The sequence below is a fragment of the Toxorhynchites rutilus genome, chromosome 3 (assembly GCF_029784135.1).
Source record: "Toxorhynchites rutilus septentrionalis strain SRP chromosome 3, ASM2978413v1, whole genome shotgun sequence".
NCBI classification, from domain to species: Eukaryota; Metazoa; Arthropoda; class Insecta; order Diptera; family Culicidae; genus Toxorhynchites; species Toxorhynchites rutilus.
The window spans coordinates 323320361-323392449 of record NC_073746.1 but is presented as its reverse complement, the minus strand read 5'-3'; the positions used below and the strand labels follow the sequence as shown (position 1 = coordinate 323392449).

At 39.9% G+C, this 72089-nt stretch overlaps 3 protein-coding genes and 2 long non-coding RNA genes across 6 annotated transcripts; 3 read left to right on the top strand and 2 right to left on the bottom strand.

The window, feature by feature from the left end:
* Nucleotides 1-37103: 37103 nt before the first annotated feature.
* LOC129775187 (uncharacterized) lies at nucleotides 37104-37928 on the top strand. Its single transcript, XR_008742877.1, has 3 exons — nucleotides 37104-37230; nucleotides 37289-37529; nucleotides 37587-37928. It is a non-coding gene; the product is annotated as an uncharacterized LOC129775187 (long non-coding RNA).
* A 1732-nt stretch (nucleotides 37929-39660) lies between these two features.
* Nucleotides 39661-42829, top strand: LOC129775186 (uncharacterized). 2 transcript variants are annotated; one of them, XR_008742875.1, is made up of 4 exons: nucleotides 39661-40131; nucleotides 40201-40306; nucleotides 41197-41664; nucleotides 41732-42829. It is a non-coding gene; the product is annotated as an uncharacterized LOC129775186 (long non-coding RNA). The 2 variants fall into 2 exon arrangements; XR_008742876.1 differs by lacking the exons at nucleotides 41197-41664; nucleotides 41732-42829 and adding an exon at nucleotides 40370-40893.
* A 7124-nt stretch (nucleotides 42830-49953) lies between these two features.
* LOC129774522 (uncharacterized) lies at nucleotides 49954-52867 on the bottom strand. The gene is made up of 2 exons (XM_055778272.1): nucleotides 50033-52867; nucleotides 49954-49959 (listed from the first exon to the last, which is right to left on the bottom strand). The coding sequence occupies exons 1-2, from the start codon at nucleotides 52865-52867 to the stop codon at nucleotides 49954-49956; spliced, it is 2841 nt and encodes a 946-aa protein (XP_055634247.1).
* Nucleotides 52868-58161: 5294 nt separating this feature from the next.
* Nucleotides 58162-61212, top strand: LOC129775182 (uncharacterized). Its single transcript, XM_055779563.1, has 3 exons — nucleotides 58162-58620; nucleotides 58685-59164; nucleotides 59639-61212. The coding sequence occupies exons 2-3, from the start codon at nucleotides 58685-58687 to the stop codon at nucleotides 59741-59743; spliced, it is 585 nt and encodes a 194-aa protein (XP_055635538.1). The 5' UTR covers nucleotides 58162-58620; the 3' UTR covers nucleotides 59744-61212.
* Nucleotides 59477-61229, bottom strand: LOC129775177 (uncharacterized). Its single transcript, XM_055779560.1, has 2 exons — nucleotides 61084-61229; nucleotides 59477-61024 (listed from the first exon to the last, which is right to left on the bottom strand). Exons 1-2 carry the CDS (start codon nucleotides 61101-61103, stop codon nucleotides 59890-59892), a joined length of 1155 nt encoding a protein of 384 aa, XP_055635535.1. The 5' UTR covers nucleotides 61104-61229; the 3' UTR covers nucleotides 59477-59889.
* Nucleotides 61230-72089: the final 10860 nt, after the last annotated feature.

Genomic DNA, 72089 nt, shown 5'->3' with positions numbered 1-72089 from the left:
ATTTCAGCCTAATCTGACTTTATTTACTATTCTCGCAAAGACGCCAAAATTTGAGTCTTCCGAAAACCGTAAAATCATCTAAGAGGGGAGTGCATAAAATCGGAGTTTTGAAAAGAAAATATTGATGTCAAATTCCTTCCAATTGCATGAATCGTCAAGAGCCACTGTCATCTCGATTTTTTTTTGTCATCTAAATCTCGAAATTCGATTTTTGATAATATCCCTTGGGTGATTTTACGGTTTTGAAAAAAATCACAGGAGGGTTGAGTCCGAGACACGACCGCATAGTTGACGTAGGATTCCGTTAGGCTATCTGTTGATTTTGGATATACTTATTTGAAGAATTAAATCGTTAAACTCTTTGATAATGGTTTAGTGGCCCTGAAAAGGGCCGTTTTGTTTGGTTGTTTGTTCACTCCACCAGTGCTTATCGAGTGATGATGACAGGAAAATGGTAAACAGTCGTTGGATGGTGCGATTCAGATAAAAGATACCGAAGTGGAACGAGATATGATGAAAACCACCCTTTGTGATCCTAGACGAGATGCCTCCTATGTTATGTATGGATGAAATAAAGAAAAAGAATCTCACCAATGTAATATAAGATAATTACCAATACCGAACACAATTATCAATTTTTCTCATCAGTGAAAACATGTTACTTTAATAGAGAGAAAAACTATTTGAAATTGAAAAGTAATTTCCTTTTATAACTTTTACTTTCTGAGTGTTTATTCATTCCAATGCGAATTTTAATTGGACTAACAGCACCTAATACTGTATGTAAAGCATATGGGAAATCACTTGTTCTATTATTTCTTCACTTTTCCAATTTTTCTCGCCGTATAAACTTTCCTTGGGGGAAAATAAAAACAACAAAACAGGCAGCTCAAACCAAACGATCCGTTCTCGAGCGAGAACACACCTTGGTTTTTATTTATGAAAACTGAAATAAATCGTTTCATATATCAAGTCATTTTTAACACAACTACTACCATGTACAATTTTACACTTACATATAATTTTTCACGATTCACGATCGGTCACTGATATGAAATTTCACGAGGCAACCAACATTAAAGTTTCAAATTTAGATTTTATTTGCTAGAATTAATCGTATCACTCACCTTACTTGCAATATAAAAATGTCCCAACAATATTTGTAGTGCCGATTTCCCCTGGGCACCTGTTAGGGAATACATTTCGGTAGGAATAAAAACTCCCCCTACTTTCATGTATTTGCAATGTCGATTTCCCCCAGGCAGCTTGGTTTTGATGTCTCTGTTAGGGCATGTGTCGTCAATTTCGACCAATCATAAGTGGCTATTTCCGTTAGGATATGGGTTGATATTTTTCAATTGTTCGATAGTTAGTTTCATGACATATATTATTTTATTCAATATAAAAAATTGTTATCGAGTGCCGAAATCGATTGACGCAAAAATTTCATCAATCCATCATGAAATGACTGAGTAATGAGCATTTGAAATTGGACAATTTTCACGATGTGCTCGATTTTCGATTTTCAATTTGTACCCCAATATGTTCCCGAAAGACGTAATCCTACGTCAAAAACTGAAACCATGACGGCTTTGCGACACTAGTACAAAAAGTCCGATTGAGCTGGAGTTTTGCATAGGGAATTTTTTCGCGGGAATCAACATTTTGCAGGAAGTTACTTTCGAAAATTTGAAGGTCTCTTTTTTCCCATAAATTAATTGGCACTCTAATGTACATAATATCCAACAAAGCAAAAATAAAAAGTTAATATTTTTCTTTAAAATATTGTTATATAATTCGATTACCCGGAGGGAAAATAAAATCAACATTTCGGATAATCGAGTCCGTCCTGTACTTGTTAGGGAAACATGTTCCAATCCGTACAAAGCCAAGCGAGTACAAAAGTACTCGCAAATTGTATGTATTGGTAAAGCGAAATCCCCCAGGCACCTGGGTTTTGAAGTTCCTGTTAGAGAAACATATTTCGGGGGGAACAAAACAGACCCCAACTTACATGTACAGTGACGTCTCGATTATATCACGCTCAAAAAAAATTTATAAAAATAAAATGGAAACGTGATATATTCGAAACAGATATTTATATTGAGCTTGAGCTTGAGCTTGGGTAGACTGTACAATTCGTAGTTGCTCTCCGTGATTGACCTGAACCAACCAAATTGCACACAGAACACTCAGAATGACGCTTGAGACTAGCAAATCATTCTCGTTGTGCAATTTTCGGTGATTCGAGCTTTAAATGGTCAATAACGACGCCGGCCACGTCCTTACAGTCACCAGGTGAAGGGAAGGAATGTGAGTATGATATTCGCCGCCCGAAGGCCAGAAGGGTCGCCTCTATAGCGTGTATTCGAAACAGATATTTATATTAAACGAAAAGTCTTTTTCTCTCCAATATCAATTCAATATTTTAATATTTTATTGAATTTGTCCCTGATCCATCATTCTGTTGGCGTTGGACAATCTTTAATCAGTCCATCGCCAGAGGAAAATTCATCCCCACAAGCAATGGTGCGCAATGCAGTTATCTATTTTCGAAACGGCCCTAGGTTGTAGTCTTTTTTGGGAACACCCAGAACAAACTGATTTTAGAAGCATTCAAGAAATAGTTTCCGCTTAGAAACATCGAGGGTTCCTCGATTTTCCAATTATCATCAATGGATGTTTACGGGTATCAGAAAAATTGTCAACGTTTATCTGGTAATCATTTTTGAAAAATAAGGCAGATTCATTGCAATCATATAACTGGTCAGCGGGCAAATCATAAGTCTTCGAGTAATTGAAAAAATTGTTCTTTGGAATTATTCATTGCACAAACTTTAAAATTAAGACAAGAATCGTTGAACTTAAACGACGCAGATACTATCAACCGCCACAGCCGTATACAGCCGTTTCTAGCTTGCTGTATTTTCCATTAAAGTAAGTATAGAATATCTATCAGCAATTAATTTAAACATTAAAACAATTCTACCATCAGCAGCATATTTAAATTTTCTCATAGTGCTTATAGTCAAAACATACCATTGTGGTGTATAGGGCTGGGTTATAATATGATAGTAAAAATGCTTGAATAGTTTCGAGTGTGTAAAGACTAGCGAAGCATAGACTTGGCCGATATTCTTATTCGGTACTAAAATAATAATGAGCCAATCTGTCAAAGCGGAGCGAAAGCTTTCGAGAGGAAATTAAGTAAAGCTCTAGAAACGAAGAGAGAGAGAGAGGGAATTTACGATAAGAGCTTTAGATGAGAGGTGGACATATATAAAGCGATGCGAGGAAATATTCTGTCTTTTTCGGATCAATTATAGGACGGACAACATCGGAGAACAACGCAGGACAACATCGGAGAACAACGCAGGACAACGGACATCGCATCGTACATCGAACATCGGACATCAGCATCGCAAATAAAATGGATGTGGGTAACGGATACGACAATGGCGCAGTGGACGCTCCAAAGGAGTAAGTATAGTGTGTACGTTTTTGCATCGAGCTAAAAAATAAAAGCAAAAAGATTGAAAATGAAAATGGTGAAATATGTTCAACGGTTGACTTTGGAATATGTGATGAGTTTCTAACGAACGAAAGGTTTCGTGTAATAAAGGGTGTGTCACATCAAATTGCATCAGGGGAAAAACGCTGTAGAAATTTAATTTTTAGGAATTATATCTTCAGCTTTCGCTTATAATCAGATAAGAGTGTATAGATCACGTTGGCCATGCTTCACTGTCAATTTTTTGTAAATTTGGAAAAAAGTCGTCGAACGAAAAAGAGCGTCGTGAATTAATCCTGTGCACTCATTTCGAGAATCCGGAGTTGTCACATCGGGACATCGGTAAGATGCTGGGAATCGTCCAATCCACGGTCAGCAGAGTACTAAAACGATACTTCGAGAACCTAACCATCGACCGGAAGGTGAAGAACGGCAAAAATGGATGCTTCGTCAGTGAAAAAGATCACAAGCGCGTAGTTAAGCAGTTTAGACGTGATCCGAGAAGTTCGGACCGGAATGTCGCCAATAAGCTGAATTTGTCAAGTTCATTCGTCCAGCGGACCAAGCAGCGGGAGGGCCTGCGTACATACAAGGTTCAGAAGGCTCCTAACCGCGACGAAAGGCAAAACATGGTGGGGAAGACGCGAGCCCGGAAGCTGTACACCGAAATGCTGACGAAGCCGCATTGCAGGTTTACCTTAAGGAGTGCCTACAGAAGCGCGTACTACCACTATTGAAGCAGCACGAGGGCCCGACCATCTTCTGGCCGGATCTCGCTTCGTGCCACTATTCAAAGGACGTGTTGGAGTGGTACGAAGCCAACGGGGTCACCTTCGTGCCAAAGAAAATGAACCCGCCCAACGCGCCGGAGCTTCGCCCAATAGAGAAATATTGGGCAATTATGAAGCAGGCCCTCCGGAAGAACCCAAAAGTTGTCAAATCGGAGGCGAACTTCAAGAGAAAATGGATTTCTGTTCAAAAAAAAACTGCAACCTGACGTTGTACAGAACCTTATGGACGGGGTAAAGAGGAAGGTGCGAGCATACGGGCTTGGGCTCGAAGTATGAATAAAAAGAAAATGCCAAAAGTTGTTTAATAGTTTTTATTTTACTGTCTAAAATTTTCAAAAGGATCGGTCTACTGGGCGAATTTCTACAGCGTTTTTTCCGTGATGCAATTTGATGTGACACACCCTTTAATTTGAGACGAGCGAGAGGACTCGATCCACGTGGATAAAAAAAAATATTACGAACGATAGGTTTCGTGTGAATTATACGAGCAAGAGGCCTCGATTAATTGTCACGAATGGATAATTCGTGTGATCGCGATAATAAGCAAAAGGAATTAAATTCACACAAATTAAAGTAATTTATGAATGTTGTTGGAATGCGGTTTGAAAAGATTTTTTTGTGATGATTTTGAGTGGCTGTAAGGACTGACTAAAAAAAAATATATAACAAATGACCGCTGAGGAAATTGTTGGCATAAATAGAGTAATGAAATAAAAACAAATTGAAATATTTGATCATCTCCAGGAGTGATAATTAAGCAATGAAGCAAGTTCGGGAAAATATTGATTTCGTGTTTCCTTCTACTTTTCAGACCGGTTATTATAATCAAAAGGAAAAGAAAAGTAGGAAAATCACAAATCACGTGCGGAGAAAGTGAACAAGACTATGTTGCTCGCTTGCGATCTAGAGAAGGAGAGAACTCTCAATGCATCGTTGATGGAAGAACTCGAAAAACTACGAGCGGAGAAAACCGCACGGGAGGCGAGTTTAGAGGGGATAGAGATACCAGCTGATTCCGAAACAAATACTGACGTTTTTGAAAAAGGGCTCAGTGGTTGCAGCACACAGAATGAGAAACAACCTAGTTTTGAAGACTCGAGATTTATGTCTTCAGTAAATCAGCTATCAGTATCAACTATTAATATTCCCGAATGTAAACCGAGTGATGAAGACGAAGAAATCCATCGACAAATGTTTGAGATGTGGAAGGACCTGCTTGTTGATTCGATGAAGCTTGCTGGAATAAATGACGAGAGAACACAGTTCATGCTGTTTAAAGTAAAAGCTGGACCACGTCTACTGGAAATATTTCGTAATACTTGTTCAGACAATGAAACTCCTAACGAACAGCATTTTCCGTTCTCGAACGCTTTACATCGACTGAATACATATTTTGGTTCAGGATCAGATGTTATGCTCCAACGTAGGAAGCTAGCTCTGATGAGTCAAAAGCCAGGCGAATCCGATTTGGCATTTATCAATAGAGTAGGTGCAACTGCGCGTTTGTGTGATTTGTCTGGAGATAAAGAAATCGAAGAAATCGTCGGAATTGTGGCAGAACACGCTGCGGATAGAGAAGTACGCACTGCGGCACTCAAGTTGTTGAGCCGAAAACGAACTTTCACAGACTTGATTAACAAAGTGAGAGAAATACAAGCTATACGATTGAATGAGGAATTTTAATGAAGAAATATGGCAATCCCGGTCAAGCTGTACTAGCTCCAATCAGCGCAGATAGAAACCCACGAGTCGATTCGAGATCAAGATTTTTCACGCGACAAGATACCCGGAGAAGAGAACCTTACATGCGACCAAACGAAAGGTTAAGGGGAAGAGTCTTCCGAGGCAACACAAGACGATGGGAAACTAGTGCTCCCGTGCAGAGATGCTGGAAGTGTAACAGCGTATACCATCTTCCTTCAGAATGTTACGCAGTGGATAAGATTTGCAGAATATGCGGACGTATTGGATATATTCAAAGAGCATGTAGCCGCTCATCTGTTTCTTCAGTTTCCAAGCCGGCTATTGAGAACAATGAGACATCTACAGTATCCGACAAAGTTCCAGCTATCGCGAAAAACGAGTCCGAGCCTATTGAGGTAATGGAATCAAGTGCAGATTCAAATAATTAATTATTATAAAATATCAAATTAGAATTTCCTTATTTTATCTTGATTTGTTTGACTACTGAAGTGAATTCATTCTGATGTATTGTAAAAAGAAACTGATATGTTTTCAAAATAAATGAAATAAGTTAAACAATTTTTCTCTTCAATTCTGGAACAGACTCAGATCCGGTGTTGCGACAAACATATTGAACCGATTGCTACTATACAAGAATCAACAGCGGAATGGATTATTTCAGCAAAAATAGCAGGAATGTCATTCGATTTTTTAATAGATTCTGGAGCACAAGTCAATACTTTCACGGAGGATAAGTTTATCATCTTATTGAACAATGAGCTTTCAAAGACAAGTTTAGTCAACGTTCAATTTTCCACAGATCGCCCGTTGAAAGCTTATGCCACTTCTATCGATATTGATGTCATAGCAACATTTGAAGCATATTTGTTTATCTCGGAAAACAGACCGATGTTTTTGGAAAAATTTTATGTCGTAAAAGAAAAATGCTCTCTGTTGAGTAGGATTACAGCAATCAGGTACAACGTATTAATGCTGGGACTGAAAGTTCCAGTCGGCGGACATGATTTAAAAACTTGTTCAAAGTTTCATGAAATCGCATCCGTTTACGCAAGTGGTGTATTCCCCAAGTTCAACATACCTCCGGTGAAATTAAGCTATGATAAGTCGAAGCCCCCGTTTAGAAATATTTTCTTCAATATTCCGGAAGCTGTGAAACCACTAGTTAAACAAAGACTTAATCAACTGACTTCGGCAGAGATAATTGAGTCAGTATCAGAGGACATGGATCGATCCTTCTGTTCCTCAATGCTAGTTATTCCTAAAGCAAAGAATGATGTTCGTTTAGTGATTGACCTCAGAGGGCCCAATCAATACATTCATCGAACACCATTTTCGATGCCAACTCTCGAAACTATACTCACAGAACTGAACGGAGCATCATGGTTTTCTACCATCGTTTTATCAAATGCATTTTTCCATATTGAACTTGATGAAAATTCTCGGCATCTATATTCCAAGAGACTCTACAAAGGGTTGTTCTGAAAGAATGTGTTGGCGTTAGAAATTACTTGGATGATATTTTAGTGTATGGAAAAACAAAAGAAGATCACGAAGCAAATTTAGAAAACGTACTAGCACGTTTGAAAGAACACAATGTCAAACTGAACGATTCCAAGTGTGTTTTTAGTAGTCAAAGAGTGAAATTTTTGGGATTCATTTTAACTCCAGAAGGCTGGGAAGTGGAAGATGAGAAAATCGACGCCATTAAACAGTTTAGAACACCTTCATGTTGTGCAGAAGTTAAAAGTTTCTTAGGCTTGGTTACATTTGCGGACAAGTTCATAATAAATCGGGCTGATAAAACTATGCGACTGCGAGCTCTAGCCAGTGCAGACAAATTCTACTGGACGCATGAAGAGGACAATGAATTTTTGCGCCTAAAAACCGAAGCTCTGCAGAGCATTAAGCGACTTGGATATTATAACCTTGCAGACAGAATTGAGCTGTTCGTTGATGCATCGCCGTTGGGCCTTGGAGCAGTTCTAGTGCAATTTAACAAAAAAGATATGCCACGAATTATTGCTTGTGCATCTAAAGCACTCACTTCTACCGAACAGAGATATCCACACACTCAGAAAGAAGCACTTGCTGTTGTGTGGGGCGTTGAACGTTTTTCATACTATCTCCTTGGCAGATCATTCATAATTCGAACGGACGCGGAAGCCAATGAGTTCATTTTCGGCAACAATCACCGGTTGGGTAAAAGAGCAGTTTCACGAGCGGAAACATGGGCGCTCCGTCTGCAACCGTATACATTCCACATGAAAAGAATATCCGGAAAACAAAACGTGGCTGACGCTCTTTCTCGTTTAGTTAAAAAATCGCAAGAAGCGGTTCCATTCGAAGAAGATAATGAAAATCATTTTCTATATTCATTGGAAGCTGGCCGTATGGAACTCACTTGGACAGAAATCGAAACAGACTCGGAACAAGACGATGAGTTAAGAATGGTTCGTGAAGCTATACGGTCTAGTAAATGGCCAACTGAGCTACGTAATTATGAAGCACAGAGCAAATATTTACACCTTCTTGGCGACTTGATATTTAAGGACGACAGAATAGTTCTTCCTAAGGCGCTCCATTTAAAAGCTATAATTTCAGCACATAGTGGTCATGTAGGAGAAGTAGCAACTAAAAGAGTAATGCGTGATCATTTTTGGTGGCCAGGAATGTCAACAGAGATAGCATTGTTTATCAAAAACTGTGAGACATGTGCCCTCTTATCAAGGAAGAACCCACCGTTGTCTCTTTCAAGTCGAGAGCTTCCTAATCGACCATGGGAAATCATTCAAATTGATTTTCTTTCCATACCAAGTTTTGGTTCCGGAGAATTTCTTGTCGTGGTAGATATTTGTTCACGATATCTGTCGGTTGTCGAGATGCGTCAAACGGATGCGAGAAGCACAAACTCGGCTCTTTGCGAGATTTTCCAACTGTGGGGATGCCCACTAATCATTCAAAGCGATAACGGTCCTCCATTCCAAAGTGTTTCGTTCATCAATTTCTGGCAGGAAAAAGGAGTCAAAGTGAGCAAATCTATACCACTTAGCCCACAATCAAACGGGGCGGTTGAGCGACAGAATCAAGGAGTTATAAAAGCCATTTCTGCGTCTAGAATTGATGGTATTAACTGGCGTCATGCACTTCAACATTATGTTCATAGACATAATACGCTTATTCCTCACTCACGATTAGGAGTAACACCATTCGAACTATTAGTAGGATGGAAGTATCGTGGAACATTTCCCTGTCTCTGGGACAAGTCTGTAGAAAAAGAGTTAGATCGTACAGAATTGCGAGAACGGGATGCACAAACTAAATTAGCAAGCAAAAGATATGCTGACTCAGTGCGCGGAGCTAAGGATTCGAACATCCGAGTGGGTGATACGGTATTGATTTCACAATACAAGAAGAACAAAACCGATCCTACATTTTCAACGGAACGATTTCGAGTTGTCGCTAGAGAAGGAGCGAAAGTCATCATTGTGAACAAATCTGGTACACAAAACGTTCGGAATATGCAAGATATTAGGAAGGCTCCCAATGAAGAAGACAATACATATACTTGCCCAATTCCTGGAACATTAAACCCAGAAACGGATTCCAGAGAGCTACGCAACAGATCTGATATCACAAAGCCAGCAAGATACAATGATAACTTTGTTTATACAATATTTTCATAATCAAGAAGTAATAAAAAAAAGTAATCTTAAACTCTCTTTCATTTATTAAAATTGATATAATCTCCTTATAAAAAAAAAGGTAGAGTAGAGTAGAGAAGAAGGAGAATGTGGTGTATAGGGCTGGGTTATAATATGATAGTAAAAATGCTTGAATAATTTCGAGTGTGTAAAGACTAGCGAAGCATAGACTTGGCCGATATTCTTATTCGGTACTAAAATAATAATGAGCCAATCTGTCAAAGCGGAGCGAAAGCTTTCGAGAGGAAATTAAGTAAAGCTCTAGAAACGAAGAGAGAGAGGGAATTTACGATAAGAGCTTTAGATGAGAGGTGGACATATATAAAGCGATGCGAGGAAATATTCTGTATAAGAGACGAATGAACTCTCAGAGTTTAAAGTCTCTCTAATTCAATACCTTCCTTCCCATATTCTGTATAGAGACGAATGAACTCTCAGAGTTTAAAGTCTCTCTAATTCAATACCTTCCTTCCTTCCATATTCTGTACATGGTGCTACTGACACTCGACCGCAACGGTTATGTTTTTGGCGCCATTCTAAAAGAGAATCATAGAAATAAAAGTTTTCTCCTACAACCGGATGCAAAGCTTTTTTCAAAGCTGTGTTCGGTCCTTAATATAGCGTTTCTTTTAGCAACAGTTGTCCGGACATCAGGAAAGGAGGAAGCAGCCGAGAAGCCCCCAACGGCCATTCAGGAAGTTGGTTCGGTCGGATTGGCCACTTTGACCGGCAGTTTTCACTGCCCCTTGCGTGTCCCGCTGTTTGTGCCCGTCTCATCAGCAACGTTTTTCCTGCCAGTGACGCGCGATTTTGGCGCAATTTCTACTCATCAATCATCAGCAGCTCAGGAGGTGTGAAAAGAGGTTTTCTTCGCTTCGTCGCTTCGAACCGCTGCGGCGATTGCCCTGCCGTCGGCGGTATCCGGTCCCTTCCCCGCTACCCCACTACCATTTGGTGGTGTATTAGGAGTGGTTCTTCAACACGATCGGTGAGTGACCAAACCTTTCTTAATACCAGGAGTTAGTGAGAGATAGGACGCCCAAAGGGTATAGGTTTAAAAAAAACAATTTTTTTTTTACTACATATCCCAAATTGATTTTAATTTAACTGACATTTAAAAAGTGATTTTTTCCAAGTGTTTTTAAAAATAGTGTTTTTCCGCCAAGTGATTTCGGTGTTTGTTCTTGTAACTGCGTTGGCATTGTCCCCCGCCGTTACTGTCCTCCGCCGTTTTCGTCCCCCGTCGCACGTCGTATAGTCTACTTTGGTTCGTGAATATTTTTCCGCGCCTGGCTGTATTTCGATATAGCCAGGCCCCGATCATGGCTTCCAGCAGCTCCGGCGCCGGAAGGCCAACCAATATTTACAGAGGTGTTACCACCATTCGTACCTTGCCCAGATGGGCTGATCCTTTTGGTGGCAACTTGCAAATATTACTGTTGAGAGCCACTGAAGATAACATTCTTCCATCGAATCCTTTCACCGTTTCCAAATCAATCCAAGGAGTGATCGGTACGGAATTTAAAGACGCGAAACCTCAACGCGACGATAAAAATCGCCTGCAATATGCGCTACATCTACGAGATGAAAAACTCGTTCAATTGCTTCTGGGTACAAAGTCGCTGATCGACGAAACACCCATTGAAATTTTATACCATCCCACCTTGAACCAACGCAAATGCGTTGTGTCCTGTCGTGACGTAATGTTCTTAAACGAAGACGTCCTCCTAACTGAACTAGCCGACCAAAATGTGATCGGCGTTAAAAAAATCCTACGATTTGACCCAGTCTTGAAGGAAAGAGTTCCTACTTCAACAATGATCCTTACCATTAACGGAACAGTTATCCCTGAAGCAATTAACTTCGGATTCCTCCGTGCTTCAACCAGGAATTTTTATCCAAACCCGATGCAATGCTTCGGATGCTTCGCTTTCGGCCACACTTCCAAAAAATGCGCCAAAAAAATCCAACTTTGTCGTAACTGCGGTGTAGCCCACCCTGAACTTAACACAAATAATAATGATAAGGACAAAATTAAAAATTTTATCTGCAATGCACCTGCCTCTTGTGTGAACTGCAAGGGAAATCACGCCTCTACCAGTAGGAAGTGCCCAGCGTGGATCGCAGAGGATAACATCACCAGAGTCCGAATTGACCAAGGTGTGTCTTATAAGGAAGCTAAATCCATTTTTGAAAACAAAAATGGTCCTTCCTTTGCAAGTAAGCTGCAAGAGAGACTAGTCAAAATTCAAAATACAGGTTGTTCTCAATGCAAATGCAACTGCAATCAGGCTAAGCAAACTTCTTCAGAAAAAGCAGTTCCAATCCCGTCCAGTAATCCACATGAATCGGAACTCAGCACCTCCTCGTCAGATTCAGAATCCGACCCAGAAATTTCTATGGAAATTGAAACTACCCCCTCCAACAAGAGGAAAAATACAAACAAAAGGTCAACCTCAGATGAATTCAAATCATCAGAAGAGGAAATTTTTAGAGGAAAAGAATCCAATAGGAAGAAATCCAAAAACCAAAAATTCAACTCAACCCAACCAGCCAACGAATCCAAACCATCCACTTCCCTCCAACCATCCACTTCCCCCCAACCATCCACTTCATTCCAACCAACCACCGCATCCAAAACTAAAACCTCCAACCAATCCAACCATTCAAACAAACCCACCCCACCTGGCAACAAATCAATTGCCAACGTTTCCAAAAATGATCCTAGACTGAAGAACATATCCAGCAAATCTACCCATTCCTAATCTCATACCCTTCTCCCATCTTCGAACCCCTATTTACTTACCTCAGCCCACTTACCTTTTTCTCTTTTTTAAAATTCACTCCTATAGCTATTAACAGCAACCCTTCGTCCCGTAACCAAACACCCAACCGAAAACTTGCTATTCAATGGAACTTGCGTGGGCTATCCACTTCCATGAATGAAATTAAGCTAATGTTAGCTGAGGAACAACATCTCCCACTAACACTGGCTTTTCAAGAAGCTAAAAAAATCAATGTATCGCTCTTAGAGCGGTCATTTAGCGGCAAATTTTCTTGGTATTTTAAGGAAGGGCCATCCTCGGGGCTTTTTGGAGCCTGCCTCGCTGTCCTGAGTGACCTTCCTCATACCGTCATCCCCATAACATCATCATTACAAATATGTGCTATACAACTGAAGGGACCTCTACAGGTAACCCTTGCTTCCATTTATATTCCCCCATTGCACAGTAATGACATTGAAACTCAACTTACGGATGCCATCAAACAGTTACCGCACCCATTCGTCCTGATGGGTGACTTTAACGCCTCCCACTCTTCATGGGGAGGAAACAAATGTGACAAAAGAGGTAAAACAATTTTGGGAATCGTCCAAAAACTAAACCTCATCATACTTAACGATCACCGTCATACCAGGATAGATATCCATCACGGATCATCATCGGCCATTGACATCACGATTGCTTCCTGGGACCTCGCCCCCAGGTTGAGCTGGACAGTTGATAGTGACCTCAGAGGTAGTGATCATTTCCCCATCCACATCCGAACCCTGTCAAGAAACCCAAACATTCGTTTGCGCAGGAAGTGGATATACCAGTCGGCCGACTGGGAAGGCTTCGAATCCACAATCAACAGCTTACTTTCTGAACATGAAAGCTGCTCCGTGGAAGAATTTACCCACGCCATCTTTTTGGCGGCTGAACAAAATATCCACCGTACCAGTGGGAAACCCGGCCGAAAGGCTGTCCCATGGTGGAACGATGCAGTTGCACAGGCCATCAAAAGGAGAAGGAAATCCCTCCGTATCCTACGACTCCTTCCTGATGGAAGCGCTTGCAAAATGATTGCCCTAACCAACTTCCAAACGGCTAGAGCTCTAGCCAGGAAGGTAATAACCGAAGCCAAGCAAAACAGTTGGATGGAATTTCTCGACTGCATCAACCCTAATACTTCGACATCTGAACTTTGGAACAAGGTCAACTTACTTAGTGGCAAGAAAGCTTCAAATTGCTATTCCTTCGTGATTAATGGCACCTTCACCGAAGATCCAGGCATCATAGCCGACCACCTAGCCGAACACTTTGCCACTATTTCAGCCACCTCCAACTACACCAACGAATTCAAGGCTATTAAGGCGAAGGCGGAACTTAAAGTTTTTCCTCCTGCTTCGGAACAGGTCCACAAATACAACGATAAGTTCTCTTTGGACGAGTTGTTATGGGCAATAAAAATATCCAAAAGCAAATCAGCTGGCCCTGACGGAATCGAATATCCGATGATCAAGCATCTACCTCTTCATGCAAAAATTCTACTTCTTCAGATATACAACGAATGTTGGGCTAACAGCTATTTCCCAGATACATGGAAAACGGGCTTGGTAATACCTATCCCAAAGGTGAAGGAGAGTAAACGGACCGCGAACAACTTCCGTCCCATAACCCTTCTCAACTGCTTAGGGAAAGTCTTCGAAAGAATGATCAATCGAAGACTTAGGACGGCCCTTGAAGAATGCCAACTATTAGACCCAAGACAGCATGGCTTCCGCCGAGGTAAAGGTACGGGCACCTACTTCAGTCAACTCGATCATTTCCTTCAAGAAACTATCGAAAAGGGCCAACATAGCGAAATCGCTTCACTCGATCTAGCCAAAGCCTACGATACCACATGGCGTCATAACATTATCGATCAACTCCACCGATGGGGTTTTGAAGGCTCCCTCTTCAACATTCTTCGCTGTTTCCTCACCAATCGAGGTTTTCAAGTTTACTTCGGAGGAGTACTTTCGGATCACCGTTGCCTAGAAAACGGAGTACCACAAGGTTCGGTTCTATCAGTTTCCCACTTCCTCGTTGCTATGCAGTCGGTTCTAGAGGTTATCCCTAAAAACACCGAGGTACTGGCCTATGCAGACGATCTACTGCTGATGGCAAGAAATGCTTTCCCAGAAATGGCCCGCAGAAGACTGCAGGAAGGAATCTCGGCGGTTAGTAACTGGGCAAATTCCATCGGGTTTAAGTTTGCGGCAGAGAAGTCTAATATAATGCACTGCTGCAAACGTAAAGGTCATAGGAAAAGGTTTAGAACATGTCTAATCAATGGCAGGCCTATTAAGAGAGTCAGCTCTGTCCGAATTCTCGGAGTGCTAGTTGACAGTAAACTATCTTTCGGACAACACCTCAGAAATGCTAAAGCTAGTATGAAGTGCCGCCTGCGGCTGGTGAATGCTCTAGGTGGCCGATGCCGCTTGAGTTCTCGTAAAACCATCTACAACATAGGCAAAAGCATTATCTTCTCTAAAATTCGTTACGGCATCGAACTTTTCAGCCGTGCCTCTTGGGATCACTTGAATTACTTAAAGCCTGTCTACCATAATGTGATTAGATATGCATCAGGAGCCCTTCAGACCAGCCCAATAAACGCTCTGCTTGTGGAGGCCGGCGTAGTTCCTTTCGAACACTTCCTCACAAATATCCTAGCCACTAAAGCCATCCGGACGTCCGAGAAAGACCCGGATCTTCTATCCATTTACTCCAGAGCCAACATTTGGCTGCAAAATATTAGCCAAGTCACCCTCCCGACTATTGCCCCATTAAGCAGAGTCGGTCAACGCCCATGGCATGCACATCCGCCAAAGATCGACTGGTCAATCAAAAATGCTGTCAGGGCTGGGGAAGCCAGCAGCATTGTTACGGCCTGTTTTAATAACCACCTGCACAACAAGTATCACACCCACCACAAAATCTTCACAGATGGGTCTTTTGATGGAAACCTAACAGGGTTTGGAGTTTTTGCCAATAACACGGAGCTAAAATTCCAACTGCCTTCCATATGTTCGGTATACTCCGCGGAAATTGCCGCTCTCCTTGTCGCGACATCACTCTGTGATAACGACAGTAAAGTGGTGATCTTCTCGGATTCCTATAGTGCATTACGGGCGCTACAAAGCGACGATAGTAAACACCCTTGGATTCAAAGCATTGAGGAAAAAATTACAGGGAAGGACATCACTTTCTGCTGGGTCCCAGGGCACTGCGGAATCCAGGGTAATGAACAGGCTGATCGTCTCGCCAAGGAGGGTAGGCTCTCCGAACTATGGACCACCTCCCACCCAGCAAATGACACCATCAAATGGGTCATGCAATCCCTCAGATTGAGCTGGGAGAACAGTTGGTTTTTTTCCCGTGACCTCTTCTTAAGAAGGATCAAGAATACTACCCTTCCCTGGAAGGATAGTATTCTCCGATCTACTCAAGTATGTCTGACACGTTTACGTATCGGGCATACATCTTTAACACACAAATTTATCATGCGTAGATTGGAACCAACACTATGTGAGTCGTGCCATGTAAGACTCACGGTGGAACACATAAAGTCTGCTTCATTTAATATTGGAACACAAACAATTGCGTGTAGTTCAGTCATTTATTAACGAATTCATAATTTGTTTTTCATACAAATGTAGCATTTTCTTTACTCTTTCATAAAAAAAAAATTAAAAAAATATTCATTGCTGTTTCGAAGAAATTCTTGTACTTTTCCCGTAATACGGCACATTAGGCGGCGCACACCCTTTTCGTCCACCGTTTTGGCGATTTGATTCCACCAGTTCTTCATTTGAGTCATGTTCCTAACAAGTTTTCCCTTTGCTTTAAGCCTGCGCTTCGTGATTGCCCAGTATTTCTCTATCGGCCGGAACTGGGGGCAGTTTGGGGGGTTGAGGTCCTTCGGTATTACGCTGACCCCGTTCGTTGCGTACCATTCCATAACCGTTTTGCTGTAATGGCAGCTTGCGAGGTCCGGCCAAAACATTACTGGACGGTCGTGGGCACGAATAAACGGCAGAATCCGTTTCTGTAGGCACTCTTTTTTGTAGACTTCTGATGTCATTGTCTTGTCAGTGAGAAAGACTTTGGTTTTCTGTCCACAACTGCATATCCCCTGCCAAATCATGTACTTGCGGGCGAATTTATCCGCAAACACGAACTTGAATTTTGCAGGTACATCCCCCCGAGCCGTCGCCAAATAAAATTTTTGACCTGGGATTTGCCCAAAGTCCGCCTTCACGTAGGTCTCATCGTCCATCAGAATACATCCGTCGAACTTGGTCCGCACTTGGTCGTACAGCTTTCGAGCACGGATTCTGGCCACATTGTTCTGCTTCAGCGTCCGATTTGGCTGTTTGCTGGCTCGGAATGACCTTATTCCTTCCCGGAGACGAATTCGTCGCACCGTACTGTGAGCGGCCTGGAACTTATTGGCAAATCGCGGTCTGAAAGATTGGGATTCCTCTTGACGGCCTTGATGACTTTCCCACGCAGTTTCCGGTCGACAGTTCCACTCCGACGCTTCGAATGCGGCTTCCGAGCCGTCGTCAATGTTTCCTTGTACTGCTTGATAACACGCCATACGGTATTTCTGGGCATTTTAAGCTGTTTAGCTAGCTTAGATGCCGACAACAATGGATTTTCAAGAAAACTGTGCACAATTTTATCTCTCCGTTCGGCTTCCATGGCGGTTGTTTACAAAATGCTATCGTTTGGTGTTATGACATAAATACATGGTGAAAGGTAATGAATTTCCCGACACGTGGGTGAAAAAAGTTTCCAAATCCGTCCACTAGGAGCGCCACAATGAGCAAAAGAATTTGTTCCAATATTAAATGAAGCAGACTTTATTAATCACATGCCCTAAATTTAATGCTTCAAGAATAAAGTTTCAGGTTGCAGACACCATAAGTACAGCACTATCGGACGACGCCGTCGAGCAAAAAAGGACCATCGAGTTCCTAAAGGATACAGGTTTATTCGATCAGATCTAATGTCAAATTACTAAATCTACCTATACTGATAAAACTACGTTTGTTTTCTCTTCTAATTTCAGCAAAAGATGAGCAGGTTTTTTACGCCCTTTTTAGAAGCGAGCTCGTCAAGCACACTAAAAGGGGCTTTTTCCCTGCTCCATTTGTTTGGTTGTGTTTTTGGCCCCAGAGCCGTGTAGGGTGCGGCGATACGACATACATCCATAGCGGTTACTAGGACTGAGTCGAGCGAGAATAACGAATTTTGCAATAGTTTTTCTTAGTTTTCCTTCAGTTAAATTTCCCGCCCTCAAGGGCAAGAGACGAATGAACTCTCAGAGTTTAAAGTCTCTCTAATTCATTACCATTACCATATTCTGTAGCTAGAGACGAATGAACTCTCAGAGTTTAAAGTCTCTCTAATTCAATACCTTCCTTCCTTCCATATTCTGTCAAGGTGCTAATGACACTCGACCTGAACGGTTATGTTTTTAGCGCCATTCTAAAAGAGAATAATAACTATAGAAGTTTTCTCCTACTACCGGATGCAAAGCTTTTTTCAAGGCTAATTTCGGTCCTAAATAAAAGCGTTTCTTACAGCAACAGTTGCCCGGATACCAGGAAAGGAGGAAGCAGCCGAGAAGCCCCCAACGGCCATTCAGGAAGTTGGTCCGGTCGGATTGGCCACTTTGACCGGCAGTTTTCACTGCCCCTTGCGTGTCCCGCTGTTTGCGCCCGTCTCATCATCAACGTTTTCCTGCCAGTGATGCGCGATTTTGGCGCAATTTCTACTCATCAATCATCAGCAGCTCAGGAGGTGTAAGGTGTGAAAGGAGGTTATTTTCACTTCGTCGTTTCGAACCGCTGCGGCTGTTGCCTTGCCGTCGGCGGTATCCGGTCCCTTCCCCGCTACCCCACTACCATTAGGTGGTGATCTTCGAGGAGGTCCTTCAACACGATCGGTGAGTAACCAAACTTTTCATAATACCAGGAGTTAGTGAAAGATAGGACGCCCAAAGGGTATAGGTTAGGAAATTTTTGCGTTGGCATTGTCCCCCGCCGTTACTGTCCTCCGCCGTTTTCGTCCCCGCTGTTATTGTCCCCCGACGCACAACGTACATAGAATAAGAAAATTTAAAAACTTTTTACCTGGCTGTACCTAGGTATAGCCAGCCTTGAACATGGCTTCCAGCAGCTCCGGCGCCGGAAAACCAACAAATATATACAATGGTGTTCCCACCACCCGCACTTCCCCCAAATGGGCTGATCCCTTTGGCGGAAATTTGCAAATTTTATTGTTAAGAGCAACTGATGGTAATATTCTTCCACCCAACCCCTTCGTTGTATCGAAATCGATCCAAGGTGTGATCGGAGGTAAATTTAAGGATGCAAAACCTCAACGCGATGATAAAAATCGCCTTCAATATATTCTACAAATACGCGACGTCAAACAGGTTGAACCTTTAATGGGTATGAAGTCGCTAATTGACTCGACCCCAATTGAAATAATTTTTCATCCCACTCTTAATCAACGCAAGTGTGTTGTATCATGCTGGGATGTTGTTTTCATGCCAGAGGATGAACTTCTTACTGAACTCTCTGAGCAAAAAGTTATCGGTGTCAAAAGAATATTTAGATACGATACAATTAAAAAGGAAAAGGTAGCAACTTCTACCCTAATCCTAACCATCAACGGAACAGTCATTCCCGAAGCGATTAACTTCGGTTTCATTCGCGCACCAACCAGAAACTACTATCCAAGCCCGATGCAATGCTTCGGATGCTATAATTATGGACACACTTTCAAGAAGTGTATGAAGAAAATACAGTTTTGCCGTAACTGTGGTGTAGCACACCCAGAACTAAACCAAACCGATAAAGACAAGACGAAGAAGTTTCAATGCAATGCACCTGCCTCATGCGTGAACTGCAAGGAAAATCACTCCTCCACTAGCAGGAAGTGCCCAGCTTGGATCGCCGAGGACAAGATAACGCGAGTTAGGATTGATGAAGGAATCTCCTACAAGGAAGCTAAATCCATTTGTGAAAACAATAATGGTTCTTCCTTCGCTAGTAAATTAAAAGAGCGGCTCGACAATATCCAAAACACAGGATGCCAACAATGCAAGTGCAACTGTACACAAACAAAGTCAGCTCCTATTAAATCGAATAAGAATGTTTCTATGCAGGCCAATAAAAAATCTGAACAGGGATCCAGCATCATACCAATTGACTCTGAGGAAGATTCTGAATCTCCAATGGAGATCGAATCAACTTACTCAAACAAAAGAAAAATCATCTCGAAAACAACAACTTCAGATGAATTCAAATCATCGGAAGATGAACAACCAATTGAGAAGGAATCTTCTAGGAAGAAACCTAAAAGTAAGAAATCGACCCCAACCCTACAGAAGACCCAATCCCACCAGAACTACCTATCACAACCCAGCACTTCAACCCAACCAATTGGATCCAATCCACCTACTACCCAACACAAACCCAATCCTACTACCAACAAACCAATTGTTAATGTTTCCAAAAATGATCCGAGACTAAAACTCAAACATTCCAAGGGTGAAAAACCCAACCACAACTAATTTCAACTGATTCTACTCCACCAATCTCCAATTTATCCTCCACACCTCAGCCCACTTCCCTCCTTCCAATCTTAACATTCAATCCCCCACCTAATCATACACTATCGTCTCAAGACCCTATCCCTAATCGCAAACTTTCCATTCAATGGAACTTGCGTGGGCTTTACAGTTCAATGAACGAAATAAAATTAATGTTAGCGGAAGAGAAACATCTCCCACTAACCCTAGCCTTCCAAGAAACTAAAGTACCGACTGGTACAGACATGAATAGTGCCCTAGGAGGCAAATTCAAATGGTATTTTTGTGATGGAATATCTTCCCAACAAGGAGGGTCATGCCTCGCTGTCCTAAGTCACCTCCCTCATACTATGATCCCCATAACATCACCACTACAAATATGTGCAGTCCAACTCAAGGGACCTTTCCAGGTAACCCTTGCTTCAATATACATATCCCTTCAGCACAATATCAATGATTTTGAAGTTGATTTGGTAAATGCTTTCAAACAATTACCACACCCATTTATTATCATGGGTGACTTCAACGCACACCATATTTCCTGGGGAGGAAAAAAATGTGACGCAAGAGGTCATACGATTCTTAGAATCATCCAAAAACTGAACCTCATTATCATCAACGATCATCAACATACCAGACTCGATCCACGTCTTGGATCAACGTCTGCCCTCGATCTCACGATCGCATCTTGGGAACTGGCACCCAAGGGAAATTGGGAAATTGGTTTGTTGACAATGACCTCAGAGGAAGTGATCACTTCCCAATTCACATCAGAACATTAACAAGGAATCCCAATATTACTCTTCGCAGAAAATGGAAATACCAATCAGCCAACTGGGAAGGCTTCGAATCTACAATTGACAGCTTACTTCAAGCACACATAAGCTACTCTGTTGATGACTTTACTCAAGCCATTCTCTCCGCTGCAGAAGTAAATATCTACAGAACAAGTGGGAACCCCGGTCGTAAGGCTGTCCCCTGGTGGAATAACGAAGTAGCACTTGCCATCAAAAAAAGAAGAAAACTGCTTCGTCTTCTCAGACGTCTTCCAGATGGAAGCGACAGCAAAAGGATTGCTTTATCCAATTTTCAGGAAGCTAGAGCTAAAGCCAGAAAAGCAATAGCCGAAGCAAAAACCCAAAGCTGGACTGAATTTCTTGATGAATTTAATCCTTCAACATCTTCAAAAGAACTATGGAACAAGGTCAACGCTCTCAGTGGCAAGAAAGCTTCAAACTGCTATTCCATTGAGATCAACGGTATTACTACTGAAGACCCTGGTACCATAGCCGAACATCTGGCAGATCATTTCGCCAAATCTTCATCCACTTCGAATTACACCAATGCCTTTAAGACTATCAAAGCCAAAGCAGAACTAGAAGTGTTTCCCTCTGCTACAGGTCAACAGCACGAATACAACAAACCTTTCTCCATGGACGAGCTGCTCTGGGCCCTTAAAAGGTCCAAAGGTAAGTCAGCCGGCCCGGATAATATCGAATACCCGATGATAAGACACCTGCCCCACCATGCGAAAATCCTGCTTTTGCAAATTTTCAACGAGTGCTGGACAAACAGATACTTTCCAGATTCATGGAAAGCTGGCATGGTAATCCCGATCCCCAAAGCAAAGGAGGACAAACGTGATGTGAATAGCTATCGCCCTATCACGCTCCTCAGCTGCTTAGGGAAACTTTTTGAAAGGATGATTAACCGAAGACTGATAACAACCCTCGAAGAACAACAACTACTAGACCCCAGACAACATGCTTACCGTCGAGGAAAAGGCACAAGTACATATTTCTGCCATCTCAACCAATTTCTTCATGACTCCACACAGAAGAGACAACACAATGAACTTGCTTTGCTTGATCTTTCCAAAGCATTCGATACCACCTGGAAGCATAATATCATAGATCAACTCCACCAATGGGGATTCGAAGGTTACCTCTTCGAAATCATTCAAAGTTTCCTCCTCAACCGAAGTTTTCAAGTTTTCTTCGGAGGGTCAATATGTGAAAGCCGAGTTCAAGAAAACGGAGTACCACAGGGCTCTGTTCTTTCGGCAACTCTCTTCTTAATAGCAATGCAATCAGTTTTCGATGTTATTCCACCAAACATCGAAATACTGGCATATGCTGAAGATATACTGCTTATGGCCCGAGCATCATTCACTGAGCTTGCACGCAGAAGACTCCAGATAGGAATTTCTGCTATCAGCAGCTGGGCAGATTCAATTGGTTTCAAAATTTCAGCACAAAAATCCAATATACTTCATTGCTGCAGTCTAAAAGGTCACAAGAAAAAATTTAAACCATGCATAATTAATGGTGCACTTGTGAAACGAGTTAAATCAGCTCGAATTCTAGGTGTTATAATAGATAAAAATCTTTCATTCACAGACCACATCAAAAAGACAAAAGCAGATATCAAAAGCCGTATCCGGTTAACGATGGTAATAAGTGGTCGCAGCCGCTTAAGCGCGCGTAAAACCATTTATAAAATCGGTAGAAGTATCGTCTTCACAAAAATGCTATACGGGATTGAACTCTTCAGCAGTGCATCCTGGAAATCAATTGATCATTTAAAACCTTGCTACCATAGCGTAATCAGATATGCCTCAGGAGCCTGTAAGTCTAGCCCAATAAAAGCTTTGCTTGCGGAGGCTGGCCAAGTTCCCTTCGAAATGTTCATCACCAGAGCCTTGGCCAATCGAGCCATCCGAATCTCACAGAGATATCCAAATCTCACATCAACCACCACGAGAGCTAGCAAATGGCTTCAAGACATTTGCAATATCACTCTCCCGGAAGCCGCTCCTCTAACTAGAGAAGGCCCTCGACCATGGTACGACCAAGGACCAAAATTTGACTGGACTATTAAAAACTCTGTTAAAGCTGGTGAAGCCAACAGTATAGTCACAGCTATCTTCAACAATCACATACATAAACAGTTCCCCTTCCATCGCAAAATCTTCACAGATGGATCTGTTGATGGTGATAAAGTAGGATTTGGCATCTTTTCCGACAATGCTCAGATAAAATTCCAATTACCATCCATTTGTTCAATTTTCTCAGCAGAAACAGCTGCCCTCCTCGTTGCGATATCACTATGTGATGATAACACGAAAACGGTGATTTTCTCCGATTCCTACAGCTCCCTGCTTGCACTCCAGAGTGGCGAAAATAAGCACCCCTGGACCCAAAGCATTGAAGCTGGAATCAAGGGAAAGGACATCATTTTCTGTTGGATCCCGGGACACTGCGGAATTCAAGGAAATGAATTAGCTGATCGTCTTGCCAAAGAGGGAAGAAATTCTGAACTATGGACTGATATCCCCCCGTCCGAAGACATCATCAGATGGGTTGATAACAACCTACGATCATGTTGGAATATAAATTGGAACACCTCTAATGACTTCTTTCTAAGAAAGATAAAGAATACCACCCATCCTTGGATGGACAGTACTAAGCGCCCCATTCAAGTATGCCTGACACGCTTGCGTATCGGGCATACTCTCTTAACACATAATTACTCGATCGCAAATCAACCGCGCTGCACATGGTGCAATGTAAGGCTCACAGTAGAGCATTTGTTAATCAATTGCCCAGTTTTTAACATCTCTAGAACAAAATTTCAGGTTGGAGACAGCATCAGAACTGCATTAGCAAGAGACGACATCGAAGAGGACCGGACCATAAAATTCTTAAAGGATAAAGGTTTATTCGACAAAATTTAAATAATATAATATCGAGATGAATACACACTAAAAGTATTTTCCTTTTCTGTTCTTTTCTTTTCAGCAAAAGATGAGCAGGTTTTTACGCCCATTTTAGAAGCAAGCTCTTCAAGCACACTAAAATGGGCTTTTTCCCTGCTCCAATTGTTTGGTTGTGTTTTTGGCCCCAGAGCCGTGTAGGGTGCGGCGATACGACATACATCCATAGAGGATACTAAGACTGGGTCGAACGAGAGTAACGAATTTTGCAATAGCTTTCTTAGTTTCCCTTTTAGTTTAATTTCCCGCCCTCAAGGGCAAGAGACGAATGAACTCTCAGAGTTTAAAGTCTCTCTAATTCAATACCTTCCTTCCTTCCCATATTCTGTCTTTTTCGGATCAATTATAGGACGGACAACATCGGAGAACAACGCAGGACAACGGACATCGCATCGTACATCGAACATCGGACATAAGCATCGCAAATAAAATGGATGCGGGTAACGGATACGACAACCATCAGTTTCAGTTTCAGTTTCACAAATTAATCTTTCTACTTTAGCATTCTTGGGATTGTCGTACGGTGTATACCGAATTGTTGAGCGATTTGTGATTTGTATTTTATTTTTCATTCGCTTATATCGCCTTATTATCACTACACAAGAATAAATTTATTACACAAACTGGGAAACGGCACAGGTCGTCCATCTCATTTCACACAATCGAAGAGATTGCTTAGAATTATTCATAGTTTTTGATTTTGAGCTTATGGAAATAATATGCTTTTAAACTTTCAAAGAAATATGTGCTACAAATCCATCAGTAGGAAATTTTTCCATGAATACGGATAATCACGATAGGCGGCATGAATGCTCAAAAATATTTTTGCTGCTTAAATTTCATTTTTTGTTCAACAATTTAACGGCATTTGAACTTTCCATATAATTTCTCATTTTTCGAAAAACGTGATAAAAATGAAACATTTTCAGCGATAAATTCGAGAGTGATAAAAACGCCCAGTGTATAATCGAGACGTCACTGTATTTGCAAAGCAGATTCCCCCCAGGCACAACGATTTTGATGTCTGTGTTGGGAAAACCCGTAAATCGGGCCCATCAAAACCTGGTAGTTAGGGCGTTTAGATAACGTTTGAAATTTCACAGTTATTCAATTGTTTATCTCAGTGGTGACCATCCTGCGGCCCTCCAACGTTGTTTATGCGGCCCGCGGTCTGATTTAAAAAAAAATCATATGAGCGAAATTATGAATATAGTTGAAAATTCTTCCATACAATTGATTAGAAATAACTTTGCGAGTAATTCTTGTCAATCGTGTGTATCCAAACTATCAATTCACGGTAGTAAAACCGGGTTTATACGTTGTCAGTTACTAGCTGGCGAGTAAACGTCAATGATCCAAACAATTACGAATATACCCATACCATGAAATTTGACATTTGATTTGTGTAAGTCTAGTCGATTAATTTTTTTCACAGGTATTGGTGATTCGAAGCCCATGAAATAATTCTCCAATCTTCTCTACCCCATTCAGCATCTGCGTTGCGACAATTGTGCTTTGACACTTCATTTTAAATACGTGTGTTTCCATTTAGTCGAACACAATAATGCGTTGCGTCATTAGCATCGTTGTACTAAACGCTAACATTTGTTCTAAACTGTTTGCGCCGAATTCGCGATGACGATGGCATGGTGTCGACGTCTGGTGACAACTTCAAATTAGGGCCATAATTTGGGTCCCAAACTCATAAGTGTCTATCAGATTAGAAAACACGAAGCCGGTTTTTAAATTCTAAAATTTGAATAAAAACTTTCACATCATGTTATTTGATTACTTGAAACACGTGTTTCTGACTTTCATTCAACCATATGGCTGGAATGGTTATAAAACGAGACTGACAACAAACCTGGCAGACTTCATCTCCCCAAATTATGTGCCTGTGGATGTTCTCATTGGAATTACCAATCGTTAAATAATTCTATCGAGAAGCTGCAGCGATTGACGATTGGCCTTAGTGTTTCCGACTCTGCGTGAAGAAGCGAATAAATTTGCCAAAAATGTTAATTCTGGATACTTTTATACCTTCAATAAAAGTTTTGGGTTTTTATCTTATTTTGTTCTCGAGTTATGAGTTTCACAGGTATAGAATTGAATTCTTTCTAATTTAGAATAAAAATTATAGGAGGTTGTGTCCAAGATACGACCGCATGGTAGACGTAGAACTACGCTGTTATTTTATATAAGTCGCTTGTTTATACCTTCGGATATTATTCTATAATGCTGTGAAATTTTAGAAACAACTGCTTAGTAGAATAATCTCTGAAATGATTTTTTCATTGTAGAATCAGTTGACGATAATTGATTGATGATTCATTCTTGCCCTCGCAAAACAATCGTATGTCGCAATTTATTTCATGTCAATGCATTGAGAATTCACCTCGAAGGCTATTCCGGTGGCCTTTTTCGAAATTGACATAGACTCGGCTACAGTCGATTATATACATGTTGCACCATTATTCCATATCTCATAACTACATCAATATATCTTTGGCAGCGCATGTAAACAACAACAATGACAACACTTGCAAGTATCAAATATCATGCTACAAGTTATTTAGTATTGCCTCAAAGGAATCGCACCTCTAGATATCGTTCGTTCAAACTAAGCGTAAACCAAGCGCCAAATAAGCGTTCACCATAGCATGCGTACAGAGCCATACATTGGTGGCTTGAAACTACTAGCAATATAAACATTTCTCATCATTTTGCGCTATTCTCAAAAGAAACGCTTCTGTTAATATTACTGGCCTCGAAAAGAGTTGCATTATAGCTGATTTACACATTGACCAGTAATTGGCGCCAGTTACTTGAACGTCAACGGCACGCCATATTTAGATCACCAGTTGACTGGTGCTGTGCGTTCATACACATTTTCAGCAACTGGACACCTTGGCTGTCACTTTATCCTCGATGACGAATGACAGTGTCGACGTCTGGTGGCGGTAACCATTTTGGGAGGCAAATTAATCTTTATCGGTTTTGTAGGCCCGGAGGCAGTTTTAAATTGTCAAAATTTGAATGAAAAATTTTACTTCTTGTTAATTTACTAATTAAAACACGTCGTACTGAACCTTCATCAGCTGTTTTTATATAAATTTCCTAATATTTCCATGATTTCATTGTCTATTATCATTTTCGCTTCACAAATCGAACACATGAAGCACAATGCCGTCAACGCGAATAAAGATTCTTCCATGTATACGTTGAGGGAATTGAATTTGATGTTCCTTGTGCCATCGAACCATCCAGTGTTGGCAAATGTACAAATTTATCCGGAAAGGTATATTTTTTCAGTTTTGTTTGTTTTGTTCTGTACGGTAAGAACACAGATTTTTTTCATAAAGCACCGATAGGAACTGTATTTAAACGGTTTTATTTAGCTTACCCTGTAATTTGTATGTTTGTATGTTTGTACGTTTATATGTTTGCAACATGTTTGTCTGTAGCGCTTTACCACATGAATAGAAATTTGAGCCCCTTCCTGTTGACCGATTGATCTGAAATTTGGAACACACCTTTATCTCTGCATCTCTACGGCATTGTGCTCATCGAGTCATTATAAAACTGGGTATTTCATTATTTTAAAACTCCAAGATGGCTGCCGCTACAAAATGGTTGATTACATATTTTCCCAAACTCCTTCAATATGGGTATTAAATGAAAGGGTTTGGCTAGTATTTCGGGGGTTTTTGTTGTGTGCTTTTTGCATTCCATCGTGTATAATCTACAGACAAGGGCTTGGCTAGTAGAACACAATTATTCATGAGGAATGCAAATCCAAAATGCCATTTTCTAGCGGCGGCCAAATCAAATTTTCCATGAACATGGAATACGCAGTTTTATAATGACAGTAGAATTAAAGGTATGTTTCGATGTTTGTTGGGATTTTTCATGATCTACTGTGTTCTACCAGTCGAGCACCTTCATTTGATACCCATATTGATGGGCTTTGAAAAAACATGGCGCCATTTTATGATGGCGGTCATTTTGGATTTACATTTTTCATAATTTTCCATATATTTCTGAAAATATGTAATCCGCCATTTTGTAGTGGCCGCCATTTTCGATTTGTATTTTTCATAAATAACTGTATTCTACTAGTCAAGCCCTTTCATTTGATACCCATATTAAAAGGGTTTTGAGAAAATATGTGAACGACCGTTTTGTGGTGGCGGCCATTTTGGATTTGCATTTCTCTTGAATAACTGTGTTCTACTAGTCAAGCCCTTTCATTTGATACCAATATCGACCGGGTTTTGAGAAAATATGTGAACCACCGTTTTGTTGAGGCGATTTTGGATTTGCATTCCTCATGCATAACTGTGTTCTACTAGTCAAGCCCTTTGATTTGATACCCATGTTGATAGGGTTTTGAGAAAATATGTAATCCGCCATTTTGTAGCAGCCGCCATCTTGGATTTTTTAAATAATGAAATACCCAGTTTTATAATGACTGCAGAGATAAAAATGTGTTCCAAATTTCATACCAATCGGTCAACAGGAAGAGATAAATTTCTTTTAATGCGGTAAAGCGCTACAAACAAACATGCTACAAACATACAAACATACAAATTACAGAGCAAGCCAAATAACACCGTTTAATAATTGTCTTCACCATAGCCGAAAAAGATTTTTCCCCTTCCAGTACAAATAAATATGTGGCAACACTGAAACTACCTGGCATTTCGATTTCACACAAATGTCTAATATGACGCACTGTTTGGAAGCAATTGTCATTTATCTATTGGCGCCAGTATCTAGAAAATTTTCTATTCGCTGGCGTGGCCAATTACTTGTGCGATACTTGCGCAAGTAACTGGAGCCGGGTGTTTACATGGCTCTAATAACTAGACTCTAGTGATTGGATTCTTCTACTAGCGCGTTGACTGGCACCGTCTAAATCAGCCTTTACTTTCTCATGCTCGAGAGAAGCGCAGCTGTCACCCTTAGTGGAGGAAGTTTTGCTACTGGCAAGCAAAACCTAATCACATACAAAATTCCAGAACATTTACTTTCTTGAGAACTAAACAAGAGAAATAAACTCTTTTTGTTAATAACAACCTCGAAAACAGTAGCAATGCTTCATTATGATCAATATTAGCGCCAATGCAATCCTAGTTGAAGGCAGTTTTGCGACTGGCACGCGAACCCAAATAACTTATAACATTCCAGTAAGACATTCAAGATGCTTGGTATTCCCAAATAATTTTTTGGTGCACAACCTTAACGTCTGCTTCGCCATAACGTCAGTTTAATGCATTGATGCATTCTCAAAGGCACCAACGAAGCCCTTATGAAGACGAAAAATAAACAATGTTAACTGCTTGGAAAAAGACTGAATTATGCCACACAGCTTGTACTCTGCTGTAACACCCATCGATGCGAATTCGCTGATGAGTTCGTCAAGAGCGACCACCTTCACCACCAGCGGGGGGAGCTTGATTTTGGTTGCTGTCTGGGCGTTTACATTTTCGACCGACGCGCCGAAATCGCCTACTTCGCTGTTGTTCAATGCGGTGTCACATTCGCGAAGGCTCGGTTCAGTGCGAGCGCTTTTCACTTTTCACTTTTCACCAACACCGCGTGCATCATTAGATGACGCTTACCTCGAAATTTTATTGCACCTGGCAATGCGTTCGTTTTTTGCAGGGCTCGAGTCACCCTTCCTCTTCTTCTTGCTCATCGCACACTACGCGAAGCGTCCAATTTATGTCGCGGAAAGAAGAACACACGATACGAATAACGCGAAAAACGAACAGAAAAATCAAACAACGATTTCCAAGTTGGATTACCACTGGTGGGGTCCAATCTTAGATCGAAGCGCAGCGAAAGCAAAGTGAACTGGATTACTCAACAGTCCGATGCCGAATGAAAGTTTGCTTTTTTTTTTTGCATAAATTCATTTATATTTCTTATACGTTTTTGGTTAATACAAAGTTCTATACATTTTAATTGGCCAGCTAACGCTTCACATCTTTGTTCATCTTAATTTGCATAATAGAATGCTAGGTACTGTTTGTATTTACTATATCTAATTTTTTTTTTTAATGATAAACATTTGTTTTTTTTTAATTGTTATAATAAAACTACCTACTTAACCTAAGACCTTAAACTACTATATACAAATTCCGTACAATTTCATGCACGGAAGAGGAGCACCTCTCTCCAAATTTTTGTATGGACGTTGTCAAACTTTATTTCTAGGGTATCCAGACAGGCTCTTTCATGAACCTCCGTTGTTCTCGTCCAGGGTGACAAATTCAGTATGATTTTAAGAATCTTGTTTTGAACGCGTTGGAGTTTCAGTCTGTGTGTCCGGGCACAGCCCTTCCAAACAGGAACCGCATATTCAATGGCAGGATAGAATATCTGTTTATAGACAGCCATCTGATTCTCTAAACAATGTTTCGAGTTCCTGCAAATTAAAGGATACAAGAACCGAAGTAAAATGTTACATTTGTTGACGGTTTTATCAACGTGAGATTTGAAAATTAGATGACTGTCTAATGTGAGTCCTAAATAGGTGACTTCTTTGGACCATTCAATAAGGGAGTCTACGAACCGAATTCTGACGTTGTCAGTGGGAACAAGTTTAGGAGACCTTGAATGCGGGAAAAGGATAGTCTGGGTCTTCCCCGCATTGATTACAATTTTCCAACTTGTGTAATATTCTGTTAAAGCATCCAGACCGCACTGTAGTTTGCGAGTCAGAGCGCTGATTATACGACCCTTAAACATAATCGCGGTGTCATCAGCAAATTGAGACAGTGTTCCATCACCGGGAAGCGGTGGAATGTCTGCAGTGTATATGTTATATAAAATGGGCCCAAGGATACTTCCTAGGGGCACACCTGCATTTATGTTGAATTGCTCTGAACACACATTATACAGAGACACCCGGAATGATCTATCAGAGAGATAATTTTTAATTATCTTTATCAAATACATCGGAAAATTGTATTGATGTAGCTTGAACACCAGACCATCATGCCATACGTTGTCGAAGGCCTTTTCAATGTCCAAGAGCGCCATTGCTGTCGTCTTGGATACCGACTTGTTCCGCTGAATGATGTTAACAACTCTAGTGAGTTGATGTATGGTGGATCTTCCCTTACGGAACCCAAACTGTTCCTCAGGAAAAATACCATGTTTATCTGCGAAAGAAAGAATTCGGGATTGAATACACTTCTCGAAAAGCTTGGAGAGGGCAGAGAGTAAACTGATGGGTCGGTAACTCTTGGGGACAGAAGGATCTTTTCCCGGTTTCAGGACTGGGATGACTTTTGCTAACTTCCACACAGAAGGGAAGTAGCTAAGCTCCCAGCATCTATTTAAAATTTTTGCTACAAAAGCAAATGAGCCGTGGCTCAAATGCTTGAGCTCGATGTTAAAAGTGTTGTCAAAACCGGGGGCCTTCATGTTCTTTGATCCTCTGATAAGACCAATCAGCTCATCAGCAGTGACTTCTGACTCCTCCGGAATAAAACTTTCTGATCGTTCGACCACAGAGACTCCCTCAATGACGTCATGCTCGTGAGGACTGATGATGTTATGCCCGAGGTTGTGGGACGACACAAACTGTTGCCCCAACGCATTCGTTTTTTCTATGGGTGTTAATAAAATGTTACCTTCATGTGGACCTCCAGATGAGAAAAGCGGAGGCACAGGCTTTGGTTTCTTTTTTAGAACTTTAGTCAAAGACCAGAAGGGTTTCGAATGAGGAGGAATTTGACGGAGTTTATCACGAAATTCTCTATTTCGAAGCTCTCGAATCGTATCCTGGATTACCCTAGTCAGATTGGTATACGTTATCTTATTGTTCCGATCGCCAGTACGCTGGTACTGACGTCGATACATATTTCGTAAACGAATAATGTGTTTGGTTGTGCTATCTATTTGGAGAGAGGTACTCACCTGATGTTGTTGAAGCGGAACCGCCCTGTCACGAGCTGTGGTAATCGCTCGTTGAAAGGATTCCAGCGCCAGGTCAATATTCTCCGGAGAATCTAAAGGCTGATTGGGAGTGATGTTGTTATCAACAACATGTTGGAACTCGCCCCAATTTGCTCGGTGATAGTTTCGTCGGGAATGATTGGCCACCGTATCAGCAGAGGCACCCAACTTAAGCACCACCGGGAAGTGGTCGGATGACAGTTCCTCGAAGACGAGTGGATCCTCGGAAATGGCCATATTGATCAGGAAAATAGAGTGAACTCCCGATCTGGAAATTCTTGTTGGACTGTTCGGCGCCAAGATATTGTAATAACCACTCTCCAAGTCCTCCGCAAGGATGATCCCGTTCCGGTTTTGCCTTCGGTTACCCCAAATCGCATGCCGAGCATTCAGTTCTCCTGTGATGATGTATTTCGCCCGCCGCCGTGTAAGCTTGGCCAAGTCGTTCCGTAGCAGTGCGGCTGAACCGTCCCTGATGTTGACTTGCTTAGGACAGTATGCCGCAATGATGATGATTGGCCCAATCGATGTACGAGCCTCGATACCGATGGCTTCGATGGTTTTGAGCTGAATGTTCGGCAGCAGGCGGCAGTCGATGTTTCGTCTCACAGCAACGGCCACTCCCCCTTTATCTGCACTGGTTCTGTCGAGTCTTAGGAGCCGAAACTCCGGAAGAAAGATGTTGATTTCCGGTTGAAGGTGCGTCTCGGTGATGACAGCAACATCGATCTCCTTGTTATTGAGGAAATCTAGTAGCTCGATATGCTTGCTTCTCAGCGAGCAAGCGTTCCAATTTGCAATGCTGACAGCTTCACGGGACATATATAGTATAGGTATAGTTTTGCAGGTACGCATTATTGTGATGACTTCTGACACGAGAGTTAGCATCTCCTGTGTGGTGAATAGCGTACTGTCCGTGGTTGCACCAGCGGCCACATCAGCGTATGACATACGAGGGGTGGAGGAGTGCCCTTGATTCGGTTGAGTGGCAGCAGCTGCGAGGCGGGGCTGTGCTGAACGACGATTGCGGACTGCTTCATCGATTTGATTAGTAGCAGGAGATGTATTGGTGTTACGCTGACTGTTGAGGGGAAGCGGGTGTAAATTTGGGACCTGATGGCGTTGCTGGAAAGCTGGATACTCCGCATCCGAGGTAATCGGTGGGGGACGAACGTTACGCTTGCGTCTACCAGGCTGGTTGGATGTTGTCGCCTTTTGTCGGATGGTGATGAATTCAGCTCGCTTAGGGCAGGATCGGTTGGATGCTTGGTGTTCACCGTCACAATTAGCACACTTCGACTTTTGGTCATCAGCCAGACCACAGGACGCCGTGGAATGATTCCCAGCACATTTACCACAGCGAGCTTGCATGTAGCAATTTTTGGTACCGTGTCCGAACCTTTGGCAGTTCGTGCACAGTGTGACATCTCGGTGCTGGGGACGATACAGCTCCCATGATACAATGACGCGGAATAAATCACTGATGTTTTTGAGCGAGCTGATGTTGGTGGTGCCCTTGGCGAAGTGTACTAGGAAAAGCTGGTTCCACGTGTTGTTGTTTGGGCGACGAGTCATCGCGAAGACGTTCTCCGGTTTCAAACCAAGTTTGAACAGCTCAGTTTTAACTTCCTCCGGGCCGACAGGCGGTAGTCCACGTAAAACCACCTTCAGAGGTTTCGCCGCTTGCATATCGTGTGTGTAAAACTGCACGCCTTCGGTTTTCAGGTAGGCCCCGACTTGTTGATACTCCTTTAGGCTGGAGCATACGATTTTGATGCCCACGCTACACAGCTTGAATCGCGGCTTGAGATGTTGTTGGGAAAGCTCAGACTCGAGTTTCACTAAGTCCATCCTGGATGTGAACAGCGGAGGAACGCGCTCCTTTTTGATGACGGCATCGTTGCTCTGGGAGTCCTGGGTGTCCTCTGGGAGCACCGAATATTGGTTGGTCTGTAGCAGCTGATTTGTTTCTGCATCCGCTGGGGCAGCGGACTGAGTCCGGACCTTTTTCGAAGGGCCGTCTGTGGCTGAAGTACTGGAACGCTGACGCCCCATATTCCTTTTCTTGGCGATATCCACCAAGCACGCCAAAGCGTGTGACGACGATTCCACCTCCAATGCGGGTAAAAAAAAGAATGGAAAAAAAAAAACAAAAATTAAAACCTACCTGTCTTTAGCTATAAGCGAGAGTGGAAAAAATCACGTGTTGTCGAAACGAATGACATACACAGAATGAAAGTTTGCCTCAGCGAGATCCACTGTTTATACTCTAGGCAAGTATTCCCCTTCATTCTTCTTCTTTTCCTTTGTTCACGGAGACTTTAAATCTTACGATTTCCCCTCCGTTGGTCGTCGATAAGTTGCTCGTTATTGATAGCTCCGTTCGGGAAAGCACTCAAATGGACAGAACAAATGTATGGGAAAATAGAAACACTTAAAGTTTTCATGAATTTTAACCATTTACTAACCAGGGGATTCTAATGTATGGCATATTAAACAAATCTTACGGAATTTCCGATTCGTTTAGTATGTAAATCGCCAAAATCCGTTCGCGGCAAAAATAGTTATTAACGTTAACTTTATTTCATAAAAACGTGACCTGTTTTCTGATTTGACACCCTTAATGAAAGACGTAGTTCTACGTCAAAAAGTAAGTCATAAAAGTACCAGTTAAATACGTATATTTCACATTTCATTATGAAAAGTAGTAAGAAAAAAATCATTGCGGCCCGCGGCTATAATAAAAACTCTAATGCGGCCCGCACCGTGCCTATACCTGGCCACCACTGGTTTATCTCATGAAAAATAACATTTTATTCATTGTGTAGCGTAGAAATATTTCAATAAGCACCGAATTCGAGTTCGATTTTTAAGCATTAGGGGAAAAGGGAGGAATTTGGACCACCTAAGTAAATCGCCTAATATTTCCAAACCAATACGGTCTAAATCAAAAATGTCACATTGTATACTTGTATACTGAGCTTTTCTCTCAATCAATAATGTGTAATCATTATATCAAGCTTCAAACTACCAAATATATAATAAAATAAAAGAGATGATTTTTGAACATTGAAATTTGATGCGGGGTGATTTGGTCCAGTGTGTGTTTCCTTGAAAAAAACATACAGTAAAACCTGTTTTTGTGCGATTTTTTTTTGGTGCGATTTTTTTTTGGTGCGATTTTCTGTTCTTGTGCGGTTTTTTTTGTGCGGTGTATGAAAAGAAGCATATTTGACAAAGTTATCATCCATTCAGTTTTTTTTCGATGGTTTATATGCCTTTCAGTGCGAAAAAAGAATATTTGCGTCTCAATTATCCACTTCTGAAATAATTCCCTCATCAAATGCTCTAAGTTTTTCTAGGTTTTGGCATGACATGATTTCTAACAGCAACACGTTTCGACATGCAACTAAAAGCACAAAACAGAAAGCGCAACCGAAAGGGCAAAGTGTCCCATCGTAAAGCAGGGAAACAAAAGGAAATTGAACGGTGAATGGCGTGGATTTGAATTATTTTCTCGGGGGAAACTTTTTTTATGCTTTTTTCTACCACACAAAAAAAGTTTTTTTCAAAATGTGTACCTAACACGATTTTTTAAAGCTGCTGGTGAAGTTTTTGACGTAGAACTACGTCTTTCAGGAAGGGTGCCAAATCAGAAACGTTTTTATGAAATAAAGTTAACGTTAATAACTATTTTCACTGTGAACGAATTCTCATGATTTGTATACCAATCGAATCGGAAATTCTCTAAGATTTGTTTGATAAGCTATACATTACAATTCGCTAGTCTCTAAACGGTTTAAGTTCATGAAAACTGGAAGAATTGCCTTTTCCCCATACCTTTGTTCTGCCGATTTGTGGGCTAACCCTACCCGTATTTAGAATGCTTTTAACTCGAACATTTCTTAATAGATCGGAAAGATGTTTGCATCAACTGATAGGAAATATTTGTACGCGTCTATCAAAATTCATAAAATGTTATTTTTTATGACATGAACAATTGAATAACTGTAAAATGTCAAGCGTTATCCAAACGCCCTAACTACCAAGTTTTGATTGGCCCGATTTACGGTTTCCCCAACACAGACTTCTAAATCGATGTACCTGTGGAAATCCGCTTTGCAAATATACATGCATGTTGGGAGTATTTTTGTTCCCTCCGAGCTCTGTTTCCCTAACACGGACTTCAAAATTAATGTGACTGGGGGAATCCGTTTTGCAGATACATGCAAGTCGGGGGTATTTTTAGGTGTTGAGTACTTTTGTACTCGCTTGTCGTTGTGCAGACCGGAATATGTTTCCCTAAAACGTACTTTTAAACTGAGAAGTCTGAGAAAATCGACATTTCATATACTAGAGGTAGATGAACTTTCGTGATTCGAGAACTACGTAAACATGAGTGATGTAATAATTTCAGAGCGAAATGTAAAATACAATGATCGTTTGACAATTCTTCCGTTCGCATATTTTGGTAGTCCTAGGCATCATATCTAACGTAAAAGGACGTTTATCAAATTTATTTGTAACGAAGAACATAATCTATTTCAAAAATTTCGATGCATTCTATAATAATATTCGAAGTGGTAAACAAGTGCATTGCATAGTATAATTGCGTAGTTCTACGTCGAAAATATGCGGTCGTGTCCTAGATACAACCCCATGCTTTTTTTTTATATGCCACTTTTTTTGTGCGGTCCCTATCCCCGCACAAAAAAGGTTTGCCTGTACTTATGTTTATGTAAGTATTTTGGGATAATGTTAAAATCAGTAACAGTGTTTTAGGATCGATACCAGATCTCTTGGCCAGATTCCACACCAGAAAATTTGGATTGACATCATCTCGAATTCTGCATGAATCTTTTCACTGTTGTCCAAGCATTTTCAAACACAAAGAAAAACCGTTCTTGATGGCCTGAGTTGCTCTTTCATGCTCCTCCTTCTTCCAACGTTGTCTGCCCATCCTCTTTTTGTAATTTCGTCACATCTGTAATCAATTAGATCATAGGAAAGCTTCAGACATGCAGGACCAATTCCCCCCACAGAAAGGTGTCCATGTCACCCCACACAACATGCAAAAATTAAAATGCCATTAATTTCCCCCATTTATTTGAGTTAGACGTAGTACAACGTCAAAACAAAAATTCCATGCGTTTACCCAAAGTACGTAGAATAGAAGGTAAGTGATATTACCTGTGTGTACACACGGAGCGCGCACACAAAGAAGATAGTAATAAACAATTTGTTCGATGTTCGGAAGTTTTTGCAATATTTCTTGTTTTGAAAAGTTCAAAAAATCGTAAAAAGTGACCAAATCGTTGGTCGAGCCGACGATAATCACGATAGTGTACCGCATTTTCACTGCAGGTAAGGTTTGATGTGATTTTTTATCGATTCCATACTGAACAGTGTTTGTTTACTCCAGCAATATGTCGAAGTGCAACGTCCCGCGATGCCGGAGCTGAAAAATTTTGAAGAAAATCGGATAACTTTCCACCATTTTCCGACCAACAAATTGTTGAGACGGAAATGGTTAAACTTTTTCGAATACAAAAGCTCGTTCGATACGCGAAACATATTTGTTTGTTCGCTTCATTTTTCGCCGGATTCTTTTGGGGATACTGTTTTAACCTATAATCAGCAAAGAAGACGTCTTCGTACTGGAGGTAAGTGTGTTTTTTATATAAATTGTGATGAGATAAACTAATCGGAGATGTTTTCAGCTGTTCCATGCATTTGCTTCTTGGATCTTCCAAAACGTTCCGTTTCAATGGTTTCACACGAAATTCCAAATTTATACATTCACTTCTTGCGAAAGTGCAAAATATTTATTTGCAATCACTTCGGAAGATGATCCGGGATGGAGAAAATGTTTTTCTCGTTTTCCAGAAACGCCAATTTGGTCCCTTAAGTGGCCCCACTACGGCTGAACACTCCAAACTGAGACCAATGAAAGCGTCGCGATGATTCATGATGGATGCTTCAATGAAAGACAAAAAAATCAGCAGTGTTCATCTTTCATCATATTATCAAATTGCGGGAACGACACTGCTTCGATATAACCTCTCCACACATTTGTCCATCGTTTTTTGCGTTATTTTTATAATACAGATGCGATAATTTCACCGTTTTTAATTTTAAATTGATTAACTGTTGTTTCATCCCCTGGAAACATATTTTGAGACAGTTCTTTTGTTACAATTTTAAAAAATTCAAAAATGTTCGAATTTATATGAATTCAATCGATGGTTTATTACAATTTTTTGCTTTTTTTCTTTGCCTACCACTACTTGAACAAAGCAGGGAGGAGACTGTGGGAAATATGATGAATCTGTTTAAATTCTATGATTTTCAATAATTAGGTTCGACAATTCTGGTTCGACGGTTCTGGTTGGGGGAATTTTTCGTCAAAGAAATTTCCTCCGACTTGCACTGTGATCACGCGTATTCTAGAGCTTGCCACTCAGAATGCATTGCAAGGCGTGTCATTTGGCATAGAAATCTCAACTAAGTACTAATAAAAATGACGCAAGTAATACTACGTTGAGACGGTGAAGTTCCTCTAGGAACGTTAGTGCCTTTAAAAAAGAAGAAGAAAGAAGAAGGTTCGACAATTTCATTTCAAATTTCTTTCGGTTTTCTGTTGGGATGATTAAAGGTATGGATGAAATAACACTACAAATTTATAAAAATAAATGACAGTGTAGAGAAATGCAAAATCTTATGCGATTGACAAACACAAGTTGTCGCGTGTGCTGGCATGCAAGAGAGTGATGCATGCAAAAGAGAGAAAGAATCCGACAGGGGTTGCAAACAAAAGAGAGAGCAAATTTGAATGCGTTCCGCGAAGGATATTGATCTCTCGCATCATTCAGTATTCTATCTTCGGTGCAGTAACATGTGAAGCAAGGAAAAAATATTGGCAATGAGGAATACGACAGAGACTACCTTCTATTCTACGTACTTTGGCGTTTTTGCACGCTGCTTACTAAACTAACGCGTGAATCCGTTATAGCATACCTGATGACTGTCTAAGTACCTTGGTAAAATACTACCCAGCTAGTGATCCCCGATTTTTGAAATTAATCGTTCATCCACTAATCGAATACTTATCAGCAGTTTATTATTCGATACGATTAATTGCTCCAAATAATCGATTAATCGATTAATCGTCATACTGAGAGAAGTAATTAGTTAGACTAATATATCTCATTTGTTAGAAAGCCATCTGGAATCAAAAAAGTGTTCATTCCGCCTGAAAATTAATTATTATCTTTTACGCACCCCTAAACTCGCGAACGAAGGTCATTTCGCATCGACGGCTTGAGCTTCTTTTAGGAGTTTAGGAGAGCGTCAATGATAATAATTGATTTTCAGAATAAAACTGCTGCGGCCGTACGGTTTTTTTGCACTGGGTTTGGATTGATTAATCGACGTAAATTATTCGTTCGCTTCGATTATTGGTTGTGCAGTATTCGTTCGATTAATAATCGATTTCTATAGGAAGTATTCGATTAATCGATTAATCGAACGATTATCGGGGATCACTATACCCAGCTGTGTGATGGCGGGTTTAAATTAGGGAGATCTATAGCTATAGATGGATATATTCACGTGAAAATAGGTGTAAACGGGTGAGAATAAATATGATACACTTATTCGAGGTATATATAACTTGAATAAATTCAGCATATGTAAACGCTTGTGAATTTCTCACTGGTGAGAAATTCACAAGCGTTTACATATACTGAATTTATTCTAGTAGTGAATAAATCCATCTATAGCTATAGATCTCCCTAATGTAAACCCGCCATTAGAGACGCTACCCGTGTGTCGGTAAAGCCAGGGGTACGACTAAAACGTCAAATCCCTCATATTGCCAGTGTACCCAATATTGCTGCGGTTTACTGACATTTTGGTTCAATCAATTACTGTTGTTTACAACTCGGTCCGGTTATATAGTTGAATAGTGGCTAACTTTAAACTCCATGTTAAATGTGAACACCTCCATGTGAAACCGAAATATGAAAATCGCTCATGCAGTTAGAATAAAGCAGCGCATTTTTCGATTTCAATCCTCGTAAATGATATGTTGATAAACAAATGACGCCATATTGATTTTGATTTTGGGTAGCCTATATTCAATTGATGTCTAACCCCTGGGTAAAGCGGGTAGACATACCGGCAGATACCATCCACATACAAACTGATGAGAATAACAAATTATCATTCATTTCCATCGGATACTTGTGAAAGGCAGTGCGTGAGGTAATTATATTATTTTCTAGTGAAGAAATTTATTGTGTGGTTTCCTTAAATACGTTATTTTTGTTGTAGATATTCTATCTTGGACTTATGGGTTATGGAACTGAGTGGATGATGAATTCGAATGAGGAAAATGGTCTCCGTTGAGAGTGTTTTCGATTGGGAACATCAATAGTAGGTGAGTATTACTTATTACTTACTTCAATACGTACACTTTCAAAGATTTTATTCAATTCCTTAGCTTAGCCTATGCTTGGGTTGTGAACTATATTAATGACATCTGGGAAACACAGAAATATTTCAATCCAGAACACAATCATGAGTATGGCTGCTGCGTTTCTCACTCACTCGAAGTGATGACAAATTCTGTATCCAAACGTTGGACCAGGCCCAGTTCGCTGGATGAACTTTGGAGCATTCTACGAGTATATTACCGCCGTATTCTATCCTTGGTTGGTCAAGAAAAATGTTGAGCTTCTGTAAAGATCGCGGCATTAGTTTGGTTTGTCTGTCTCCAAACCTCACTCATTTCGTTTCATCAGTGGACGTTTCATCTTTTCAAATCCATGAAAGCTGCCTGAAATACTACAATCGTTAAGTGGCGTTTTAATAATGGAAAAATAAAAGTCCTTCGTTGGTTCTCGCAGAGCCTGTGGGTAATATTATCCCTGTCACAATATTCCTGCATATTTGTGCTGTCAGTGACAAAAATGGCGTTCGTAATTTGAGTCAAATATAAATCAACTATGTTAGTTTTCTGCCATGGATAGGGATCTTCAAATCAATTTTATTGTGTTTAAGTAAAGAGAAGACTCTATTGTAATCAACAATCGCATTATTCTCGCGAAACGGTGCCATTTTTATAGATGAGACACTATTTAATGGTCAACTAAGCTTAAGTCAATTTCGTTATGCTTTGGACATTTCGTTCAGTGTCTGGGGATGTAATTGTGTTTCGGAAATATCATATCGTGTGGAAAAATTATAAAAAAATGTCGTTTATATCGAGTTTCCGTGCACTATCATGTTAACGTTAACTAATTTTGTTTCTTATTCGTTTACTTACAGACCTGTGCCTATGACGGCCTATGTCCTATATCAAGTTGGATATATTAGAAAAAACTGAAAAAATGTTTCTTCTTTATGAGGAACTTTTGGTTCGATTGATTGGGTTACCTGCAAATACGTAGAAGAGTTTTATGTGGCTATCCACCGATGGAATTGTTACTGCGGACCTCTCGATTCCGTACATTTGAAGATGTATCATCGATTCACGCACTCGCTTTCCCTGTTCGCAGATGAAGTTTTGTATCGATATCATCTCGGGGGAGCCAATGTGGATCAACTAGGGCGATCGTAAGTCGCCTCCAAAAGTGAAACCGATAACGACGGTAGACTTTGATTACATATTTGCCGGAAAGAAATTATTTCATTAACTCCACCGTTTGATGTCAGCGGGACGGAAAAATAGCACTCGAAAACATCATAGGAGAAAACACGATTTTTTTTTCTTCCCGGAACTCCGTAACCGCGAAGGTAAGGTCCATATCTCCTGGTACTCGGAAATGGAAATATATTTCAATATAATTTATTCTCTTTCCAGACGAGCGTTTTTTTTCGAGTAGAAGACTGCAGTGACTCTGACTTCCGATGTGGACACGCTGGAATGGCTTCTTCGTGCAAGTATTTAATTTTAATTATTAAAATTTAGATAGCAGTTTGAGTACATTTTGTCGCGATTTATCATAACTTTCAATTTTGAGGAACAGCCAATTCAATAATTAGAGTATATTATTACTAGAATCGATAAGTTAGAAGACAGAGACTGTAATTATTTTACTCACAAGATAGGTTAGGCCTAATTTGCTTCTCAGCCTCATACTGTATTCGATTGATGGAATGAATCACATTTAGTGTTCGGTTCGGTATGGACACCGCCGGATATTCGGTTATATCAGAATATTGTCGTTTACTGCACATCAAAATTTACAATTTGTTTATCTTAACTTTTCCCTGTAGCAGTTATATCAGCGAAATTGATACGTCTGGGCTTCCTATTGAATCCATTAATTTATAACATCCATTGAAGTTCGTGAAACATCGACGACTGTTAGAATACGTTTCTGGATGTAATTGAACTAATCCGTAATTAAGTTACGTTTCAGGACAACACTGGTTCGTTCGGTTCGTTCCGGAAAAGGGGAAAGATCTGTGCTTTATTGTTGCATGCAATGTTCGTTAAACATGTTACTACACGTCTCTAAAGTCTAGTGTTACGACACGCGATACAAATTATCTTCGGGTATCCTGAGGAGGAAAACCTGTAAAATTAACTGGGTCGACTAAAAATTCTATTCTCGATCGTGACTTGAGGACTACGTATAGCACGTATCACGCTATAGCCCTTGTGGTGGTGCAAGATTTCCGTGGGTTTCGGATCGAGTGAACGAAGTCGTGTAATCTCGAAATGCAAGTGAGTTTATTCCTATAAAATTCGGCTTATACATGCCGTCTCAATCTAGAGACATCATGTTGGTTATCGCCTACCCGGCTGGTGATACATGCCTGCCCGTTAGGCATGTAACGTTCAAGGATTTCGGATTCAACGATATACACGAGTAGATGTCTGACACAGGAATATTCCCTCTGAGCTTGTCTGAGCTTATTAGTCTGTTTTTATGTACTATAAGTTGTAAGTAATCAGGTGTTTAATTGTGCAGTTTGTGTTTTCTATGCTTACTATACTGTATGATCCTATGTAGAATGGATATAAACCTATCATGTTTGTACTGGATCCTATTTCTTATTTTCGTTTAGCAATAATATATTGTTACCTATATTAATTTCTGATAAAAACAACATACTTTTCTCTACAGTCTTGCATTTCAATTTATTGGAATTTCATTATTCATAAAATAATTATTTACATTTTATGTTATATTTGGTATACTCTTGGAAATTTAAAAAGTGAAAGTTTAAACAGACATTCATTTTAAAGTTGAGTATTTATTTATGACTATAGTTAAGAAATAAAACTAAGTTTAAGCGTTGGGAGCGATGCTCCTTATTTATTGAGGACTAAAAAGGGACTGAACATTATATCTATGCTAGAGTTTCGCAAAGCCTATCCGACTCTAGCATTATCTTACTCTTACACATTTTCTCGTCTCGTTCTTATCGCCTCTCTTTCGTTATCTCATTCTGTATGTGCATACACATGGCAGGGATCTGGTTTTAATGACGGATCGTTATCCGTATCCTGCTGACGAAATGGTACTGTACTGTGTTAACTCTATGAAAGTTTGAAATTAGAATTTGTATTGACTCAACGCGTATGAACTTCTTCGTTATTCGTCTCATCTCTGTTTAGAAGAGTAGGCATGTGAGTACGGAATAAAATTTCTAAACTAATCGGTACAATGCGCTAGAGCAATTGCCTTTCGTTCTTTTAAAATGCCCATTTTATATTTATCATTTTCTTTTGTAGAAAATGATATCATATCTTCATATCTAGAAGAGCAAACTCGAATGCTTGACTTCCATTTTATTTATATTTATTATTTCATTTTTCTCTTTTCTTTTCTAGAAGAGCAAACTCTTATGTTTGACTTCCATTTTAATTAATGGATCACTTATACACATGGTTGTAGTCTGTTGAAGTTATTGTTTCCTTGGTTGAATCGGTTTTGGTTGTTTGTTCGTTCGTGATTATCGGGGTATTGTCGGTTTCCGTTATTGCGATAATTCGCACCATTGTTATTGTAATAATTTCGTGTTTGTGTGTTGGGGTTTGTATGTCTTCCTCTAAAATGTTGAAATTGCCGTCCTCTATATGATTGTCATTGGAAATGAAGTACCTGGGGATCATTAATCTCCTGGGTGTTATTTTCGTAAATTTTTTGGATGGCATCTTTCACGGACGTGAAAGTAGCTGTTTGCAAAATAATTTTTGTTTCAGTATTCCTAATTCCGCTAATCAGCGTATCAATTCCTGCTTTGGAGGCCATTGATTTTGCTACCTCCCCTGGTATTTTCTGGGAAATATACACATTCTGAAGTTGGTTTGTAAGGGTTTCTTCTTCAGAACAGAATTTCTCTATGTTACCTTTTTGGCTACAAACTTTTTATTTTGCTATTATATTTTGCGGTGAAATTATCTCCGCACATCGTTCTTTAACGTGGTTTATTAATTCTTCAATTGTGGCTATGTGTTCTGGTAGACATTGCATTGCTTTACCGTTTAATCTTGCTTTGAGGAATTTTATTGCTGTCGGAATATGTGCTACTTTAGTGTATTCTTTCAACAAATTTGCAGCATCAACGAATGCATCTAAATTTTCTGTACAACCATCGCACTGCTGTACGATCGCTGTGGCTGGTGTAAAAGTTGCCCAATACGCAAACTCGGTTGAGCGAAGGAATCAACCTTTCTGAGTCTGGATTGGCAATTTACAAAGTTGAAGTAGAAGAAAAGCGTCACGAGAAATAACCTATTCCTGGAATAAACTGAATTGTCTGCCTTCGCACTAATTCCCTACGGAACGAGCCACGAACGGAAGCTAATCAGACTTATTCCTTTCAATAAATTGAACTGACTGCCTTCGCACTAATTCCGTACGGAACGAGCAACGAACGGGAGCTGATCAAAATATCGAACATCAACTAAGCGGGAGGATCAACGAGTACAAGATCTTCACGAACTCCGAGCGCAAATTATACAACTATTGCTGCGAACGTTGGAAGACTTGAATCTGAAGAACTCTCGTCAGTCGATTCAATGGAGGTGGTTTCGGACTACTTAATCGTAAGACACGATTCCAAAGACTACTTGCTTTATTCAGAGAACCTTGGGTTTTTATACAATTTTAGTTTATCCTAAATCTACCCTAAATTTAAGTCTAACGTGCGAAAGAAAGAGAAGACTATAAACGTCCTTGCTTCTTTTCATACAAGTCCTTTACCTATCGCTATCTGTATTTCAAAACATACGATATCCATAACTGCATTCTAAGAGCAACGGAGCCTAACGCGATAAGAAATGTGTGCGATTGTTTTCGGTTCCTTTCCTTTCTACTAGGTTTTATTGCACCAGGTTTTATTGCACCCGCTCCCGATAGGATTGTTATTTTAGGATCTTACACACGGTTCGCTCTTATCGTATAGTGTTTTTCTTCTGTCCTTCTTTCGATCGTTTACGATATTGAAATTAAATTGCTAAATTCTTTCGATTTCTTACATTTCCCCTTCCGTAAATCTACCTGCTCGAATTTACACTTCAAAGAATTAGCAATTGTATAAGTATTCAGTTGTTTTTTTTTTTTTATAAATTTTTGTTAGCTATTATCTAATTCACTTTTAATTATTTTAATTCACTAATTCACATTATTTATACTCTTGGTAAAATTCGTCCACAAATGGGTTGTGTTGTCGTATCTTCCATAGGTATTGCCGTCTCCCTAGTCGTAGCAATATTGATGTCATCAGATGGTTCAGTCTTCCTTGAATTGATTGATGTTTCACGTAAATGTCGTACTGCATTCCGGTGAGAAAGAAACGTTGTGAGTGAATCCCAGCAAGATGCCATCAATTGCCAGCCGAATCCATATATGTCGTATAGAATTCTGCCGTGCATGATTGTATCGACGATAAACTTTATCATCCTGCCCATCATATATAGACCAATCGCCGTTGATGTGATGTTTCCGAGCCATGTAGACCAAGACATAAGCCGCATCCAATACCTTGTTATTGCATCGTCGATTACATCTCCAGATACTAAGGCTCCGAAGTTGAATCCTTGATCATTGGGTCGTTGTCCAATCAGCACCTTGTGTATTACATTCGTTGCCACTCTACGATCTCCTTGTTCATAAATCATATCCCTCATCTTTTTAAGATTGTCTGCATCATAGACACCACTTTGCATTAGATTTGGAAGAGGTGTGTAGGACCATGTTGTAACTATGTCCGACACTAATTTCTCTGGTGGAGTTGTTTCACGTAATCGTCCATCAGTTGTATACCATTTTCCTCCGAACATGAATTTTGCTGGTATTAAAGGTGTGCAATCTATTTCAATCCCGCGGTTCTGGAGTATTCTTGTCACAGGTGCCAAAAACATCGACCTGTTGTTAAATTCAACTGGAATTTCTTGGAAGCATCGCGCTTCGGATCTTGGCGTAACAAATACTGGTTTGCATTCAATAACATGAAGCACTTCCCCAGCAACAACTGCTGTATATCCTGACCTCTTCATTATGCTCGATACAAACTCCGTTGGATTGATTCTTGCTAATGTCAATTTAGTTTCCAGTAGAGCCTTATCTAGTTTGCACATCTCTGTCATAACCGAATTGTATACGTCGTCTAATTTCTGACCAATGTAGTTTTCGACGAATGTTATTTTCGAATTGAAGTAAGTAAATAGATCATTATTTGAACCTGACGTAGGTTTTCTAACAAATGGCGATCTCATGTTGGATAACTCCAAAACTAATATTCTGGGATGGTCTGTTTTAAACCCAACGTGTCCACATATATATGTCCTTGCTGTAGTTTTTATCGAAAATAAATGTCGTTCCGATATTGTGCTGTACACTACAACCTCTCCAATGGTTTTCATTTGGTTATTCGTTGTTTTGTTGACAACTCCTTCAAAAATAACTTCAAACTCGCTTTCTTCACATCTACGGTTCATGTCGATGTCCCAAGTTAGATAGCCTTCTTCAGCGTCCAAACAACGTCCATGTGTGTATGTACACGTTAAACCTCCTTTCAACATTATCTGGCTACTTTCAATGTCTACAGAGGCGACATAATCTTGAAGTGTAATCGTATATTCATAATATACTAAGGCGTTTGTCCACGTGTATAACGGCGTTTTGTACACTCCTCCACTGCAGGAACTGCCAGTTATTGATCCTACCACCAATACTTGACCTCTATTTGTGCTGTTGAGATTCAATTCCTGAATAACAGTGTTATCGGCTAGTGTAACTGCTCCACTATAGTGAGCTTTTCGACATTCCTCGGATGAAAACTCCTTCACGATGTAGGCAAAGCCGTGTTGATAATCAGAAGTGTGGGAGTGCATACCACAGTGTCGAATCGACCTCTTGATGATGACTTTACATTGAAATACCTTTGTTTGAATTTTCGAATTTCTTTGTAACATTTGTATCCGAAGTTCCGTTGTTGTCAGGTTAGTTGTTGGCGGTAAGCAAGATGCCACATCCAACAAAGAATATGAAGTCATATTTACATCTGCATTGGCACAGTCGTATGCGATCAATCCATGAGATGTTGAGCCTAGTACACTGCATCCCACGAATAACATTGCAGCAATCAACAGTTGCATGAGCGTTAACCGGTTAACTGTATCTGATTTCCATCTTATTTTCCTTCTAGATTCGCCTTTTTGAGAGTAATCCGATTGTACCAAAACTTTTGAAGTTTCCGCTGTTAATACAGTTGTAGTACAAGGATTGATTCGTCGTTTCTTTTTCTTCGGCTCAAATTTCTCACAATTCACACTGCTGTTTCTTTCAATAACTTGATGGAGTGCGGTAAATGAGGTGTTCATTTTGTTTACTTCCTTAGACGTTATGTCTTTCAGAGCGGCATCCTTGCGTATATTCAATACTGCTAGCTTATGTGCTGCTCGTTTAAAGGTCCCTTTGGGTGTTTTAACGAACGCTGTACGTACTTGGCCGTCTTTTCCTTTTATAACTCCAGTTACTCGTCCTCTCAACCATAGGCCCCAACGTATAGTACTGTCTGTTATCAATACTATGTCGTCTATTTCAATGGGCTGAACTTTATGCGTCCATTTTTGTCGCGATATTAATGTTGGTATATATTGTTTCTTGAATCGATCCCAAAACTGTTGACTGTAGTGGTTCACTAGTTCCCATTGAACTCGAGTGAGGTTGTTGCTGTCCAAATTTTGAGGTGGAACGTATTCACCTGCCCGTCCAATTAGAAAATGGAACGGTGTTAGAGCCTCTTCCACATCATTATTGCACGGTATGTGTGTTAGTGGGCGACAGTTTAAGATAAACTCTACTTGTATTAGAGCTGCTCGTAACGTTTCAGGATAAGGTGTCCGACTACAACCTATCATATAATATAAATTGTCTTTAATAGTTCTGATGAGTCGCTCCCAAACTCCTCCAAAGTGCGGTGATGCTGGTGGGTTAAAGGTCCATTCTATCTTCAGTTTTACAGCTTCAGATTTCGACATCCTTTCGTCGATTTCGTGGATTAGTTTGTTTAGTTGTTTTTCAGCTCCAACAAAATTTGTGCCATTATCGCTGTATACATGTTTGATCTTTCCACGGCGGTTTTGAAAGTTTTTAAAACACATTAGGAAGTGATCTGTATCTAACTTCTCAGCCATTTCAATATGCACGGCTCTCGTAGTCATGCATGTAAAGAGCACGCCCCATCTTTTCTCTATTGATCGTCTTACCAATACTTCAAAAGGACCGAAGTAGTCCACTCCAGTATTCGTGAATGGATGAGCATACAAATCTACTCTAGCTGCCGGTAATGGTGCCATTTGAGGTGGCAAAGGTTTAGCTTTCATTATAATGCATTTAGAGCAGTCCGTTTTTATTTTGTTGAGAACTGTACGCATGTGTGGTATATAATACCGTAATTGTAATGCTCCAAGTACTACGTTATCCGAACGATGAAAGTATTTTTGATGATATTCAGCAACGATCAAACGTGTTCCATGGTCTTCAGCAGGTAAAATCACAGGATGTATTGTATTCATTTGCAATTTAGTTGCATTTTCGAGACGACCTCCAACTCTCATTACGTTATATTCATCTAGTATTGGAGTAACCGCTGATAACTGTTTATTTCTAATATCAACATAACCGTTTAATTCAATGTCATGAATTTCCTTAGCGAAATGTGTCATTTGTATTTTACGAAACACAACTCTTTCTGCAATTTTTCGATCCTCATATGTTATATTGCGATTAAAATTAGATTGTATATTCAATCGTTGGTTTTTCTTGTATTGCAGCCAATCAACATATTTTTTCACAACACATACATGGTGTATCAACACATTCCAACTGGAGTATCGTTTGATTCCGATGAATATAGAACTTGTTTGGTGCAATCCCACTACTTGTCTCAACTCTTCCGTTGACTCCTTAATCTTCCTGTTAGGATATTCGATCACTGGCTTCTTAAGGAATTGAGGTCCTTTTGTCCATATAGATTGCCCTTTGAAATCTTTTGTAGCTTCGTCGGCGGGATTTAATTCAGACGGTATATAACGCCATTGCTGTATATTGGTTGTATCTAAAACCTCAGCAACTCGATGAGTGACGAATATTTTATATCTTCTATTCTTCGGTTGTAACCATGACAAAACATTTTCCGAGTCTGTCCAGTAGGTAATACTATCTATTTTAATTCGTTGCTCGTTCTGAATGGTATTTGTCAATCTGGTTCCTAGTAAGGCTGCTTGTAGTTCCATTTTTGGAATAGACAACTGATGAATAGGTCCGACTTTTGCCTTTGCTGCCAATAATCGTATATAAACCGAGCCGTTTGCAATACAACGTAAGTATATAACTGCAGCGTATGCTCGTTCAGATGCATCTACGAATGTATGTAGCTCCAATTTTCCTGCTCCATCCGGTATTATACACCTGGGTATTTTTACGTTAGAGGCTTGTTGAATTTTCGCAAGCCAATTTTGCCACTGTTTGCTCAAATGTTTGGGTACTTCATCATCCCAGTCTAACTCGTCTTTGTGCAGCTCTTGAAGCAAAATCTTTCCCATTATCGTATAATTTGATATCAATCCTAATGGATCATACAAACTCATAACAAATGCTAACACCTCTCTTTTCGTGGGTAATCGTAGCGTTTGTCTTACTTCATTGCTCAGCTTCTTCAACGATAATCGATACCCGATCAAATCCAGTTTCGTGTTCCAATAGACACCAAGAACTTTTTCAGCACATGAATCCTTATCCTCTATTACCTTAATGTCGGTAGATTGGATCCGATCGCTGGATAAATTGCTCAGTAATTCCTTACTGTTCGATATAAAGTTTCGAATGAAGAATCCGCCATGTTGGTGTATATCGATGACGTCTTTGGTAATAGCGGTTGCCTCTCGAATGTTTGTAAAACTATCCAGATAGTCATCCACATAGTGTTGTTTTTCAATTGCCAGGGCTGCTTTCGGTTTCGATTCCATAAATGCTGCAGCGTTTTTATTTTTCACTGCTTGCGCGCATGATGGTGAACATGTCGATCCAAAAATCATTACCTCCATAATGTATACATCAGGTTCTCGATTGTTTTCACAATCTCGCCATAAAAATCGTTGAGCATGCTGATCCTCCGGTTTTATTTTGACTTGGTGGAACATCTCTTGAATATCTCCACAAACTGCAATACGTCCCTCTCTGAATCGCAGCAATACTCCAACGAGTGATGTAGTAGCATCAGGTCCAGACAAAAGATTAGAGTTAAACGATACGCCATTTATTTTTGAAGCTGCATCAAATACCAATCTTGGTTTTGGAGGTATTTTATTCTGGTTGTGAACTATAAAATGCGGGAGATAGTATGTTCTCGGAACCGCGTTAATTAGCTCTGAATGTGCTAGTTTTCTAGCATATCCCTTTTTCACATAATCAGCGAAGGTATTGATAGCCCAATCCTTCAATTTTTCATCTTGTTTCAATTTATTCTCCATAATCACCAGTCTCCGTAAGGCTGTATGATAGCTGTCCGGAAATTGTACATCTTTGGTTTTCCATAGCAGACCGACCTCGTAACGGTTGTCTTTTAGCTTGATGGTGTTGTCGAGAATCTGTTGTGCTCTTTCTTCCTCTGGTGATCTTGGCAGTTTTTCCACTAATTTCACTCCAAAATCGTCGATTGAGAAGTATCGCTGCATCATTTTGCTCATCTCCTGTTCTTCCTGGATGACCATTGTATAATCTTGACGGTTTATGTTATACTCCTTTCCGTATATCACCCATCCGAGTCGCGTTTTTACTGCCATAGGACCATTTCCTTTTACCGTTTTGATGGCACTCAGTAATTCGCTGTTGTCCAATCCAATTAACAATGTAGGCTGAGCTTCCTTATAATCTTGAAGCGGAATGTCCTTCAAGTAGGGATAATTCTTGGCAATTTGTTCCATGTCAACTGTTTGGATAGGAAGATTTAGATCATGCATAGTCCGGGCCATCACTGGTTTTCCTATGCCCTTTATCCAGAATTTTACCCTCTTGCTTGAGCAGGATTTTAAACAATCCTGTGTCCATTTTAATGTAAGCGGGTCAACTTTTCCTTCCAACTCTAACATGTTAGCCATTCTCTCGTCCAATAGTGTTACTGATGATCCTGTGTCCAGGAAGGCGTAGGTGTCTATCATTCTTTCGCCGTTTTGGACTGTTATAGGAACTATTTGATAGTAAAGGTGTTCCTTGCGTTGTCGATGAATATTCGTGGTTTCTTCGGGACCTCGTCGTACGTCAGCAGCCGTATCCTGATTTCTTTTATACTCCGATCTTTGATGAAGTAAGCGATTGTGCTCCTTGTTGCACCCATCGATTCCACATATTCCTTTCATGCTACAATTTCTCATAATGTGGTCATTGGAGTTTAGGCACTTGAAACAAATTCCTTTTTTAGCCAAAAACTCTCTACGTTCCAATGTTTTCATTTGTTTGAAATTCTTACATTGGAATAGCCTATGACTGGCTGAACAAAGTGCACATTTCATAGTTTGATGAACATTAACTCGAGGTTTCCTTTCCGTAGTCGACACACTGTTATTAGACTTTTGCATCATACGGGCTATTCTTGAATGTGGCAATAACCACTTATTCAAATCGTTGAGTGTTGGGATCGAAGTGTTGCTTTGGATCACTTCAACCCATTTCACTTGTATCGTGTATGGCAGCTTCTCTATGATTTCCTCTATTAAACGATGATCACGTAGATATTCCTTTTGGCCCAGCGCCTCCATATTCACCACCATGTTATCTAGTGCGTCTGATATATCCGGAACTACGGTTCGGCTGTCCTTTTTGATACGTCTCAGGTCGTTCAGAAGTTCTTTATATACAAGATCCTTCCTTCCAAAGCATTCTTCCAGCTTTTCGATTATTTTCGGAACATTCTCTGAGTTAATCATCAATTGTTGGACGGTTTTATACGCGTCCCCTTTCAGAACTTGTTCCAGGCGGTTGAGGTTCTCTAAATTTGAGAAACCTCCCTCTGCCGTTGTATCATGGAATGTTTTCTTAAATTTTGGCCAATCCTTTGATGCGCCAGAAAATCTGGGTAGGGTCGTCAATGATTGCCTCTTTAAATATATAGTCCAGTCACTAGACATACTCACTGTTTGGGTAAATGATCGATCCGTGGGCTGATTTGTTACTTGGCCCGAGGATGACGTTGAGCATTGGCCTTTCATAGTCGCCATTAATTTGTCCATTGCATCCAGTTGTTGTTTTATCTGCTCATCTTTCTTCCGAGCAGATATTTCCAATGATGCTAATCTTTGTTGGATCTGCACGCATTTCGGGCAGATCCATTTTTCTTCCGCTGTCGGCGCGACCGTTAAGTTAACACAACCGATGTGGAACCATCGGTCACAATCGTCGCATTCAACCATATCCTGTTTATGGTCTGGTTCCGAGCACAAACGGCAATTTCCGTTTTGATTTTCCACGAAACGTATCATGGTGTTGCTTTCAAGATACTCAGCCGTTGAAATAATGTATAATTCTCAGGATCCGTTTCCAGTTGTTTGTAATTACACTTTGCTCACTTTTCAAGGCGTTGAGCCTTTTTAAGCTTTCTTAAGCTTGAGAGATTTATTTTCTCGCTTTCAGGTTAGCACACTTTCAGAAAGCTTTTTAAACTTTTAGTCCTGTTGGAATTCTTTATCCAACTTATTCACTTCAAGGTGATTTGCACTTTCACAAGGCCTTTTAAACTTTTAGTCCTGTTGGATTTGTTTATCCAACTTGCTCACTCTTATGGCGTTGAGCACGCGCATAAGCTTCTATTAAGCTTTTAATCCTGTTGGGTTCTCTATCCAACTGGCCCTTTGCTCATTCTTATGGCGATGAGCACGCACTTATGAGTTCGTTGGTAATGAAAGGCTCCTCCTCTCTGGAGCCACCAAATGTAAAAGTTGCCCAATACGCAAACTCGGTTGAGCGAAGGAATCAACCTTTCTGAGTCTGGATTGGCAATTTACAAAGTTGAAGTAGAAGAAAAGCGTCACGAGAAATAACCTATTCCTGGAATAAACTGAATTGTCTGCCTTCGCACTAATTCCCTACGGAACGAGCCACGAACGGAAGCTAATCAGACTTATTCCTTTCAATAAATTGAACTGACTGCCTTCGCACTAATTCCGTACGGAACGAGCAACGAACGGGAGCTGATCAAAATATCGAACATCAACTAAGCGGGAGGATCAACGAGTACAAGATCTTCACGAACTCCGAGCGCAAATTATACAACTATTGCTGCGAACGTTGGAAGACTTGAATCTGAAGAACTCTCGTCAGTCGATTCAATGGAGGTGGTTTCGGACTACTTAATCGTAAGACACGATTCCAAAGACTACTTGCTTTATTCAGAGAACCTTGGGTTTTTATACAATTTTAGTTTATCCTAAATCTACCCTAAATTTAAGTCTAACGTGCGAAAGAAAGAGAAGACTATAAACGTCCTTGCTTCTTTTCATACAAGTCCTTTACCTATCGCTATCTGTATTTCAAAACATACGATATCCATAACTGCATTCTAAGAGCAACGGAGCCTAACGCGATAAGAAATGTGTGCGATTGTTTTCGGTTCCTTTCCTTTCTACTAGGTTTTATTGCACCAGGTTTTATTGCACCCGCTCCCGATAGGATTGTTATTTTAGGATCTTACACACGGTTCGCTCTTATCGTATAGTGTTTTTCTTCTGTCCTTCTTTCGATCGTTTACGATATTGAAATTAAATTGCTAAATTCTTTCGATTTCTTACAGCTGGTTTTATGTCAAAAGTGTCTGCCATGATTAACCATTTGCAAATAATTGCCACTTTGGCTACGGTTTTAAATTTCGGTCCGTTTTTTGAGAACGGGATTTTATTCTCCAAGTAGTTAATAATTCAAATGGTAATCAACCTAGTTTCTGAATTTATTTTTTCGAAACTTTTACTGTCTATTTCATCTTCCAAGAGGACAAGTTCATTTATTATCTCCTCTCTTAATTTTAGAGTTTCTTCAAGTTTGTTCTGTAAAAATGTCTTGGAATATGATCTATTCGGAGCCTTTTTAAAGTTATTTTCAATTTTTCCTAATTTCTCGAGATTTATTTCGAAAATCATGGATACAATTTATTTGAATTTATTTTAGTAGTCGATCTATTATCTCTTATTACTATACGTAGCGTGTTCTGATTCTTACTGAGTGTTTATTCAACAAATGTCAAAAGCTTCTATTCTACTTAAAATTGTTTGTGACCTAGACACAGGCAAAACATCGTTGGTAGTAAACATCTGTGTAGGCAAAACATCTGGTGTTTTATTATGCTTGTTATGTTATGCAATGCAGAAGGCGGGTAGTTTATGCAAAGCATACGGAAGGAAGTAAACTTGGGAAATTTGTCGGAAAGACCTTGAATGTATGTTGTTTAATCTTTAATTGTTTTATGGCTCGCAGTGTTTGTGTTTTATGCCTTGAACATTTGGTTGGCATATGGAAGTTAAGTTTTGATGATACAGTAAATGCTATGAATGCTACAATATCTTCTTCCTTTTATCTCGCTTCTTTGGGGCTTCAAAATTATCGGATTCTTGCCTCTTGGGTCAAGTCCTTAAAAATTCGTTACTACGCTTCGTCAAAAAAAAAGTTAAATAGATTGAAGACATTCGTGCTATTTCGAATCTCTTGGAAATTTAAAAAGTGAAAGTTTAAACAGACATACATTTTAAAGTTGAGTATTTATTTATGACTATAGTTAAGAAATAAAACTAAGTTTAAGCGTTGGGAGCGATGCTCCTTATTTATTGAGGACTAAAAAGGGACTGAACATTATATCTATGCTAGAGTTTCGCAAAACCTATCCGACTCTAGCATTATCTTACTCTTACACATTTTCTCGTCTCGTTCTTATCGCCTCTCTTTCGTTATCTCATTCTGTATGTGCATACACATGGCAAGGATCTGGTTTTAATGACGGATCGTTATCCGTATCCTGCTGACGAAATGGTACTGTACTGTGTTCATGACATGAAGTTGATCAGACTTTCGCCACCAATTTTCTTATTTGCTCGAAGTTTATTAGGATTAGAAATTGGAAAAGATAGAAAAGAGTAAAAAGGAAAACATTTGCAATTTTTAAAGTTTCAAGAGTATAACCATTTTATTTATGTTGAGTGCATTTTGATTGAATGTGGCGATTTCCTTGAGTGTACGCATTATTATGTTCTTGAAAAACAGGAAGTGGGTTATATCTATGGTATAACCGCAAGGGTGACGTAGGACTATCGTTGATTTAGAGACCATTTGTTCGAAGTTGAATCTAAATCCATTCTGAATGAATGAATAAATGAATATTTGGGGGACTTCGAAAACGAGAGCGTTACGTTGGAGGCACAAGGTTTTATGCATCCAATATAGGATACGAAAAACCTTGTTCTGAAGAATAATCTTCAGAAGCTAACCTGCTAACTGTACTTGATTGACAAATCACAAACCCAAATGTAATATATATTTTATGGATAGAAAACATTAAGATAAACTCTTTCGCTTGAATGTAATTTTCAATTCCAAGGGGAACTGGCAGATTATTTTCCAGCAACGATTAGATATTTCCACATTTTCCTCGATACTGGAAGCCCACCAGTGGTTAATACTAACTCGATAACCACCTTTTAATAGTACTTGATTGAAAAATATTTGGTCACAGTGTAACATGGATAGAAAACATTCAATTAAACTCTTTCACATTAATATAATTTGAAAATTCCCAAAGGAACTGGCAGATTATTTTCAGTAACGATTAGATATTTCCACATTTTCCTCGATACTGGAAGCCCACCAGTGGTTAATGCCAACTCGATAACCACCTGTTAATAGCACTTGGTTGAAACATATTTGGTCACAGTGTAACATGGATAGAAAACATTCAATTAAACTCTTTCACATGAATATATTTTGAAAATTCCCAAAGGAACTGGCAGATTATTTTCCAGCAATGATTAGATCTTTCCGGAACTTTCTCGATGCTGAATGGCATCCTAACGGAAAGAGTTCTGCGCGTGTATGTGTCGATCCTTCGCCGTCCACCTCCTCCAGCACGTTAGGCAACGATGTTGTCTTGTCGATGTCCTCACGAAAAATGAATGTGTCTCACCACCAGAATATCGCTTAAGTATGCTTTTTGTGTGTGATTGAATCGAGAGAAGGTGTGGTTTACGATGGCAATTTGGAAGGCAAACTAGAGGGGAATGAACTCTCTGAGCTCGGAACTTTCGGCGACTGAGCAATAATCGATTGCGGGCGCATACAATATTGGGTACGGAAATATCCTACTGATGGGGAAGAATAATCTTCTGAAGCTATTCTGTTAATTGCGATTGATTGAAAAACCACAAAACCAAATGTATTTGGTTACAGTGTTACATGGATAGAAAACATTCAATTAAACTCTTTCACATGAATATATTTTGAAAATTCCCAAAGGAACTGGCAGATTATTTTCAGTAACGATTAGATATTTCCACATTTTCCTCGATACTGGAAGCCCATCAGTGGTTAATGCCAACTCGATCACCACCTGTTAATAGCCGCGCGTGTATGTGTGTGTAGCGATGTCTTCCCAGGGAACCGTTTGTGGCATCACTCTCCTCCTGATGGATTCCCTTCTGGCCTAGGGTGCACAAACAGGCTCTTGGTGACACCGTTCATCCGCGCTTTCATGATAAATAAAGAGCTTCACCGCAACAGCGACAACATGCTCCAATCGCTGTTCAATTAGAACTGAGTGGATTTCCGAGCGCCGCTCGCTTATATACCGATTGGTGATTTCAATAGCCTATTTTGAAAGCAATTTTAAGACTATTGAAACAAGTTTTTGGATCAAAAAGTAACAAGTATATAACGCGTAGACATTTTATCTTTCGAATGAAGTGTTTATCATACCATTTCGTTCAGTTGTTTAGGAGCTATTAACGCTCAAAATCTCGGTCTCCGGCGTAACGCTTTCGTTTTCGAAACTTTGATTTTACACCCCGGTATAGAAATGAAAGACGTAGTCCTACGTCAAAATGTTTTGATTTGTGAACAAAAAAAATTTTCGCCTATAAAAATATTCGTTCATTCGGGTTTTAATTCAGTTTCATTCAATTCTATCATTGTAAGAAATGTTGCTACCATGCCGATTACGTCTTTCCCGGTCCGCTGCTTTGCTGTTTCAATTATTCATTTATCTCCGCTGCCGCGCTGCTTCCTTTCTAACTTTGCCGTTGCATAGCACCGCCATTTTTCGACGAAAACACTAGTGTGGCATCCTGCCTGGTCACGAGGCCATCCCAGCTGTTCACCTAGTAGTTCTTCTTTGATTTCCGTTCGTCCCATTCACGCAAGTCAAGGAAACGGTATTGCCACTTGTTTTTTTTCTGTTTTTTATCACTGTTATTTGTCTTGTGTCGTTCACATGCGTTTCAACGCTCTTCACAAGACTCATTTCGAGGATGCCAAACTATCCTGTTACACACTGCAGTTTATCTTTCGCTTCGTTTCAGTTTGTGTTCTTTATTCCCGTAGGTCCTTTCGACGCAGCTTTTATTGCATGCGTGAACTATTTTCGATAACACTGCACTTAATTCTAGTTGTTTTTTTCTTGAGATTTACTCTTTGCTCATCGAGTCCATCAGTCACAGAACACTAGACAGGGTATCATGCCGTTCACAATTGTTTGGCCTAATTTTTCGATGTTCACAAGTTCATATTGTTGTTTCCTGTTCTCTCCGTGCGCATTTCGGTGGCGCGTCGTTTTTCGTTCACTTTATTGTTATTATTACTGCACATTTATCACCTTGATTGTTTTCCGTTCGACGTTGAGTTTTTCCACGAGTACACAAAAAAAACAGAGTCTCGAGCCGCTGTCAAACGGTCGCCATGATTCATCATGATACACGGTCGCCATGATATAGGATAACGTTACGGTCGCCATGATATATTGTCGCCACAGCACTATCTTGGAATTCGTTCGTCAGTTCAACGAACGAAATTTCCAACGAACGACGTGTCAAATAACCAACCGATGTCATGAGCAGCAGGCCAGTCGATGTGCTGATATTCAGTTTGTTTTTGTTTACTTTCTAAAAAAGCAAAATATTTCGAAGTAGTTTGCGATTAGAAGCATTTTCGGTTAGTTTTGCTCTACAATCTGTTCCAAAAGTCATTATTGAAGACGTAATTGAAGGTAAAATTTGTCTGCTTAGTTGAATGCTGAAATTATTGAACCATTCAAATTACACACATTTCAGATGGCCGATATAATCATTCATTCCGTTCGCCAACAACAGGCCAGTCCTGGAACCGTATACCACGCCCTTTATGGACACTACTTTTTGGGTATTTCCCAAAAGAATTTGGCGATCATTTACGGAAAAAGCCTGTCCACTATTTATGGTTGGATTCAAAAGTTTGAAAGCGAGGGACTTTACCGAAGGAAAAAACGAGCTCAGGTCTTCAAAAAGTTCCAGTCGGAAATGCGACAATGGTTGGTGGAGCTTTATTGCAAGCATCCTCTTTTATTTTTGGACGAAGCCAAGGAGATGTTCCAGGCACATTTCCAGATGACAATAAGTATTTCATCCGTCTGTACTATTCTGCACGAGGCAGGCCTGTCGTGGAAAACCATTGAGAGAAGAGCTATTCAAATTCGTATGGAAGAAATAGTGCGGTTTGTGAATGAGCTCCTCGCCATACCATGGGATATTTTCAATTTAGTTTTCCTCGATGAGGTGAGTATTGACAATAGGGGCACGTTACGTCAGAAGGGATATGGTGTCGTAGGAAAAAAGTTAATTTTCAGAGGAGAATTTTGTCGCCGTGCTCGTTAATCGTTCTTATGTTTCCTTGGCGCTGATGGAATCCTGGATAGTTTCTGGACTGAAGGCACTTTTAACAGGCTACAGTTTTTCGAATGCTGCCGAGAGTTTGCCTTGCGGAATCCTAAGGTTCAAAGATATCCAGGATTCCATTCAGTATGGATCATGGACGGTGCGAGGATTCATTGCGACGCTAATCTCATTCGTTATCTTCGATCCATTGGGATCATACCCATATTCCTTCCGGCGTACTGCCCCTTTTTCAATCCCATCGAGGTGATCTTTGGCCTCGTGAAAAAACGTCTTCAGAGAGTACACCGGGAAGGTGAACAAATTCTGGCTGAAGTATGTGAAGCTATGAACTACTTCAAAGTTTATCCTTGCCAGAAACTGTTTGAACACTGTGGATACTTCCCTGGAGGATTTTTCAGCCCTGAGAAAGGCTTAACGCAAGATCCAAATGAGGTCGATTTGAATATTGTTCCCAATTAATATAAGAGCAAGTTTTGAAACGTTTACTGTTAACAATAATGAACTATCTGAAACAAATAAATAAAACTCATGAAGACCGTGAAACTATTGCAAATAAAACTTATTTTATTTATTCAAAACCGTAAAATCAAAACAAGAAAAACACTTTAAGAGTGATCAACATCGGGACAATCAGTTACTTTCTCCGCCAACACTTGGCTCACTTCGGACTCTTCTGGTCGGATTGCTGATTGCACTGCGGTGATAAAATCTCCAGCGGCTAATCCTTTTGTTATCATTGCTTCGAGCTTGCGGGAAACGTTGTTAAGTATTCCAAGTGCTGCTGAAATTTCTTCCCTTATTTCAGCCGCTTCTTTCACCCAACCAACATTCACAGTATGAGCCACTGTGACACCCCGATGTACTGACTGCAGGCGGGCTGCTTCTGACACATTTGTCCATCGGAAGTATTTAGCGAGCTCCAAAGGCGGTGCGGGATCAATTTTCAATTGCTCTTGCTTGTGAGCAGGCGAAGAGTGGATGAAGTTGGCCCACAACATCCACGAGCTTTGATGTCCCTCTAAATCCAAGTGAGTTTCCTTAAGCTCTTTAGCCAAAGCAGCACAATCACGGGTCGAGTGGGCTCCGGCTCGGTCTGAGTTTGTTGGCGTAATGAGCGTCTTCAGTACCATTTGGTGCTGGGCATGCGTCTCCACGTTGGTCGCATATGGATGCACAAAAACTTTGATGTTTTTATCCTTCCATGTAGCAAGGATTCGTGGAGTGATGGCAGAAACATTGTAGGTCTTCCTTTTGGTCGTGTCATGCAGAATGATGAATCGTTCAATGTCTTCTTCATCTGGTATTTGCTTCTCAGACCATGTCGGAACGTCATTGTCAAAATCAACTTGCCGAGATACGTGTTTCTTTGCAAGTTTCCACATGAATCCGATCACTTCCGGCACTGTATCTCCACCGACATTCATGGTTCCGATTTCTCGAGGGCGCATTTGACTGCGAAAAAGTCGTCGAAGAAAGGTCCCTTTAAAGAAGAATTCCAAACTCTTCGCAGCATCATCTGGCAACAAAGTCACATCATTTTCCTCGGATGCACCACTTTCTTCGTTTTCAGCTTCCTCCGTCGTATTATCGGGCAACAATGAGAATTCGACATTCCTCGAGTTCCCATCGTCAGAGACCTGGGTCGTATCCAACAAGGATTTCGAGAATCTGAAAGTTCCCGACGATCCAGCCACCGGAGATCCCGCTGTTTCCTGCTCCAGGAACTCTATTCCGTCGTAGCTGCAAATAGTTCAATTCTGTTGAAGATCATCCTATTTTTTTAATAGTTTGTTACTTACTTGTCCTTGTTATTATCCATGTTAAACTGGAACTGGAGGATTAATGTTCTTCAAGCATTTTTTTTTTATTTACCACAACGAGGTGAAACAACGAAAATGTAAACAACAACAATAACGTTGAGGTAAACAACTAACCATGGTGCACCAATCCATGCAGGTTGTTTTGTTTGTGGTAATCGTCTTTTTATTGTACAAGATCAATAAATGTCAACAGATGAGCATTTCGCATAAACATTCATAGTGTAAAAAGAAGATTTTGCTACGTTTTTTTAGCTGCATGAGTTTTGATTAAAAAAATCTTAATTCCGTTGCTTAAAAGCAAAATTTGAGAGTAATCAAAAATAATTGCCGTTTTTCATGCTTGAAAGAAGGACTACCATGCATCTAGAAACTATGGAACTTCGTTAGTCAAACGAACGATGTTCGCTTCCAATTTTTCTCCGGATGGCCGATACTTTCGATACACTCATGGTCGCCATGATACGTCCTGTCACGGTCGCCATGATATATGCCTGCCCGTTAGACATGTAACGATCGAGGATATCGGATTCACCGATATACACGAGTTGACGTCTGACACAGGAATGTTTTGTGTTAAATTATAATTCGGGTTAATTAGTATGCTACACTGGTGGAAAACTTCGTTTCCCAAACAAGAACATTTTATTGCCAGCCATCTGTTCACATATGCTCCGGTCGATAAGCAAATGAATCTGTGAAACGCCGCCGAGCGGTCTACGGATTTTTTTTACTCTTCGTTTATTAAAACAAAAACATTTTAGTTTAGGAGGCGCTCGACTGTCTTTCAAAACGTATGAACTCCGACTCACTTTATTTCTTTTCTTTCCACCTGATTCTTCACAGAGGATGTACAGCTTTCTAGAAAACGAATGCTTTTAGAATTAGGATGGGAAATTCCGTTATTCTTATTTGAAAAGTTGTAATCGGATTTTTCCCTATATCCTCATTGAGTAAATATGAAACTGTTCATACTTATTCGTAGAGGGGCGCTTCATTCGAGAATATGGTCGCTGCATCTGTTTTAATTCGAGGTCATGGACCATCGCAGGTGAGCCATTTGGGCATCATTTGATAATGCCTGCTACGGACCCTAATTTAGGCCTTTCGCCCTATATTCTAGTTGTATGAAAGTGTGGGGTTTAACTGGGATGTATGAACGAGTTCCTCAATCTGGGGATGTGATACGGAGTGAAAGTAACAGAGAACTACGCAACGTTTTACGTCAAGCTTACGTCTCGGACTGGCTGTCGAGCAGAGTCCGGGTCGTCATTTTATTCCGATTTCTGTTTCCTGCTTTCTTCACTTATCTTACATAACTTACAGTCTAAAGTCAGACTCTCGAGGGAAAGAACTAAAACGCCTAACATGTGTCGCAAACGGAATTGTAAATAAGGAAAAAGACGTTACACAGCAGGGCGCTGCCGATGTTTAACATTTATGGCTAGCAGCCGTGCGGAAACATAAACACGTGATGTTACAGCATAATGTGTTTTGCGTTTATGGCTTAATGAATAACAAAACAGAACCGTCGGTCGCTAAAGCGTTCTCGTGAGAATTTAGTGCGTTTAGCGACCTTGAGCGTTTTACGATATTTTGGGTTTGATGCATTTAATGTTTACCGGATGGGTGGCCTGAAGGTCATATTACACCTTTCCCCTTTTGGAAGATTGATGTAATCAATCGTATGTGTTTGATTTGGGAGTTCGTCTGACCTTACGATTACAAATAATTTCTTATTTATTGGGTACTGTTTAATGTATAATAGATATAAAATGTGGTTACAAAGTGTATGGCCCTTTTTTTTCTTTTTTTTTTTTTTTTTGGATTTTATTATATTTACAATTATTATATTTATAAATCTTTTGTTCACATATTACGTATGGTGAGGTGTATATTTACATTGCTTGTGTTATGTTTAAATTATCTAAACTATATTTATATAATCTTAAATTTCAATATATATTTTTCAACTATTCGGTACCCCTTTCCTCTTTTAGGATGTAGGTTTGTAGGGTATTAATCTATTTTTATGTACAGTTTGGGTTTTTTGTGTTTTCTCGTTAGAAATAGTCACATTTGGGTGGCTTATGTTTGTGACCTTGAATGGTCCATCATATACTTTGTCTAACTTTCTTCTATTTTCGTTCGTGACCATTACTAGGTCGTCGATGTTTACTTCTAATTGATTCGCTTTCTTACTTTGTACTTCGTTTCGTTTTCTTCTGACTCTGTCTATTATCTCTCTGGCTGTATTGGATGCTTTTTGTAGCTTATATTGCAGTTCTTTATGATAGTCATCTATATTATATATTGGTTCAATGTATGATGCTGTATTTAAATTTTGAGGTACGGTTGCATTTGTTCCAAAGATTAATTCATAAGGTGTGTAAGCAAAGTCAGTATGGGGTGTTGTGTTGTAACAAAAAGCATAATAAGGCAACCATTCATCCCAGTCACTATGTGCTTGGTTGACAAATTGCCTTACGTACTCGTTGAGACAACGATGGTTTCGTTCTAGACCTCCTATAGTTTGAGGGTGGTATGGTGTAGAAAAATTGTGTTGCAGTTTCAATAGTGCAGACAGGTTTTCGAATAATTCATTCTTATATTCGGTTCCTTGATCAGTTTGAACTGTTTTGGGAATTCCGTAGATGAGAATACAATTTTCGACAAATGCTCGCGCTATTGTTGTTGCTTGTTTATCAACTATTGGTTTAATAATGACATATTTCGATAAGTTGCATTGTATAGTGAGTGCGTACCTGTTTCCAGAATTGGATCTATTAAAGGGGCCAATTGTGTCAATAGATACACAATCGAATGGTTTTTGGGGTGTTCTAATTTCGGTAAATTTTTCATTGGTGTGGATTGTATGTTTGATTTGTCTGCATTGTATACAGTTTCTTACATAGTTTCTCACGTCGTGTTTCATATTCTTCCATGTGTAGAGTCTACTTAGCTTTTTGTATAGTCTGTTAATTCCAATGTGTCCTCCGGTTGGAGTGTCATGATTATTTATCAGGATTTCTTTAAATTCATCTGAGTTCTGTATCACACGCTTGGGTGTGTACAATACTATTTGCAAGTCTTTTAGCACGTCGTTACAGCTTTTCTTGAAAATCTGTACATTGCATATTTGGAATATAATGCTTGATAGCGCTAGAGCTATCGCACTAATTCTCAATTTTTTGGCCATATTTTCTACTTGTTTCAATACTTTTCCTAGGTTTTCTTCATTATTGCTTGCAATTTTTATTCTTGTCGACATTAAAGGCCCATTTATACGTTGCTAGTAGCTGACTTGACAATGAGCAGCTACTGACCCGGTGGACTCGCTTGACAATTGGTTGACTCGCCTTGTCCGTTCACATAGTGTGAGCTGCTGGCGAGAAACTAGATACTACGGCACGGGTTTACCTGGGATGCCAGGCGATTTTTCAAATGTCCATCAAATAGTCAGAAACAGCAATCAGGTCCGAATTTGTCAAATGATTGGTCCGAAATCGACTTCTTTATTGGTAGTTTTCATCTTAGGTTTTCAGTTGAATGTATCATTACACAATTTTATAGAGATTACAGAGCAGTGTTGAGAATAACACCTGAACAAGTGGAAAAACTGTTGAATTTAATTGCTCCACAAATACAACGCCAAGATACACTCATGAAGGATGCTGTACCTGCAAGAGTGATAATATAAATGACATTGATATGCCTTTCTTCTGGAATATTGTTCAGATTGTTGTCGATATTTTTTAGAATCTCGAAAGCATCCATAGCTAAGATAATTCCGGAAGTATGTGATGCTTTAAATGATAGTCTAGAAGACTTTTTAAAATTTTATTCACACGCGTCAAAAATTAAAATAATGAATGAAAATGTACTTTTTTAAATCGAATATGTATTCTGTTTCTTAGAACCTTACTTTTTTTCGCAAGTTGTGAGTGAATTTTGAATGAAAATTGTGCCTGATAATGATTCTATATTAGACATTCTCCAGAAAACTATCTCAAAAAGAAAGCGTGCCCCGCCAGCGTGCAAAACAGAATAACAATGATTTCGTTAAGAAACTATGAGGGTTTTATTTGTTTTTCCAATAATTTTCAAGTCTATAAATATCTTCGCATATTTTCAAATATCTTAAAAATAGAGACATTTCTTTACATTTGGCATCCCTGATTCGAACGCTAAATTCTGTTTTTGACGTTTTGAAGCATGCGAGTGCGAGTAAATTCAAAAAACTTTGAAGTAGCTCGCACGCCGGATCACACATGACAATAACTGGCATGATGTGTTCACACGGTGTGAGTAGCTGCACTGCAGTAACTGACTAGACCGACTCGTATGCTTGCTCGCACCGTCTGAACCCGGCTTAATTCTTTTGTACCTGATTTCTTTGTTAGTGCGCACTTAATTTCATGACTTCCTTGATTATTTATGTTTTCGCTAGCATTTGTTCCGTTCGTCTCCAATACGCGTCCGAATTGGAGTTTTGGTAAGTTATACCATTCGTTTAATTCGACTGCTTCGTATGCTTTGAGTTGATCAGGCTCATTGCTTACGACAGCAGTGGTTCGTTTTTCTGTTTCATTTTTATTTTCGTTCAACTTTCTGGTCATTCCTCTTGTCTGTACCGCTAAAATGTTAATTGATTTCAGCGTTTCTGAATTTATATTAACCCTTGATAGTGCATCTGCTGCAACATTCAATTTACCCTGTACGTATTGTACCTCAAAATTGAACTCTTCCAGGTCGAGTCTCATTCTTGTTAGTTTTGATGACGGATTTTTCATTGAAAACAGGTAAACCAATGGTCTATGGTCTGTTTTCACAGTGAATTTTCTGCCGTATAAATATGGCCTGAAAAAGGTAATGGCCCAGTGAATTGCTGTTAATTCCTGTTCTATTGTCGATTTATTAGCTTCTCCTTTAGTAAAAGCTTTACTGGCATACGCGATTGGTAGTTCTACTCCATCGTGGGTTTGTGCTAGGACTGCACCACATGCAGTTTTTGATGCATCTGTAATTAGGATAAATTCCCGCGTGAAATCAGGAAATTGTAGAATATTTGGAGACACCAAAGCATTTTTTAGCTTTTCGAACGCATTTTGGCATTCGGGTGTCCATTCGAAAGTTGAGTTTTTACGTAGTAGTTTATTTAGAGGATGAGCAATATCTGCGAAGTTTTGAATAAATCTTCTGTAGTAATTACAGAATGCGACGAAACGTCTTACTTCGTCCGCGCTGGTGGGTGTGGGAAAATTTACTACTGCTGAGAATTTTGATTTATCTGGTTGTATTCCAGATGCGGATATATTGTGTCCGAGGTATGTTACGTCGGGTCTAAAAAATGAGCATTTTTGCGGGTTTAATTTTAAATTAAAATTTCGTAGTTGTTTGAAGACTTTTTCGAGGTTAGTTACATGATGATTAATAGAGCATCCAACTACGATGATATCATCAATATATAGGAATGCGCATTCTGGAGGTAGACCACTTAATGCTATGGTCATCATCCTTTGGAAGCTATTCGGTGAGATATTTAATCCAAATGGCAGTCTGTTGAACTCATAATGACCATTTGATGTTGAAAATGCTGTTAATTGTTTTGATTGCTCATCTAATTCAATTTGATGGAATCCAGACATTAAGTCTAGGGTTGTGAAATATTTAGCTCTACCAAGATGATCTAGGATTTCATCTATTCGTGGTAAGGGGAATTTATCGGGGGTAATCTTTTTGTTTAGTTGTCGGAAATCGACTACTAAACGCCACTTTTTGTCTTGGTTGTTAGACTTTTTGGGGACTAGTAGGATGGGTGAATTATAGGGTGATATTGAATGTTGGATAATTTTGTTATTTAGCATTTTATTAATTTGTTTATGTATTTCTGAAATTTGGGTCTCTGGGGTTCGGTAATTTTTAATGTAAACGGGTGTATTGTCTTGTAAGTGAATTGTTTGTTTGTAAAAGTTATTCGTCGTTAGTATGTCGTCTTGTAATGCGAAAATGTCGTTGTATTCAGTACATAATTTTGTTAATTTTTCTTGAGCTTGTTGTGGGGTTTGGCTTAAGTTGAGTTCTTCTAGTAGTTTTTCGTGTCTTTTTTGTGTATTTTCAAATTGTGTTGCCTTGATATTATTTATCGTGTATTTTTTTAAAGGGATAATGGTGGGGGTGAATGATTTAGGGATATGTATTTCTTTACTGTTAGTGTTAATTATCTTGATGAAAGGGAAGTTACGGTTTATTATAGAATTGGCGCAGAAAACGCCTGGCTTAATTTCTTGCGAAATGATAACGGAGTCTGTTTGGATTGAGGGTGTTTGGACAGTTTTGATGATTTGACATCGTGCTGGTATTATGTATTTATCGTCCCAGTTATCTTGTATAGGTATTTCAATATAGTTACTCTCAAATGTAAAGGATAACAACCAAGTTTTCAGACATAAGTTGCATTCGTGTTTTGTTAGAAAATCACGGCCTAAAATTCCGTCAGTATGAATAGGAAAATTTTGTGTTACTACTTGGAATTGATGAGGAATTTCTATATTGTTAATGTTTAGAGTTGTATTGGTACTAGCAAGCGTTTCGATTTTCCCATCTGTCACGCCGTTTATCACACATCTATTGTTACTATTCACCAGTTGGTCTCTGTTTAGTGTGTTTTCTTTTATTAGTGAGATATCTGCTCCTGTATCAATTATCAAAGTGCACGGCTTTCCGCACATGCGCAATCTTAAAGTGACAAACATAGAGCATGTTAAGTTTATGTTATAGATGTTTATTGATTGTTTTGGAACGTTAGTTCTCTTATCGTGTTTGCCTCCTGTTCTTGCTCCGGTACGGGCTGGAGGTTGCCCGCCGGGGGTCCTAAGTTTCCCGCGACGCGCACAAAATGTGTGGCCCGGTGCGGATTGTTGTTTCCGCGCTGTCCCCTAAAGTTTTGATTTCTTGAATAATTTGCTTGGTTATTTTGGTGGCTGGGTGTTTGGCGATTGAAATTCTGCCTTTGTTGCCCGAAATTTTGTCGATAATTTCCTGCTTGATTGAAATTATGTTGCCCATAATTCTGACGATAATTTCCTCTTTGGCTGAAATTATGCTGGTTTCGGCCTCTATTAGCGAAACTAGTATTCGGGTGACGATAATTATTACTGGGATTTCTGTTTTGATTTGACCCCGAATAGGTGAATATTGATGTGCTGGGGTTATTAAAATTTTCCTCCAACGCTTTGGTCATGGCGTCGGAGTAAGAGTTAAAAGATCCAGCCCTTATTATAAGGGAGGTTTTTTCGTTTCTTAACCCTGCAGCCAAAAATTTGATGCCTTCTTTTGTTGCCATTGCTGTAGCAACTTTAGACGGGATCTCTTTCGCAATGTAGGCAGTTTCGAGATTAAATACTAATTTTTCTAGTTCTAAACAGAATGATTCGATGTTACCGTTTTGCTTGAGGTTAGCCATTTTTGCTAACACTTGTTCTGGTGGACATGTGGTGATTTTACTTTTTATTGTTTTAATAATATCACTTACGGATTGAGGCGTCTCGGCGAAAGCATTTCTCGCCTTGCCCTCTAATTTGGTTAAAACGACATTAATTATTGTGGCCTTGTTTTCTGTCGTTTCTAACGTCTTAACTAGATTCAATGCGTCGGTGAAGGCCTTTAATTTATCCACGTTTCCATCGAATTGTGGTACAATCGAGGATGTGGTTTTGATTATTTCTAAAATATTTGCCATTTTTGCTCTCTTGGCTACTGTAATCGCGAATAATATGGCTAGGGACGCTTCCCTGAAAGATCGTGGTTTACCCCTTTCAATTGTAACTTTGATTGAGTTTAGTAAAGAATTTGCTTTTTCGACTTTTTTGACTATGTCGGTGTTATAGTTAGTGTCGAGAAAGTTTGATGCTAGTTTCCTTATGTATCTCACTAGCGTTTCGGCTTCGAAAAGACGCTTTTGTAAAGTGGACTTCCTCAAGTTTTTGACGTGTTCGTTATTAATTATCAAATAAATCTGCTCCAATTTATGCAAATTTGATTGGATGCGGCTAGTGATTTCCTCCATTCAAGAAAGGAAAGTGCTTGTTTGTGTTGTTAGGTTTTATTCGGTTTATCTATACATTGTCAGATACTGCTGCGTGAGCCTTAACTGCTTTCATGGCATGTTTATTCATGCATCCCTGGTAGGCTTTGTATGTTTTTGCTACTAGTAATAGTATAGTTATTGTCAATATGACGCAAATGATGGCTCCTTGGGCCTCGTGGACAGTGCTATGATTTTCAAGGTGATTAAGTATTTGGACTTGCGCGTCGCCCGTGTTAGCGACTGGTTTTGTACTAAATAGTCCCATTTGAATTACTACTAATGCACCAATTAAGCCAGAAAGAATGTATATACTTAAAAAAAATTTTTTTTTTTTTTTTTTTTCTTCTTGGTCCCTTACTACAACCTAAATCTGTTTCACTTTCACTTAATTTGTTTTTAATTATATTTTTAATCAGGTTTGACTTACGCTGCGTTATTCCGTCGTTGTCCTCTTCATGGTGCGGTTTTCCGGGGGAAGTCGATTACGGGGGAGGGTGGCTGCCAATCGCCACTAGCGCCTATATCCGGCTTGGTCACCGGATGGGATCCTCAATCGCTCGGGCTGCTATCACCGGTCTACGTCTTCTGCTGCTGCTTGGGGTCTCCTTTGTTTTTCCGTTTGTTATCGCTTTGCGATATTCACTGCACACACACAGTCTAGCATGTCTTTGCTATTATTATCACGACATCATTTTTCGCGACAATTCCTTGGTGTCTCTAGTGCACTTGAACTTGGCACCACTTTTTGCGGCAATTTAACTGATTGCTCGCTTCATTCACTTGCAAAATAATACTGTCATTTTTTTTTTTTTTTTTTGGTTTCTGGTTATGTGTAAAAGCCACACCGCTTGTTAGTCACTTCACTTGTTTCGAACAACACATTTATTTCCCCTTTTTTTTTTCTTCAGGCACGGATTTGTTCTTTTTGATTGCCACTTTGGTGCGTTATTTTCGGCGCTTCGGCTGGGGGAGCGCTTCCGTGTTGCCACTAAAACTCTGGTGTTTTTTTTTTTTTTTCACTGTATTCATATCAATAAACTCACTGTTGCAGCGTCCGATCGCTGATCTACGGTCGCCATATGAAAGTGTGGGGTTTAACTGGGATGTATGAACGAGTTCCTCAATCTGGGGATGTGATACGGAGTGAAAGTAACAGAGAACTACGCAACGTTTTACGTCAAGCTTACGTCTCGGACTGGCTGTCGAGCAGAGTCCGGGTCGTCATTTTATTCCGATTTCTGTTTCCTGCTTTCTTCACTTATCTTACATAACTTACAGTCTAAAGTCAGACTCTCGAGGGAAAGAACTAAAACGCCTAACATGTGTCGCAAACGGAATTGTAAATAAGGAAAAAGACGTTACACAGCAGGGCGCTGCCGATGTTTAACATTTATGGCTAGCAGCCGTGCGGAAACATAAACACGTGGTGTTACAGCATAATGTGTTTTGCGTTTATGGCTTAATGAATAACAAAACAGAACCGTCGGTCGCTAAAGCGTTCTCGTGAGAATTTAGTGCGTTTAGCGACCTTGAGCGTTTTACGATATTTTGGGTTTGATGCATTTAATGTTTACCGGATGGGTGGCCTAAAGGTCATATTACAGTTGGAAAAATATCCTACGAAATTTATTTATGGAGGAGCGCTACAATTTAATGAATTTACTTTTTATCGAAATCCAATCGCGACGGCGAAAAAGTTATCCTTGGGAAATCTAAGAAAGTGATCGGGAGAACTCTATATATTCTATTCGCGTTATTCTTGGGAAACCTGAGATGGTAATCTAGAGAAATCTACATGTTCTATTATTTAATGCACGGACTTCGTATCTTAATCCAATCGCGACGGAGAATATTTTCAGCTGCGTTTGAAGTCACATCTGAAAACGTAACGGATCTTTCCGCTACTTGATCATCTTTGGTTCGGAGCATTGTTTCCGATTTAGTTTTGAGAACGCCCGAGCGGTCTTAGGCTTTTTCTTTCAATTTATTAACGGAAAACACGACCGTTCTTCACTGTGTCTAGATACTAACTGCTTTATTTTCTATTTTAGAAATTTTATACAAGTTTTTCTTGTATCTATTACCCTTCGTTATACTTCGAAGTATAATAAAGTCTTGTCCAGTTAGAATCCGTACGGAAGAAATCATTTATATCTCGGAGATAGAATGACATACAAAAAAGAGTGATCAACCAAAAGAAAGATATATTCTTGCACTTTTACAAAAAAATGTCCTTAAAATTATTTTTCTTCATTTCTGATGAAACTTCTCACTTTTCTGGTGATTCCTCCCATCAAACGTTGCACAGCGGCAGTGTCGACCTCTGTGGCCAGTTTTTTCCAGAATCTGGTCATCCCTGCAGCGTCCCGAGCCATTTTTCCGGTCTTCTTTAGCTTCCGCTTCATAATCGCCCAATATTTTTCAATTGGGCGGAATTGGGGGCAGTTTGGTGGGTTGAACTCCTTCTCGATAAAATCCACCCCGTTGTCGCGGTACCACTGGAGAACCTCCCGGCTATAGTGGCAACTCGCTAAGTCAGGCCAAAACTTAACGGGACCATTGTGTGCCTTTATGAAAGGCAACACACGCTCCTTCAGGCACTCTTCCTTGTACAATTTCGAATCCATGGTCTTTGTAGTGATGAAAACCGGCGTCTTCGCACCACAGGTGCATATACCCTGCCAGATCATCATCTTCTTGGCAAATTTGTCCATGAACATGAACTTGAATTTGGCGGGGACATCGCCTCGTGCCGTGGAAAGATAAAATTTTTGTCCCGGAAGTTGGCCGAAGTCCATTTTTACATAAGTTTCGTCATCCTGGAGCAGGCATCCATGGTACTTCGTTAGTACCTGATAATACAACTTACGAGCGCGAGTTTTCGTCACTAGACTCTGCT

Coding starts and splice junctions, on each gene's coding strand:
- LOC129775182 (XM_055779563.1), top strand. CDS start 58,685: ATGGCCGATATAATCATTCATTCCGTTCGCCAACAACAGGCCAGTCCT. Junction 59,165..59,638: donor ATTTAGTTTTCCTCGATGAG/GTGAGTATTGAC, acceptor TATCCTTGCCAG/AAACTGTTTGAACACTGTGG.
- LOC129775177 (XM_055779560.1), bottom strand. CDS start 61,103: ATGGATAATAACAAGGACAA. Junction 61,025..61,083: donor ATGGATAATAACAAGGACAA/GTAAGTAACAAA, acceptor AACTATTTGCAG/CTACGACGGAATAGAGTTCC.
- LOC129774522 (XM_055778272.1), bottom strand. CDS start 52,867: ATGATACGTTTCGTGGAAAATCAAAACGGAAATTGCCGTTTGTGCTCG.